General features: G+C 38.4%; 3 protein-coding genes across 4 annotated transcripts in view; 2 read left to right on the forward strand and 1 right to left on the reverse strand.

Annotated features, from left to right (window-relative positions):
• The window catches only part of LOC121871856 (leukocyte elastase inhibitor-like), a 5725-nt gene extending 4673 nt beyond the window's left edge, over positions 1–1052 (forward strand). For both annotated transcript variants that reach the window (XM_042374414.1, XM_042374413.1), the window contains exon 3: positions 1–1052. This exon is cut by the window's left edge and continues 406 nt beyond it. In XM_042374414.1, the coding sequence (XP_042230348.1) occupies positions 1–704 (704 nt within the window). In that variant the 3' untranslated portion in view covers positions 705–1052.
• Positions 1053–13598: 12546 nt separating this feature from the next.
• Positions 13599–39050, reverse strand: LOC121871857 (flocculation protein FLO11-like). Its single transcript, XM_042374415.1, has 10 exons — positions 38384–39050; positions 20439–22376; positions 19943–20260; positions 19460–19538; positions 19210–19271; positions 17517–17624; positions 16367–16523; positions 15244–15447; positions 14808–14923; positions 13599–14380 (listed from the first exon to the last, which is right to left on the reverse strand). Exons 1-10 carry the CDS (start codon positions 38396–38398, stop codon positions 14297–14299), a joined length of 3081 nt encoding a protein of 1026 aa, XP_042230349.1. The 5' UTR covers positions 38399–39050; the 3' UTR covers positions 13599–14296.
• Positions 39051–44100: 5050 nt separating this feature from the next.
• On the forward strand, positions 44101–59353 carry LOC121871858 (Golgi phosphoprotein 3 homolog sauron-like). The gene is made up of 6 exons (XM_042374416.1): positions 44101–44405; positions 48550–48681; positions 55297–55411; positions 55764–55939; positions 57591–57728; positions 58768–59353. Exons 1-6 carry the CDS (start codon positions 44211–44213, stop codon positions 58876–58878), a joined length of 867 nt encoding a protein of 288 aa, XP_042230350.1. The 5' UTR covers positions 44101–44210; the 3' UTR covers positions 58879–59353.
• The last annotated feature ends 1595 nt before the right edge of the window (positions 59354–60948 follow it).

The raw sequence follows: 60948 nt of genomic DNA on the forward strand, positions 1-60948 counted from the left end.
AACTCTTGGCAGACCCACTCAGCACGGAGACGATATTCGTGGCAGCCAACACGGTGTTCTTCAAGGGTGATTGGAAGAATCCCTTCGACCCTGAGTTCACAAGGCTCGCGCCTTTCCATACTGGAAAAGAGACCATTGAAGTGCCAATGATGCGATCCGTTATGACTGTACCTTACGTAGATATCCCCGACTTGGATGCTCACATGATTGCGCTGCCCTACGAAGGTGATCAATTTGCCATGTTTATTTTGATGTCACAAGGCCCCGCTTCTGATAAACTGGAGGATATCGAGTTCATGCTCGACGCAAGCATCATCAACGGGTATATCAACAGCATGACCAACTCCGTTGTCAACGTGTGGCTGCCCAGAATGCGCCTCAGCTACAAGACCAGCCTTAAGCCCACCCTCCAAGCACTTCTAGTAAAGGCCATCTTCGATCCTCGCCAGGCCGATTTCGCCAGGATGATAGCAAACGGGCATGTGTGGGTGGATGACGTAATCCACGAGACAATTGTAGAGATCACGGAGATTGGTACTAAGGCAGCTGCTGCCACCGGCACTTCCCTCAACCGGATGGGAAGTTCCAGGAGCTTCGTGGTTGATCGACCAGCCATCTTCTTTATACGGGACCTGAAGTCGGGTCTCCCGCTCTTCTGGGGCAGATTAGTGAGACCTGAGGTTTTAAGTCAGGCAGCTGGGTGAGTCTCACACTTCTTGAATATGTAATTCAGTCATTTTAGGAATGGTAGAAATTCCATGTAACATTAATATCACCATTGGCACTGCCCTGTATCCTAGAGGCCAGTTATTACTCCGATGCACACGCGCCTTCCTTCACGTCTTGACCAAGTTATCACACTACACTTCATACCCGAGTCAAGGTCTTACTGTTCTTTTTAGAAGGCAATGTAGTTAAAAACATCTTGCTGATGGTAAGGGAAGTTGAACTTCCTAATTATAATAAGAAGTGTTCAATGCCTACATTTACAAATTACTTTAGGGAGAGTTATATATGTATATGCTGTTTATTTAATATATTTAATTATTTTATCTTCATACTTTTATTACCTAAATCATAAGTTAAGGAAGTGATACATAGAAAATCATATACTGCACTGGTGCTTTTATTCTGTTGTCAAAAGAAAACATGAATTGTATTTTTGAGATAAAGTCTATATGAAGACTGGGTCAGTCAGTTTGTCTTGGGAAAATTATTGTACAGACAAATCCCACCTTCCTGGTCCTACACACAGTACAATGCCATTAATAGTTACTCACGCTAACAGGGTGGTCAGTGTCATCTAGATCTACTGTATGTAGCGGTATAGGCATGTTTCCAGGATGTGTATGTCGACAAAAGTTATCTTCGTATTTGGCATTTATATTCACCATGTCCCACCCAGCATGAATTGTCACCATGGCCGAATACTGTCTATATAGTCACCTCAGTGATGCTTCATTTGTACTGTACCTAACTCCTTAATGGAACAGTTCACAGGTTCAAAGGTTACATGAAACTTTTTTTGAAACTTGTGTGTGTAAAGGAGACTTGTAATGTACTGTATGTAGTGTCTATGGGCCTGAAAATTTTTTTATGCTGTTAAACAATGATGATGTACACATTACCTACCCAACACTCTGGAAATAGTCTCGTGTGACTTATATAACAAGTGTTGGATGTCAGAACTCGTAATTATGTCTCGTGCACGTCTCGCAAAGTTAATTACTGTTATACTGTTATTTTCGCCGTTCTTTTGTTCTTGTTCTTGTAGCTTTTACTCGCTTTATTCTGTTAATTTTCGCTCACTATTCTGTTAACTTTTACTTTAGTCTGTTAACTTTCACTCGTTTTATTGTCAACTCACTCATTTTATTGTTAACTTTGACACTTTCGTTTTACACTGTTAACTGTCACTTTCATATACGTACAGTATTAACGTTCATCCATACTTTCACTTTTTTCTCTTAAACTTTCAATCTTATATGAATCTATTTCTTTTCACCCATATTTTCCTCCATAAACTTTCATTAATACATTCCTCTTTACTGTTACCTTAACCATATTTTCTCTCTTTCTTCATCTACTTTCAACTACCTTTTTGTCTTTAAAGTTTAGCTCCTACTTTCACTTAGTAACTTTTACTCTCATCTCCCAGTAACATCTTTCATTTTATCATTTGTTAGAGTTCATTAAATTTCCTCTCCTTGTTATTTCACTTCTTGCTATTAACTTTTACATTTAGTTTTTTCTTGTAAAATTTCTTGTTTATATTTTCCCTGTTTTAAATTTAACTCGTTTTCCTCTCTTCAACTTTCAATCTTATTTTCTGTTCAACTTTCTCTTAGTCTTCTCCATTGATTTTTTTCCGTACGTAGGATAAACAAACATTTAGAAATATTCTTAGATATAATATTCTAAATTACTAACAACAACAACAACAACAACAACACAGCACAGTGACATAGGTATAGCAAATAGTGCACGTAAGATAAGACATAACAGATTGATACTAATAATAACACTCAAGTATAACATCATAATAATCTTAATAATATATCACAAAACAGTAGAAAGTTCAATCTCGTTATGCGCTGTAAAGTATACTCGTAAAAAATATGTGAACTTTGGTTACAGGGAAATACAAATGAAGAGAGACAAGTTGATATAAGGGATATGGAGAGATAAACAGAATGATAGGTAAGAGGGAGAGAGAAAAAGAACGATAGGTAAGAGAGAGAAAGATAAAAAAATATTTTGGGTATGTAGAAACAATGTTTTCAGTTGAATATACAGTACTCCAACTCCGTGATTGACTGTTGTACGACCAATGAGGCCGTAGGTTATTTGCAGCTCCCCAAACAACGCTCTGGTATAGGAACCAACAGCAACAACAAATGTATATAGCAAGTTTGTATACGTATATCTGTAGATATTTTATGCATACAATATCACGAGGGACGCACAATATAATAAAAGGGTTGGCCACGGTATGCCCAGAATACCAGCCCTGGACCGTAGGGAAGCAATGGTCAACATCAAACACGGCTATAATATTGCATTGTGCGCCCCCCCCCCAAAAAAAAAAATAAAAAAAATAAATAAGTAAATAAAAAAAATAAAATAAAAATAATATTAATAATAATAATAATAATAATAAAATGCAAAGTATGGAGAGTGATCCAGTTTCACAAGCTTGTAAGCCATAAATCTTTGCAAGAAAGATAACAACACATTCGTAATGGTGAAACATAACAACACATTCGTAATGGTGAAAGATTACACATTCGTAATGGTAAATTCAAACCCCTAAAACCTGATGCCCACAAATCTCCGATGGACACAGACAACTGACCGTGACCCTCGAACTATACTTTCATGAAAATCTCGTAACTTTTTTGTTCAACATCCAACCTAACTTACAAAATTCATCAGAATCAGTCTACCCATTCATAAAATATTTGTTTGCACATACACACACATACAGCGAAAACAATATATAGACATGCAGACAAGCAATAACAGGTAAAAGTAGACTGTTTATGCCTGTGAACGACGCCATAAATAGTTTAAAAGACTATATCTATGGAGCTTGACTTCTATTTCATGTGATTAACTTGAAGTGAATATTTCCGGGCCCTGTTGTCAGGCAGATACAAACCAAACACCGTGACCTTTCATAACTACTCCCTCCCTCCCATCCCTCCTCGTCCTCTCTCTCGGGCATCGGAATCTGTGATGTGTGTACAGGATGAAGTACACATGCTGGTGTACTTAAAAATTCCAGGATGATCTGTCTCGCTGGTGAGGGACGATGGCCCCTAACGGTTGAGGTCGCGGGGACATGATAAACTCTCTCAGTGTCCGAGGCGGCCTGGTGGTCATCCTGACGGGGGTGTGAACGAGAGGACGGTAGGCAGCTTTCCCAGGAAATCGAATCAAGGAGCGACGTGATGAGTGAGGCCGTAATGGAGATCCTCTGAGTGGCGTGAGGTGGCTCCTGAACGGGCCAGTGACCTCCCGCCTGAGAGGTGAGTTTTGCAGGGTGACGTGCTTGGTGAGGTGGGGAGGGTGTTGCTGCCAGGGTCGTGACCACACCCCTTCGTGTTGTTTCTGTCTCACAGATAAATTGTTATTATTTGAAGAAGATAATTGTTTGATAAAAGGCACATGTAAGGAGTTCTGTGCTGCTGAGTCAATTGGAAAATATTTTGGACCGAGACTTGCCGTAGGAGAGGACGAAGTTCCCCAGGTATGTTTGTTTAGTACTCGATGATTGTCCAGTAAATCATTGGAGTAGCGATCCTTTTTCCCGTTTATGTGATTGGGATTACTATATGGATCAGAAGGCTGTTTAAACGACAAGGAGTAATATGGAGAAAAATCTAACTTATGTGTACTGTGCAGCGTGTTTTGGTTGTCCTCAGAGATAACCATGTCGTCCAGTGAGCTGCCCGTCGCCTGTGCATCTGGACCAAAATTCAAGTGAATGTTGATATGTACGTCCTTTTTCTCGTTGTTCGAGGGGTCCATGTGGACGTCATATATGCTCCCTGCCGCAATACCTCCCCTACTGGACGCATCAGTTGATTGGTTCACCGCGACACCTCTGTTAGACCCTGCAGTACCTGGTTGGTTCACCGCGATACCTCCTCTGTTAGACGCAGTAGCTGATTGGTTCACCGCGGTACCTCCTCTGTACAACGCAACAGTTGATTGGTTTTGATTATTTGATAGATCTGTCGCAGATTCTTTGGGTTTTATAGCTTGTCGAGATACAGCAGCTGTGTCTCTGGTCTTTCGTGTACTGGTGTTAGCAGCTGTGTCTCTTGCCTCTGTACTGGTGTTAGCAGTTATGCCTCTAATCGTTCGTGTACTGGTGTTAGCAGCTGTGTCTCTTGCCTCTGTACTGGTGTTAGCAGCTGTGTCTCTTGCCTCTGTACTGGTGTTAGCAGTTATGCCTCTAATCGCTCGTGTACTGGTGTTTGCTACTGTGTTTTGAGTCGTTTGTGTACTAGTAATAAACCTGTTTTTCTTATGTTCAGGTAAGGGTAGCCGAGGGTATCTTGTAGGCTCCAGAAGGGACTGAACAAGAATGGCGTCACTGGCAGATATATTCGTAGGGTTGACTTTCAGCGTTCGCGGTGAAAGTATACTGTAGTGAGAGGACAGGGGCATCATCCTGTGATTTTTCAGTCGATCGATTTGTTCTGGCAAGAGTTGCTCGTTGGTCTGTGTTTCACGTGTTGTCCCATTTGCCTTCTCCACACTCACAGACCCTGTGTCGGGTGTACTATACTTGTACAGGTCCTGCGTGGCACTACCCATCATGTCGGTGTCAGCCACCTGGTTACTTCTCTCCGCGAAACCCTCCGGAACCTGAATGAAATAATTCTGGATTACTTGTGGTCGCTCGGCGTACAACTGTGCTGCTAGGTAAGGGTTTCCTTCTGTCTGGCTGAAATCTTGCGTGGAACTGTTACCACTTAACAAGTTTTCTTCACCAGTCTGGCTAAATGGAGGGTTTCGAATCGAAGAGCTCCTGAGAGGACTAGATACCTGTTCACCCCCTGAATTGTGGTGGCCGGCAGAGGGTAAGGTGGAGCGTGTTAGCTGCTGTTTTGGTCGGTTGGTTGGGTGGTCAACTGGGTCAGGGTGCGGCGGCGTGAGAAGCTGAACAGGGGGTGAGGGTTGTCTGACTTGAGTATTTGGACGCCTGTTACGTGATCCGCGAGGAGGGCTGGTGATAGCATTTTCGGGTGAAACTGTAGATAAACGAGACTGTGTGTGTGGATTTTGTACCGACAGTGAGATCACAGGCCGGAAGGTGGATGGGATCCCAGGCAGTGTAGAGTCTGTATTGGATGCCACATTAGACGTCAAACCTTTGAGTGATGTGGATGATTTGCTGCCATGCTGACGGTTGTTTGGTGTCTGCTGGTTTTTTGTGACCATCGGAGATTCAAATTCTACTGAAGGGATGGCTTTTGTGTTATGGGCATTGACAGCAAAGGCACTTTGGCTTCGGCTGCTTGAATTAACTGGAGATGCTTCCACTGAGGACTCTTCTGAATTGTCCCGACGTGAATTATTTGTATTAGTAAAGCGTTTATTCTTTGATTTGTTCTGCAGTACTGACAAATACCTCCTCACGCTGCGTGGTATATCCTGCAGGTCGATGCTAATCTCCTCAACATCCCGCTGCCTCTGCCTTCCTACCGTGGCGAACTCTGTTGCAGCTGAGACGAGGCGGCCGTCCACATTTATGACCACGTCCAGCGGTACCACCGACCCGTCAGATTTGACCTGACGTAAAGACAGAATAAAGTTGTTTTCGCCAGTCCTGGACACCTGAACGTCGTCGTCAACACTGACTCCATCTAAGTCGCTTAGTTCCCCGAGGCTGATATCTTGAGAATTATTATCCGTGTTTTCGTCGGAGAATAAATCACTCGACGAGACATCGAACTGTTGTTGATTATTCTGGCTGTCTGTGAACGTCGATGTGAATTGTGAATTTGAGAACTCGTCAGTAAGTTTTGTGAAGGTGTGCATTAATTTTGGTGTTGGGGTTGGGGAGCTGAATATTGCGGTTGGAAGGACTGGCACAAAGCTTGTTGTTGTTGTGGTGGTGGGTGGCTCCGGCGTGGTGGTTGTGAACGTGGCGAGAGGAAGAGGAGTGATGGGCGTGTGTAAACCGAATGTTTGGGCGAAGGAGTTGGACACGGGGCTGATAGGCGTGGGCTGAGAGATGGAGTTGATAGGTGTAGACTGAGAGTTGACGTTGATGGGCGAGGGCTGGGAGATGGCGTTGAAGAGCCCGGGCTCGGAGATGGCACTGACGGGTGTGGGCTGGGAGATGGTGATGCTAGTGTGGCGTTGGAAGGTAGCGAGGGGCGAGAAGGGTAAGGACTGAGGCGTCACTTGATTGCTTACGGGTGTCGGGGTGACGGTGGGTGACTGATGGTGAGAATTGACAACACTGGTCTGTCTGCCGATGTGTATGGAGCTGCTGAAATCGCCAAGCTGCTGCTGTTGCCGTTGGTTCCACCACTTATGTGACTCCTGCTGTTGGCCGGGGCTGGAGCCCAGTTGGCCGGGATCCTCACTGATGAGAGACTCACCTCCTGAATTCTTGTTTCGGGTGAATCGTTGAGGCTCAGTGAGGGTGTGGCGGGTGTTGGTGGTTCCTGCAGTGGAGTGGGGGTTGAGCTGGATGCCCTCCTGGCTGGGGAATGATGGGGTCACTTCGGTTCCGGCATCTTCCTGACTCACGTGGCAGAAACATCCTGACGGAACCTTGAAGGCAGCGAGGAACACTCCATCATCAGGGGTCTGTGGGTCCACGGCGGCCATCTTGTGTATACTATACCGCTGGCGGCATGATGATGTCACAGTCTCAGGCATGAAGCTGCATCGTTCCCCGGCACCACTGTAATGATGTCAGGAGGATTAGGTAAGGGTAGGTTAGATTAGTTTAGGTGAGGTAAGGTTAGATTAAGTTAGGTGAGGTAGATTTAGATTAGGTAAAGTTAGATTAGGTAGGCAGTACAACATTAGGTTACGCTAGTCATCTTATGATAGGGCAGTGCAAAAGTTTTATTAAATGGCTTAATATAGTACCTCAATGCACAGTGCACTTGTGATTACAGAAAAGAATGTCAAATACACCGAACACATCTGAATTTTTTGTGGCACTCAGATACACACTATAAACGTCTTCGATACACACATACACATACCGGTTCGAAAAACAGTGGCATGACTACCCTATACCCCCGAGAAGACCTTCTAAAGATGAGTGATAAGGGGTCTCACCTGCACACCTCCATACGTATTTTCTGCGGGAAGGTGTCCGTGTTGATGATCTTGAGGAAGCTTCCGTCTGTTGATGTACCCCAAGCCGGCCGCAGCTCCCGCACCTCCGCTGCACACACGTATCTGTAACACCCACACTGTGTATACTTTCCTGTACCGGTTATACATCGTGTGTGTGTGTGTAACTGTAACTTCTGACTCACCTGTCGTGCGGTTTTGGAGGGCCGTAGAAGGATTCGCTGGCAGGTAAAGGGAACTTCTGACTCACCTGTGGTGTGGTTTTGGAGGGTCGTAGAAGAAGGAATCGTTGGCAGGTAAAGGGAACTTCTGACTCACCTGTCGTGCGGTTTTGGAGGGTCGTAGAAGAAGGAGTCGTTGGCAGGTGAGTGTAGTTCTGAGTAGGTGAATACGGCTGCGTCCCGACTGGCTCTCACTAGCTGATCCTGCCAGGTGCTGTGGAGATAAACACGGAACCTTACTCTCTACCCATGAGTATGACGATATTGTACTCAAGGGGTTAAGTCATCGTACTCAGGGGGATACGTCGTCATACACAGGGGGTTACGTCGTCGTACTCAGGAGGTTTAAGTCATCGCACTCAAGGAGTTTATTAATCATACTCAAGGAGCTCAGTAATTGTACTCAGAGGGTAAAATCATCGTACTCAAGGGATTGTCATTGTATTCAAGGGGTATAGTCATCGTTCTCGGGGTTAAGTCATCGTAGTCACGGGGCTCCACCGTCGTAATCAAGGGGCCAAGTCATCGTAATCAAGGGGTTAAGTCCGTTGAGACATAGTAGACTCAGGGTATTAAATCATCGTATTCAAGGGGTTAAGTCATCGTACTCACTGGAATAAACTCACTTTATTGGCTAAGTAATCAGCACTGTTCACACTTTTCTTGACTGACTTACTGATATTCACTTTCCAAGGTATTGCTGGGCGTGGGAGTTTCTAAGGGTAACACTAGTGACTAGTCATTCTCTCGTTCAGCGTTGCTGGTCACCTTCTTGTATGTTTTTTCCTCCTGCCTGTGACCGCTTCGGTGGTCAATCAGTCTTGTCCTCCTAGTCATTTACTGTACAAGTTCTTTAATCAGTATTTCCTTTTTATTTATTTTTATTTAATCAGTCTTTTTCTATTACATTTTCCACCGTCATTATTAAAAACCTTATTTTTTTATTTCCCTTCATTTTGATTTCCATTCGTTCATTTGTCGGTTGGTGTCGTTCTCACAGTGTTGTTAAATTATATATGAGAAACACTATTGCTTTGTCTTGCAGTTCAAGAGACACAGGATGTTACTCGTTTAAATAACTACAGTAAATTATTGTACGGGTAACAGTAAAATGTCGACACATGACATTGATTTATGAATTTTAGTTTTTTTTTTTATTTAGTCTAAACCCTGAATTCAGTCCCGGAACACGATCGTTAGTCTCGCCCGGTGTATTATATTGTTGTAGTAACTGTAGATTATATACAGTATATATATATATATATATATATATATATATATATATATATATATATATATATATATATATATATATATAATAAAAGGTGTCTGTCCTTGAGTGTGTTTGTCTGTCTGTCTGTCCCAGCCATTGCTCCAAAGCGGAAGCAGTTAGGGACTTGAAATATTACATAATTATTACCTGGGTCCCAAGGTTAAATTATCTGCGTCCCATGGTTATGCAACTTGGTATTTCTATTGACCACGGACCCCCGAGTCAGGGAGGGCAAACTGTGACAGTCAAGGTTAGGTTATGATTAACCATCCTAACGCTAACCTAACCTTACTTAATCTAACCTAAACAAAACTATCATAACATAAGCTAGCCTCCCCCCCCTCATGAAAAAAGCTATGGAGCTAATCACACAATCCATCTAGTGTCAGTACAGGTAACCGAGTACCTGTAGAGCTGCCATGTTGGGTGGGGTCACACTAGACAACACCCTCCTTACACGTTGACCCAAGAGAGTATTGAACCCAAGTTACAGTGGTGAGAGGCAAGTTGGACATGTGTACCAAGGAAAGCTTATACTTCTATCATACACAGTACCTTAGTGTGTGTTTGTGTTCATATTTCCGATTAAATACCTGATAAATTGTAGGGGGGGGGGGGTGTTGCCAGTTAGGATTGTCTCTTTTGAATGAATTGGCCAAGATCAAGTCGTGCTACAGTAATATTTAAGGAGACAAGACTTCTCTCTGATTGCAATGGCGAAAATTTTCGATTATCGAACTCCCATGAGATTTTGCATTGATATATCCAAGCAAAATATTTAGTGAAAACCCATTTCTATTTGTTGGAGTTATGTGTGTAGTGTTCATGGTGTTCATGTCTCACTAACGTCGGTAGAACTAATGGGTAGACAGAAGACATTTGTTAATACCCCCCCCACCCTCATCCCCTCCCCAAGACCCCCTCCTCGGGGACGACGGAGTGTAAAAATTGCATCTCATGGAGGATCACCGGAACTTGGCTTCATGCTACACACAGTAGAAAAAAAAAATATTTTGGCAGGGAGTGACGCCTGTGACTGAAAGACTGAGATGATTACGATATTTTCAGGTGTCTGTGCGAATTATGAACTCTCTCTAAGCACACAAATTACAGCGTCCATTTATTTTGTTAACACAGATATAAGGTCTTGGAATGAGTGCCTTGTCACCCGTTAGGGAGTGTTGTAGATAATTATAGCTTACAGAGCAGCATAACTGGCTATTTTAGGAAGTATTCACAGGAACGTGAATGTCAACTCTTGAAACCGAACCCACATTAAAAGGCACAAATTGTTATTAAAACAGTATAGTGCACTTTTCGATTCCTACCAATATCCTCTTCAGTTCTGGGTGCTAGAGTGAGTCAGCAGTATACGCACATGTAAACAGGATATCAGTGGGCATCAGTAATGTAATGTTTTGATAAGAGTTTCTGTCTTTTAACGTGGGTTAAATATCTGTAGCTTGAATAACCCTCGTGATAGCAGGTGGTGCGGTGACTGATGTGTTAAACACTGACGTGACAGTGAGAGGTGACTCAGGACTTTGTTCACTCACAGGGGTTGTTATTACTTCCGGCGGGCGGTCAGTACCGTGGCAGCTGTCAGGTGTTTTTCTGTCACAATAGTTTATTTTATGGTGGGACACACGACTGGTGCTCAAGGCCTTCTTCGAGCTGCACAGGTCAGTATTTATACTAAACTCAGTGGTGTTTAGCGTGTGTTTACATACTGACCATGACAACGCTAGCAAGTTTAATTCAAAGTTTTACAATAAAAAGTTTATTTATTTTAAGTCCTTCAACTAATTTCATAAATATGGGTCCAACTCATGGGTCATAACAGAAAACAAGAATGGCAGATAATATTTTTTTTTGTCTGAATAAAATTGCACTTGAAAAAATCCCTCGTGTCAAAAAATCCATCAATCAGAACAAGAGAGACGGGTAAGGGACAGATTACACACAGCTAGACACTCAAGGGTTGTGATAACTACCCGGTACCGTGTTGTAGAAATCTCTGTCTTCCTCAATGACCCTGTGAAGACCAACAAGAGGTGCGCCGCAGCTGTGGGGATCAGGGCTGTCGTGAGCCAACAGGTTCTGATCCCCGTTAGGAAAAATTCTTACGTTCAACTCCTCAAGCCGTGACTGTGGGTAAGTGGATAAACGAACGCGTCACTCCCTTAGCTTACTGGTGTTAGCTGTGTGTGTTATAGACGAAGGCCTTGCTTTAGTTACCCAGCTCATCACGTTTTGTAGTTAGCCATAATAACGGTTGAAGTCTCTGTGAAACTTTGATGTCATTTCAGTCCCCAAGTTTGCCGTAACACCTTAAATAAATGCATTAAAGATTTTATGCTTACAGTTGGTGGAGCATTTTAATGAGGCTAATTACTATTACTGCCAAACCCTTGTGTGCGGTAAACTGCATGCATGAGTCACGTGTACACCATATCTGGCCATAAACCATCAGGTAGATCATAAAATTATAAATTAAATAGTTTCATATAAAACCCAACCTAGACTATAACCTTACCTAAAGCACTTTAGGTATAATTTTACGATCTTTTGATATTAAATGACGCCCTGAATGAAACAGAGCAAATATTACCATATACAAATAAATTTTCAATGAGTTGCAGCAATAAAAAAATATCCCTATTTTACACAAAAGCCTGTTCATCGAGCTTATGGCACCATGAACCTCCAATAGGGGACTACCCGTGCTTCGTAAATGATCAGAGTAACGTTTTACCAAATCCGGCTTCGAAACACGAGTTTCCATATATATTTCATTAATTGCACTTCATGACTGTTAACACTGATCACATGGTATTACCGGGCTTCCGGCCACGTCCCGGATATATCTATTATTACGTCAGTAAGGCTTTCGTAACGAGAAATTCCAAAATCTTTAATTGGTTCAACTTTTTCTCCCTCACACAATTCGTCCTTTGTTTCTCGCTCACCCACGTTCAATGGCAAGTGTTCTTATCTGTTTCCCCTTGCGTCTCACGTCAACCGGTGGAAAGAAACTATCCTTGGTTAAATGGATATATTGTTTGCCATTGTTTGTATACCTCTGCACTGTTTGTGTACATGCTGTGAACTTGCTGTATAAATACCTATCAATCTCCCTTACCCTCCTGGGAGCAATTAATTCCTTAGGTGCAAATTTTTTAGTCTTTAAACAAAATGAAAATCGCAATATCACAATCTACGCGAGGTTATTGATCTTTATTATTATAATTCCCACCACTTATCAGCTTACTAGACGGTCGGGCGGTTTTTTTTTTTTTTATTGGGCACCCCCCTACATCCTTGTGTAAGGTGAAGCGCAGAAGCGTTTTACAGCGCCCAACAGGGAAGCATGCTAAGTTCATGCTTGCCTTTATGTCTCAAGAGTTAAGGGCGTGGAAGCCTGAAGAGTCAAGGGCGTAGAAACCTGAAGAGTCAGTGGTTTATGTCATCAAGTTATTGGAAGCTCCAACAACTCCCTGAATACGAATTCGTAACTTTCGACTTGCAACAGGTACCTACTTTACTGCTAGATGAACAGGGACTAATGGGGGCTAGGAAGTAAGGGTCGGGCGGTTGATCTCTCCAAACTGCGATGTTTGGTATTGCAATACTGGATACTATCCTTCTCACATCTGAACCCGTGACCACAATGATGAGAGGTAAGCGTCCTACACCCATCACCCCCCCCCCCAGTATATGTTTGTGTTTACTGATAAATCTCTTCTCTTTATGATGCTCAATTAAGAGATGTAGCGGCGGAGTGAATACAGCGCTTGTCTTTTGTCCTAAGCGTCACTTGTTACCTGGAGGGTTAGGATAGGTTAGGTTAGCGTTAGGGTGTGTAATCATCAGATGAAATAAATTCCGTTGTCTAATGTTCATATTTTCCGTATGGGCTACAACATTCCTACCATGATAGCACCTGGAGGTATACAAACACGTCACCCAGCATCATTAATACACCTATTGATGAGTATAATTTAATGACCTTCTTGTGACCTTTACCGAAGGTCAAGAGGCGACATCATCCGTAAGTATAAAAACCACACCGCGTGATGACACGGCGTATTTTATTCTCTCTTGTGTTTGAAGTAATTTGGTTTAGTCATTATTGAGAGTCTCGTTGTACAAAAAGTGGTGATGAGCAGGAGAGATGACAGGATGGTGGTGGTGCTGATGGTGGCAGTGGTGTTGATGGTGGTGGTGATGGTGACAGTGGTGGTGGTAACAGTGGTGATGGTGACAGTGGTGGTGTTGGTGATATTGTTACTTGTGGTCATAGGAACAACGTTGGTAATGTTTGGTGAGGATGTTTATAGTGGTGGTAATGGTGACAGTGCTGCTACTGCTGCTGCTACTGGTGCTTATGATTGGTGACAATAAAGTAGCTGTGTGTTGACAACGTATTACTTAAACAGTTACATCGTACAGGTAATAATTCCAACCTTGTCATTACTTTAAAACACCTGTGATAAAAAATAGTAATGATGTGTTTCTTATCATAGATCCCCCCGTAGCTCTTCTCTTAAGGACATAAAACACATGCTTTTCCTGACTTGCTATTCTTGAAGCATAAACATTTAAATTCTAATTAAGTAAATAAGCAACTTGTTAAATAACATTAAAAAAGATGAAATACAATATAAACATCGATGACTGTTTTTAGAATAATTTATATCCAATGAATAAATAACTATATTTGTGCTGGTGCATTAAGGGAATCAGTACATGGGTGGAGTGGGTGGGTAACACACTGCATGGGATAAGGCGCGGGTTCTATAGGAGTAAGTGGAACAGGCATGATGGGAGGGTGTAAGTGGGAGAGACGGTGGCTGACAATGCATCTGCTACAAAGGGTGACGGTGCGTTGATAACAGTGCGGGTGGATGTGTTGCAATGCAGTTGAGCGTTGATGTAGGTGCGTGTGGAGGTGGTCGAGCATGTATTACTTGTCGTCATCTGGGGTATGGTCCTGACAGAAGCCGTGGAGGCAGAAGGACGAGGGCGGTGGCGCTAGTGACCCCAACACCTGCAACATGAGGTCAGAGGTCAAACACATACACACTGATACACAATATTAGTTCATCACACACACATACAATTCCCATAAGCAAAGTGAAAAAAAAAATAATATTCATAGAAATCCAAAATTCGGTACCCGCTGGTTGTGGCTCAGAGTTGCCAATTTTTCTCGAGCTTCGAAGGTTATCGATATTCAGTTACCACTCTGTCTTCTTTGATAATAATACATGTCGATCAAGATGATTTAAGAATTTCATATTACCTGTTGGCTCGTAATATGACCTAATTTTTGATGATGTAACATGCTGGTATCACCCACGAATGAGATGATATACCTTTCGTTTATACTCCTGAGTTATATGTTATATCTGGAGTATAACTAACATGTTACAAGTTGGATAGAGAGAGGTAGAGCTAGAGATGTGTTAGCCCACCTGCATGAAGTCCTCGACTTGTTCCCCGGAGCTGAAGAAGACTTCACGACCTTGGGTCTCAGTGGAAGCTTCTTGTGAGCCCCGACCTTCAGAGTGGCTCCCGGCACCCGCTACTCCTGTAAAACACACATTTTACTCCTCACCCTGGTCATCACCTCCCTCACCCTCGTCATCTCCTCCTAACCCTGGTCATCACCTCACTCACCCTGGTCATCACCTCACTCACCCTGGTCATCACCTCATTCACCTTGGTCATCACCTCACTCACCCTGGTCAACACCTCACTCACCCTGGTCATCACCTCATTCACCCTGGTCATCACCTCACTCACCCTGGTCATCACCTCATTCACCCTGGTCATCACTTCACTCACCCTGGTAATCACTTCACTCACACTGGTCATCACCTGACTCACCCTGGTCATCACCTCACTCACCCTGGTCTCTCCGTAGGGTGGTTGGGAGGGTGTGGTTGGGGTCGCCGTGATCCAGCGGCAGTTCCCTCCCTTCTGTTGACTTCTTGTCGCCGAAGCTGACAGGGGAGCGCCTCAGGTCGTGGCCAGTTTGCCGAGGGTCGTTTCTGTGACTAGTGGTGTCGTCCGCGGGCCCAGGGAAGCCGCCGAACTGGAAGGCGTCTTGGCCTGTGTCAGAGGAGTAATGGAGTGTTGAGTGATCATGGCCCGAGCGTCTCTATGTACTGAGAGTAGCGACATGGAAGATCCAGGAAAATTAGATCACGTGATCGCTGGGCGCCATTTTGTTTCCACCAGTGCACAGTAAGTCAACTTGATTTTGCGTCAGTTACCATCTTTAGATGGATGGATGCGGCAATAGGTCAGACAAGGGATTTAGATGCACAGATTCCGAAAGAAAGAAAGTGTGGGAAACGAAAGTCAGTCGTGTGGGTTGGAAAGGCACACCATCATCATTTTTGTATCGGGTAAATTTTATGGCACAGCACTGTTAAACACTCAGAGAGATGCTTCCTCCCCCTTTACCTTAAAATTAGTATTGTGGAAAGTAAAAGTGACCAATATCCTCATGAGCAGCAGATGATGGCCTGTAGTAGTGTAAGATACTGGAGGAAGTCTAACACTATGCTCTCTTTATTTCCACTATTATTGTTATAATTATTTTGATTAAAGTACAGGATATATGCAAGTTATCAGTTTTAAAATGGTACTCTGCAATACTGAATTGTAGTACCGTAGGCTATTTTAGTCTATGATTGAACCAAGTTATCATTACACTGTTCTGTGAACGACTCAGTGGAAACAAGATGGTGTAAAATCCGTGCTGCCACTACTCTCTGTATACAGCGACTCTACATGACCGTGTCCGAGAGATAGATACTTTGTAGAAGTGAATTATGGAGGAGAGCTGAAAAGAGAGAGAGAATAAATTGAGAATAACAGGTGATGGATAGAAAAAAAACATCAATGTTGTATCTCGACTCGAGGACAGGGGTGGAATGAGATGAGACTTTACAGCGAGACTCCTGTCGCTAGTCTCACTCGAATGTAAAAATACTTGACTGTTAAAATAGATCAGTAAACTTACCCAGCACATGGGAAGGGACATTAGGGTCGCGGGTGATGGTGTTAGCTGGTAGTGTTTGTTTACGTGAGCCAGCTGGAGTTCGTGTGGGCACGTTGATCCAGTCCTCACTCGGCCTCTGTCGCCTCACCAGGTATACAGACACCTCCTCCTTCGTTGGCTGAAACAGGATAAGTATGGGGTGCACAATAAACTAGTTGGTCTTCGGGGAAATTCAGTTGAAACACAAACAGTCGGTATGACTCAGCCACCTCATGCTCAGAATACCAATCAGGTACACTAGAATCCGGGTCTATTGTTACGTCACCTCGGAAAAAAAGTTGGTGAAACTCCGTTTAACTCCGCTACTACTTTATTTTTTTTCTAGGAATTATCTAAGGAATTTTTACAAGTGGGCCATAAATAAAAAGGCCATACAGTACATACATAATACAGTATATTGATTATGGTTCATTTACAACAAAACTATGGAAAATACCATCTCATAAAACCGAAAGAAGCATTTTATTAAAGATGTTTAAATCATGAGCATTTTATACAATTGGGCAACTGCTGCGCTCCGGACGATGACGGTGGAAGAACTTAAAGGAAAAAAAATATTCACGTTGTGGAGACACGGTTTCGCGGGCCATTTGAAAGTCGCACGCGATCTGTTTCGTTATTCTTAAAACATGGTAAGAAACTAGAGTGAGTTGTTTACTTGTGTGTAAAATAATTGTTTTTAAAATACCAACTGACTAGTGGGCCAATAAAATACAACTAATAGGCCAAATTAAATGGTAGTGGGCCAAATGTTAAAAAAAGTCCTAGTGAAGATTAGACACTCCAGTTTATAGTAAACTGGAGTGTCTAATGAAGTAAACTGTTTACTTCATCTGAAAAATAAACAAACACACTAAACGCTAATCTTCCCCCGGGTAGCGTTAGGTTGTTCAATCATAAGGTGAAGTAATCTAGGCTGATCCGTTTAGTTTAATACATAGAAAGTCACATTTTAAACGTAACTAAACCCATCTTATCGTAATTTAACCAACTCAAAACAGAATCTTATTCCATCCTAACCAAAGCAAACCCGTTGTTTTTAGTATAACAATTCGGGTTCGGTTCTGGTATCGGGTCCAGGGATTGGTTGGTATCATTTCAATCGGCTTACCGTAATTGGGAGACCGAAGACCGGGGCCTTCTCCGGGTTGCGGGGGGCGATGGCTGAGGTCTCTCGCTTCTGCTGGGTGTCGACGGTTGTGTAGGGCAGCACCAGAACCTGAGGGGTGACAGATACAGGTGAGGTACTTCTGGGGTGTCATAGGAAAATGTGCTTCTGGGGTGTCATAAGAATAGTACTTCAGTGGTGTCACAGGAATGTGCACTTCTGGTGTGTCATAGGAAAATATATCACTGTATCATAGAATTATGTATTTCAAAGTGTAAATGTAATGTATTCTAGTAATAGGTTAATATATTTCAAATTATGTCACGGGTTAATGTTTCATGCAAGGTAATAGGCTAGAGCAATATATTTCAAATTGTGTACATTAATAAGGTAAAGTATTTAAGGCTAAGGATTTTAAGCTAATATTTTTACTGCTACATACTCTTAATAAGTTAACATAAGTAATATTGTATTTGTATTGCAGGTATGTGAAATAGTGATTATTATATCGTACTTGGAGGAAGATCTGGTTAAACAAAAACGACCTGGCTGCACAAAGGACCCTAATGATAAATACTTCTCCTAGCTGATGATGTAGTGCACCTTACTGGTTGACTTAACACACACACACACTGGGCGCTCACTAGGCTCAGCCATGTCAATATTGTTGCTGTTCTTCACATATATATGTATTTATCTGGCTAAATACACTGTTTCAACGTCAAAAAATTACATCAAATGTATATTCAGTCTCTACATTTTAATTAGATACGTTTACTTGGCACTAGACTAGAAATTTATATATATATATATATATATATATATATATATATATATATATATATATATATATATATATATATATATATATATATATATATATATATATATATATATATATATATATATATATATATATATATATATTTTTTTTTTTTTTAATTCCGTGCATTAACTTTGTCTCTTGACTGCTGCAAAATAGAAATATATCTACCTAAGGTAGACTGGCAGTGAAATTTCCATGCAAATTTTCGACGTATGATTTTCAGTTTCAACAAAATCAACCAGTTAGGTGTGCCCTTACATCGTCAGCTCTGAGGAATAGTGATCGTGCAATCCGGTGAGAATCTTGGCCGTTGATACCTTCGTTCAGAATAGACTTAATTAATGAAAATAAGTTAAGCTGTAGTATATTTCTAGTAAGGTAATGAATTAATATATTTCTAGTTCTCTGTAAATAGTGGACTAATATATTTCCAATTTTCAATGGTTTATTATAAAATTTCTTCCTTTAGCTTTGTCAACTCACAAACATGCTATGAGAGGAAGGAGGCAAAACTAATGTCGGGGCCAGAATTTTGATGCTTAAAATCCGGGTATGGCTGGTTAGGTTATATTAGGTTGATGAGTAAGATAAGTTGAGTGAGGTTACAGTATAAGGTTACATTATCAGGTTAGGGTAGGTTAAGGACAGGTTAGGTTCAGTTAGGGTTAGATTAGGTTCAGTTAGGGTTAGATTAGGTTCAGTTAGGGGTAGGTTAGGGTAAGCTTTGGTTTGAGTAGTTTAAGCTTTAGGTAGGTTAGGTTAAGCCTGGGGAGGTTAGGACAGGCCAGGCTTGGGGTAGGTAGGTTAAGTCAGGATCCGGATATATTTTAGAATTTAGGACTGGTCTGAGCGGATCTTGGAGGAACGTACGTCATAGTCAGCAAAGTCCCCAGAGCCAGCTGGGTTTTCACGACTCTTTTGACCCGCAATCCCTGAAACACACCAAGATGATGAGTGTGAGCGCGTCAGTAAAACATATTAAATCAACAGATATATAGGTAAATATAGTTAAGGAAAAAATATATAAATTGATAGAATAAAAGAAGAAAGACGAATAAATGAATCTTAGTACCACTGTCTATAAATGGTGGGCTACACCAGTTAGAGCGAGTCTACTTACCTACAGGCTGGGTGAAGTGATGGAGAGGTGAGGGGTTTTCGTCTACTTCAGTGACGGCGAAGGGCCCCGCTGTGTTCACCTGACACACAAACGTGCGCGTGCCAGGCGTCGGCGAAATATTTAAAAAATATGAGAACAAGTATAGGCTCTTAGTAAAAAATACAACTACAGAAAGTTCCGTCTCTTGGCAGTACCCTAGAACTAGTTCATTGTTCTAAATACCATTAGCAGTACCTAAAATCAAGTATATAAGTAAAGTACAAATGGTGGCTGAATCAACATGACTCTTAATTATCTCGGTCACAGATTCAACAAAAGACAAATTTAACATTTGTTAATGGTAGATTGGCCTGGAGGAGACCATCTCCCAGTGACAAGTGTGGAAAGGAAAATGGTGTTAAACCCGTTGCCTTCATTTGTCTTAAATTATAACAATTCCCTACAGGTTTTGTTCTGGACACAACACAGTCCATGATTACTGACCTCCGGCAGGGGGTTCCAAGGCCCTTCTATAGGAGGCGTTTTGGTGATATCCACAGGGAAGTTGCTGGTTGAGGCCTGGGAGACTGCCTCAGAGGAGCTGGTTGCTGAACTGGAGGCTGCGAGTGGTTGGTGGAAGATAGCGGAAGATGAGGAAGTTCGAAAAGCGGGTCTGAGGGTGGCAGATATACTATCGGAGTATAACAGGGTCTGGAACGAGGTTGGTCTGGGTGTGGGACCAGTTGGTCCTCCGGCAAAGGAGGGGCGGCGGACGTCAGGTCGCTGTAGGGGTGTGGGTGTTGCGACGCGGGTGTTTGAGGCCTGAACATCACCACGACCATTCCGGAAAAAAGGAAAGTTAATTATGTACACTGGTAAGAGGAACCATTCCAATAGATATAAAATGATTATATAATATTCATTGTAATATTTATTTTACAAATTTATACAGTACACTGTAGCCAAAGCCACTACACTGAAATAAGAAAACTACACACACCTCTGTAACAACCTTCTCTCCAAAGGGATTTTTGCCTTTGAAAATGTGAGAAAAGAATTCGTCGCTGCCGTCAAAGGGCAGGAAGCCAATAGTAGTGCCTCCCGATGGTCCTATTTCCTCCTCGCTGAAGCCTGGCAGTGGTTCAAACGCATCGCCCGTCAGTTTGGTCTGGAAAGGTGATAGCTTTGACTGAGTGTCGAACGAGCTGTCTGACACCTGGTTCAAGTCCTGAGAGAGCGGTATTTCCACTCCGATCTCCGCAGACAGAGGCTGGTGGGTAGAGAGAATCTGACGCTTGGCAGGCGGTGCTTCAGTACTACCATGGGATTTTGTTTTAGACAGTTGGGAGGACGCTGCTTCGTATTTCTGTATAGTTTGAGTTATCTGTGAGGGCACAGATGTTTTTATCTTCGTTGCAGACTTAGTTTTTGAGGCTGTTGTTGTTGTTGATGGTTGTGGGGGTGGCGTTCGTTGTGGCCTCGCTGAGGAGAGATTTTGATCCTGAAGTGATGATGTTGAGGGAGACGACATCTGTTGATTGTCTTGTGATGGTTTTGACTGAGATGATGGAGTTTGTTGTTCGTGTGTTGATAGTGGCAGGGGTGAGGATGGTGACTGCTGGTCGTGTCCTGATGATGGTGACTCTCCTGTAAATTCTGGTGATAGTGATGGTGCTGAATGTGATTCCATAGTGAGGTCTGGGGATAATGTTGGTGATGTTAGCGATTGTTGTGTGTGTTCTGGCGATGGTGATGCTAGCGACTGTTGTTCATGTCCAGATGATAGTGATTGTTGATTATTATCTAATGACAACAATGGTAATTGCTGGGGTTGCTGATTGGGCTGTGAAAGTGAGGAAGATGAAATAGTTTGTGTGTTGTGCTGTAAATGAGTTGTGGTAAAGGAATTTGGTTGTTGAGGAGGTTGGGACGGTTGCTGCTGTGTTAAATCAGTGTGTTGTTGGTGTTGGTGTTGTTGGTGGTGATGGTGTTCTAAGGTTGTAGAAATATGGCCCCCGTTGTTATTGATAAATTTAGGCAAGTCTCCGGTGATAAAAAACTCGTTTTCTTTTTGGATTTCTATTGAATTATCTAGGTTGGGCTCTACACTCTGCGAGAACTTGCCGGTGACGTCAACGGTGTGAAAGAGGTCTTTGATTGGAGGAGGTGACATGAAGTCGTTTATTTCGACACTCTCTGACGATGAGTACGGCGACGCCGCGTTCTCGTCTCCGTATAATTCTGGAGGTGGTTGGAAGCTGGTAGAGAGGGACGAAGTTGGCTGATTGGCTAAGGAAACTTGAATAAAATTGCCACTGTTATGCTGGAAACTACTGCCATCGTCACCGTCTTCAAAGCTGATGTATACAACGTCCTCGGGTCTTGGTTCAGAGAACTCTGAAACATCGACGTTGACGGTGGAGATAGAGTTAGCGTCTCCCACATACTCTGGCGTTTCCAGGTCCGCGGGGTAGTCACTGTATGGAGGATGTCTCAGGTTTGCCTGTATCAGATGAGGCGATACACCGGAGGGGTGGTAGATGGCGGGTGGGGGCGGAGGGGCCCTGGGAGGGTTGCGGGTGTAGGCGTGTCTCCACACCACAGGCTTGCCTTTCTCACGCCCCCTGTGGCCTCCGCGGGGACGCTGTCGCCCGCCTACAAAGGGGGCGATGATGGAGGTAAACAAACTACGACTCTCACTCTTCCTGTGGGGGCTACCCTCCCCTGGGCTCTCTTCAGAAACTGGCCACACCCATTTCTCGACCTCAGAAGACGCCGTCGTACCCATCGTCCTCGTGTTATGGGGAGCAGCCTCTTGCCCCCAAGACTTGTGTAAGACACGAGGCACGGCAGCAGAGAGGGCAGCCATCACACCCAGCTGACCCAATGGTGAGGCTGTAGTCGATACACACAACCCCGCCACCACACATACGTCAACCTGCAATGTTAACATGAGCGAGTTAATACATCGTAATTAACGCCTGCCAGTAAGCGTGCGTTCTCCTGTCGACAGCTGTACAGCAGGGCGGTTGTTTGTTTAGTCCCTGTTCGAGTCCATGTCTGAACACAACACCCTCATACAACTCATACAACATACTAAGAAATATAGTCCTTGTTACACACCCCTCTGAGTCACTCACTCCCTCAATCTGATCTAGCCGCCTCCCTCTTCCCTCTCACTCCTCGGGAGTCTCCCACACTTAACTGCTGTGTACACATTCATGTTTAATTCTTGTGGCATCCATTATCTGCTGATTCTAAGGACAACTAGGAACACCAGCCTTCAGCCTCCAGAATTTTGGGTTAACTTTATTATCATCGTTTTGACGGCCCAAAGAGACGTCGTGTGAAAAATAAATGGTTTAGTGGTCCTTTCGATAAAGCTTCGCCAATGTCTTGCTGGTACGGGGTACCACAGAACACGAAACGGTGATTTAGAGAAAACGTTATAGATAGTGGATGGGACACTGTTGTATTTTCAATAACGCGTAGCCTCGGATTTTTAAAGATTTATAATGGAGTATTAAATTTTCATCATAATTACATATATAAAAAAATAATTGACTCACTCAACTACAGTACTTAAATAATGTTCAAAATATCATCAACGTTGCACTGAAACAATAGCAACTAAGGGAATAAATAGACTTAGTACCGTTAGTTTAATACCTATAATAGTTACGGTTTGGAAATATAAAGTACAAGTACATCCTTTAAGAATCCTGGACCAGGTCTTGTTTAATGATTAATGTGTAAACCATACATCTTTTCCCTAAATTATCTCTCGCTTCCTTAATCGCCCCCCGGCATTCCTTGTTTCGCGTATCTTCTTTGTCTTTCGCTGCCAATAATTGTTCTTATACAGCTATATACTGTTTTTGGTGGAGGCACAAATGAGCTTTCAAACACCTGACAAAGCCATGAGATGCTTATTTCCAGTAGAGTCCTTATTGCAGCAGCATCTGGTGTTCTTAGGCCCAGGCGGTCACCCATCCAAGTACTATCCAGACCCAACGTTGCTTATACACACACATACACACACACACACACTAAATTAAGTGTATGGTGCAAGCGTATGACAAAAAAAAACACCTCTCACACCTGCATCACAACTGTGTCTGCTTGACCAACACTCGTTTGTCTAAAAATATTTGAATTGAGAGAGAGAGAGAGAGAGAGAGAGAGAGAGTGTGTGTGTGTGTGTGTGTGTGTGCAGGAGTTAAGAAACGGAGAAACAGCAAATAAGCAAAAAACAAAAAAAAATACATAAGGATATTAAAATATTGAGAACAAAATACAGAGAATGAGATATTTGATTAGTACCTCGCATGGTATCAATAGCCATCTATAGTGGGCCAATAATATCTTATTTCTTATCTAACTCAACACCACTTAAGTGATAGTCATTGATTGGCCGGCTAAGATCATGATACAGTTCCTCCCCAACACACTCTATTCCACCACTTATAAACATCCGCCACCTACCAACATTATATATTTACCTTTATCTACCACCATCCACCAATGTTTATTTACTGTTTATGCCATCATACACTACAGTTTATCATTACCTACCACAATCCATCAAAGTTTATCACTAACTACCACCATTCATCGACATTCACCACTACCTACCACCACCCATCCATCAACATTCACCTCTTCCTACCACCATTTATTCACAACAAGCCACTAACATTATCAAAGTCCCAATAAATGTATATATCTTGAGGTGTCTAATACAACAAGTAGGAACAGACAGTGAGACACAGCAAAAGTACAGTTCTGCAAGACACTGTTCACTCGTTACAAAATTTGATGTATGGCCTACAGCTGTTACCCCGACCTTTGACAGAGAATTGCAGGGTGATCACACCACTTTTTTATTACTTTACTTTTATCCTCTTCGCCACTGATCGGCTTGTTAGCCGCTTGGGCGATCGGTCACGTCTCTTTTCATTTATATTCTTCACCAAAAGATCGGCTCGCTAGCCTCCCGGGCGATCGGTCACGTCTCTGTCACGCACTGTTGGCAAATACTGGGCATGTACATTATCATTAAGGATGGTGTTCTTAGATCAGTAAGGCCCTTATTGTATGAAGCCTTGAATTACAGTATATTCTTTATGCTATTAAAAACAAGGTGTTTAAATCACTTACTTTAACTTATTGTTGGAATATGAACACACTCACACACACACACACACACGTCGTTACACAGGTGAAGCACACTGCTCTCTGTCTCGTAACGATCCCTGGGATTATAATATGCAACATTCCTTCCTTGTTACAACAAAAGCCAGAGCATGTGACAGTGATAACAGGGTGGATGGTGTCACGGGACACTGGCAATACACTCAGCTCTCATCAGTAACGTAAAATGACGTAATAGTTTAATATAGATGACTATGAGAGGTGTGGTTATTAATGCTAGACAAGAACTTAGAGCAAGTTAGGTGAGGGTGCAGGCGGAGGATGTTTTTGAAGAATCGAAGTGGAGTAAAATTAAACGAAAGAGAAAAATTTACTCATTGTTGGATGAATTCATAGATCTCCGAATTACAGCTTATTAAAACAAAGGAACTTAAGAGCCTTAATAGACAACGTAACATTGCTCAACTATAGCCACCCCCTTGAAATGGGGCACTTCAACTATGGCGACATCGACTGGCGGAATGAAATTACACCAAATGACCTTGATAATCCAGCCACTCTTTTTGTAGAAATCTGAGAGAAAATGTCCTATTTGAACATGTTAAAAAAGTTCTAGAGACGGATTGCAAACGAAACGAAGGCAAACCTTAAAGTGTTCTACCGTTAGGCAAAACAAAATTAAAGAAACATATGGACGTATCAGACCTAAAACTTGAAGATAGTAGTTCCAAAGACTCGGGTTAAGAAAAGGAGAAGACTTGAAATAATTATTTTCCTCGGCGTTCACAAGAGTGGATGCGAACAACCTCCTGTGTTTGAGGAAAATCGGTTTAACATTGTACAAGCATATTGAGTTTTCAGAAAAGTGTATTGGAAACGCCCATTTCTTTGTTCTAAACTCCTGTTAGGTCAAGCTTGGCTTAGACTAAGTCAAGTCAGGTTAGGTTTGGTTACATATTCTTGGAATAGGTTTTGTTTGATTCGATTTTGTTAGGTTAGGCTACTTTATTGTAGATTAGAGCTGACTAATTTAGATTGAGTAAGAAAGCGCACCTAATATAATTTCAGAGCCATATATATGTATGTATATATATATATATATATATATATATATATATATATATATATATATATATATATATATATATATATATATATATATATATATATATATATATGTATATAAGCAACTTATAAGTCAGTTTCTAAGCCAGTAAGAGTGATAACAAGTTGCACAATTATAAAAATGTCTTTACAAAGATTAAGGATTGTAAACTACAGTATATTAACTCATCATTCATAGTCTAGAGATTATTATTATTATTATTATTATTATTATTATTATTATTATTATTATTACTATTATTATTAATGTTATTATTATTATTATTATGTACTACTGACTATTATAGACAAGGTTTAGTAGAGCACTCCGCCAGATGGTCCTTAGTTGCTTACCTATTGGCAACAGAAAATTGGAGAGAAACTGAAAACGAAACTTAAGAGAGAGTGTGGTGGTTGACCTGGTGATATCCACTAATTTCCTCACCCACATCGAAATAATGGCTATAATAAATCCCGTGTCAGACCAAGTAAATATTGAGGGCATAAAACACGGTCAAGAGCGAATAGATACATAACAGATGGAATTTAGAACACTGTTCAATTCGTTAACGGTAAATTTCCGTGGAAGAAGCTTTTAAGCAATTATGCTGCTGCTGAAAATTTTATATATTATATCGGTTGGCGACATTTAGTGGTACGACTGACGAAGAATGTAAAAATTCTGTTCATTGACGAAATATTCATCGTGATGAAGGCCAAATATTGCGCATGACCACAGTCTGATCATCTAGTGCTGCTTTGCACAGGACACCATAGTGTGACAGAAAAAAATTGGGAATGGGAAAAAAATGGAAAAAGGTAAAAAAAAAAATCACATCTGCAGCATTGTTACAAATCACTGTAACACTAAATTATTGTAAAACGGTAAAATATAAGTTGTAACATGAATTGTAACACTACGAATCATCGTAACACTGTTAGAATCATTAGAACTGTAAAAATCATTGGAACACGGAAAATATAATTTGTGATGTCAACAACACCAATGAAACAAGTCCTGAGGTCAATGACACTGGACGAAAATTACGATGTGGCGACATAAGTACAGTCTCTTTCGGTAAATTACTGATACCGTACTATACACCTTCCTGTATACTGCACACACCCGGCCCTGGATTCTACCCTACATTTATCCCCTAACTGGTGATATGAAAACACACCTATGCGGATTGATGCAACACAGAGTTGGATTCTCAGTCATACGTTAATTCTTTTTCCTAACTGGCATATGAGAACGTATCTTATTGCATCAATACGTAGCTTTAACACAGAGATGGATTATCAAAGTCTTTGCTTTTATATATATATATATATATATATATATATATATATATATATATATATATATATATATATATATATATATATATATATATATATATATGTGTGTGTGTGTGTGTGTGTACGGTATGTGTGTCGCTTAATAGCGATAATTCATATGTATTTCCTCTTTGCAAAACTTCTGACTGGCTTTGGACGATCATGTAAAATCTACATGTACATACATTATAATAGTGTCATATAAAACCTAACCTTACCTAATCTAACCTAACATCTTCTAACCTGACTTAACCTTACCTAACCTAAGTTTGGTATAAGTTGGTTATCTTATCATGGTAAACAACGTTTTAAATGAAACATGCATATTTGACCAAGAACAAGTTAATTTTTATTAAGTTGTAGCACTAAAAGGAAAAAGTTATGCCTATTTGGCATATATCTTGATAAAAACTCACAGGAAAAGGGAAACAATGGAGCACTGGAGCTCCACTGTTTCCCTTTTCCTGTGAGTTTTTATCAATATTTATTATAGTATTTCTATTATGAGCAGCTAATCTTATCTTCATGTTAAGATAACTACGCCGGCACGAAATTTTTCTTACTCGCCTCTAATTAAACATCAGTTAATGAGATATATACCAGTTGCAGCAGGAATCGAGCATATGTTTCTCTTGCTCTCTAAACTAACAGAATTCATCCACTTCCTTCTAGTGTCTTATTTCGTGGGATGGTGGTACACGAATCCACTTACACTACAAATTGCAGCTTTTCTAAACAAGTCACCTTCACGGAACATTGTGTGGTGATCGCCAGATGGTCGCTACTTCCCCGTATACTTACAGCTTCTTTGATTTGTTGTTAGAACCAACTTTTTTTGTGTTCCTTGGAAAATTTTGAACTTCTTCTGTTCACTTTCTAGATTCTCGCCGGTGTGTGTGTGTGTGTGTGAGATCAAATGTTTGTAGAATGAGCCAACTCGCCAGTTAGTTACCAACGCATTTTCACACAGCTGGGTATCGATAGTTGCCGTGATATGAATGTGCCAAGAAAGTTGTGCTCCTGTGAGTGTCCGTTGGTATGTAAGTCCTTTGGTGTCGCCTGTAGGGCCGGAGAATTATATTATCTTCAGTTTATTCTTATCTTACCGTTCTAAGACCATATTGGTAGTTACTTCACTCAGTTATTTTCCCCCGATAACGCCCACTCTCCCGGCCACCCGAGGCAACAAAAGTGATCAAAGTTTCCCAAATATACGGAGGTTTATGAAGACAATTTACTTTTCCAGTGATTGTCGATTTTCTCTCACAATTGAGTTATCACTAAAGTGGTCGACGAGCCATATATTGTAGTTTGCACTTTCCTTGTAATCTCAAATTAATCGATAGCTCACATAGTATATATATATATATATATATATATATATATATATATATATATATATATATATATATATATATATATATATATATATATATATATATATATATATATATATATATTTTTTTTTTTTTTTTTTTTTTTTCAGAGGATAAAACAGAACAATTGTATCTTTAATGGTAATACGGTATTCGACTTTTGTACTGCATACCTTTGGTTCTGTATCGTTGTGGCTAGGCTAGGTTTACACACCATAGCTGAATGGGTTACCTTACTCAACACGAGACATACTGTACTATTTTTATAAGTATGACACGATGAACATTAAATTAAATAATATACTTTTGTGCGAACAGAACACGTTACATAAATTCTATGCCTGAACAGCCACCCCCTCCCCCCCAAAAGTCACACGCACCGTAAACACCTCTTCAGTACACACTAGATAATGAAAATTCTTGACGATTTCACTCTTTATATGAGATGAAAGTTTCTCACGTCTGACTTACCCTAATAATGTTAGTCTTGGTGTACTCTGTGTCGTGCTTTGGGTACGTATGTCCACTCCAAGTTCTCTTCAGTACACAGTAATAGCAATCTTGGCAGTGGAAAAGTTGGGAAACCTCTTCTTACATCCAGTTCAGAGCGTCTTTAAAGTGACAGTTGACAGCATCATTATTCATTTTTGGCGGAAAGGCATGAGTACAGTAGATATGGAAGAGACTTACATCCATGTACTATTTTTATCCATATTATTTTCCATGCTTAGTTCAGGACAAGCTTATTTGTTTTTTCCCGTTTATCAGTGTGAATTCTGTATCAAGAGTTTGCTTCCATGTCTCTGGTCGTCACATCACTTATTTTATCGAGTTTGTTATGAGTCACAGCCTAGAAGGTTTCATTGAACACACACACGTGAATTAGTCCACTTTTCCCTCTCAGAGGATTGTGCACTATCAAGCTGTCATTATAGTAAATCCATTGTATCAATTCGGACGTATGGCCGATAAAAGTAGCGATGAGTGGATGAAAGTTAATACCTGTATCATGATTACACGCGTCTCCTTCACGCCCTACAATGTGAGTGTGTGTGTGTGTGTGTTGCTGAAGATTTAAATTTTCGTACCAAATGTATTATACTGCACCTCTGTACTATAATCCAACTTAATAACATCGTTGTTTGTCTGTCCGGCGTCTCTGTTTGTCCTGGGTAAAAGATTTTACTCCGGCAGGTGAGGTCTTACCGTCGTCATGGGCATTTTGAGGTCATTTTGAAGCCAAGTGCACTTTATATTGAGATATTTTGAGGTCAATAGTAATTATTTTTTACCATACAAAAATTCATGAGCACAATACTGCTTTAAAGAAAAGGTATTGGACTTTTCTGATGAAGGGGGGTCCGGACCCCCAGGACCCTTCTGGATCCGCCCCTTTGGATGTTACTGAAAATAAAACGAGCTGTGCCAGAAAACGGCGTTGTACAGTACATCGCAAAATTTTTAATTACAGATTAAAAAAAACGATGATAGACGTAAAAAAAAAACGGAATTACTCGTCACCATAGTTATACGTGTGGCAGTAAGTTTGTTTCACGCACCTAGCACACAGTTCCCCAACGTGGCTGCATGTATTACTATAATATTCTATGCATCACTGGAGCGTGGTGACTGAGTGTGTACGTGCATGGTGACTGTGAGTCTGTTTGTGTTTTTAAGTGTGTGTGTGTGTGTGTGTGTGTGGGAATGTGTGTTTAAGTGCATGTGTCTTGATATATGTGTATGTATGTAGATATGCAAGGGATTCGTCATTTTTCTAAGTTCGTTAACAAATGTGTTTACAAGAGCGTGTGTACTGTATGTTTACCGCAAACGAATTTCACTTTATAGATATTGACTGTAGACAGGCAGATAGCCTTAAGTACTAACAGCTCTTTAGACAGACGGACTGCCAGACTTGTTGCCAGCGTTAGGGAAAGCTACAGTAGTGCCAGCACGCACAGGTTGTCAGGGGTGGTATGTGTTGAATTTCACCCATGACATGCAGTTACCAGTTACCATCCCCTCCAGGCCTCCACACACACACACGCCTTTCTCTGCATGACACTTTTTTACACTAATGTCATGAACAAGTATTTCTCAGGGCACAGGGGCAGCATACGGCATCCAGAGAGTCCCACCCATCCCCCCCCCCCCGCATTTCTTTATAAATTTGTGTTAATAACATATGGAAAAACTCTTCATTATTCCAAGACTAGCCTCTTTATTATAACCCAGTTAATCGAAGTAGAATGTTTATAATGCGTTGTACCTAATTTTAATATTTGGCAAAATATTAACTGAATCTGAAAGAAATGGAATTCTCGTGGAGCTTCCAGGAGAGTTGGGTAGGTTGATCGTTTCGAAAGTTCGTTTTAATCATCGAGTCAACTATACTGTATATAACTGCAGATGATCTCGAACGTTCCAATAATATTTGCCAGTCATTCTTGGAAAAAAATTTCTCTATTGTAGGCTAAGTATAATGCCCAAGTATGACATTTCATTTTAATGGTTATACCTACCAGGGTCAGCCTGTCAATTTAATTTATTAGTGAACAAGTTATCCCATAGCATTTTTACTAAATAAATGGCGCATTGTAAAATATTTAATACAAATTTGATAATAAGATCGTTGGTCAGCAGTAATGACCTTAGATGTTGATGGCCAATAAATTTAGGGGAAGAAGGTCGTTGATTCATGCCTGACTTGGATTCGATAGCAAAACCGCATTTTCGTATTTCATTTCTGTTTGAAAGAGATCTCACACGGTTATTGAAGATGTCTTACGGAGATTTTGAAGATATTTTATATGGGTTTAACGCGGTTGTGATAATGCATTACGAAGCCCTGGCAGATATCTCACTAAGCTTCGAAGATTTCACACAATTCTGAAGATATTTCACTCGGTTTTAAAGATACCTTTATGCGCGTGTGTGTAAGAGAGAGAATATAGATAACAAACCAGTAAAACAAACACGTAGTATAGAACGATACCAGGAGACACAGCAGTCACATTCTCTTTCTGTGAGCATTTAGTTCCCTCTCCGCCGCCCTTTGATTACTGCCGCCATTATATGTGCTTGACTGGGATAATCCTCTTGTTCATTATTACCATGAAATATTTCGGGTGTACAAAAACCGAACCGGATCACAAGAAGATTAGGCACCCTAGCTTAATTCACGTTAAGATTAACCATCCACAAGATAACCTAACCTAAGTACTGTACCTAACCAACACTCACCCCATGCAGGTAGAGTTAAGGTGTTTAATCATCAGGCGAGATATGTTATGTTGTGTGATTTTCACGTGATCCACAAAACTAAGCTTATGAAAAACAAATTCACTTAAACTTACCTAACATAAGCATATCTAACCAGACCTAATTAAATCTAACAAGGTTAAGCCTAAGCTAGACTAAGCTTTCTTGAGCAAGTTTTTTCCAAACCTAACCTAAACTATAACTACACACACACACACACACACACACACACACACACACATGCATTTTATTATCTACTAGAATTAACGTTATTAGATACTTATTACTATTACGTGATATAATGACGCAGATATTGTATGGTGAAGAGTGACTGAATTTGTCGCAGTGCTTTCACGAGAACGATTGTAATTGGCACTTAAAAGCTCAACAGTCTCCATAATTTTAGGTATTAATAGTTATAAATGGTATGTTCATCACGGCCTTTATTAGTTACCTTCACTACTTTCATATTCACTATCTTGAACGCTTTCATTATCTCCTTTCACATCTTTTATCATCATAAACTATTTTCCGTTTATTAATACTTACCTTCATCTGAGTTACTATGGTTTACTGCGTTCATCTCTATATCATTTTATTATATTTTTATCATGTATTTCTGCACCTGCCTCATCACTATTTACACTCTATTCGTGCAAATTTCCGGGTCTGGGATGGTTAATAATTATGTGATGATGAAGAAGATTAGGCCAAATATGATGAAAGATTTATCGTAAAGTAGGGACAAGTCTTGACATCTGTAGCGGATCCATTCTTTACATCCCTGTCAGCTAACCGCCAGAAAAATAAATCACTCGGAAATACAATCAATATGTGTAATAGTCACCAAAATAATATATAGATTATCCTATAGAAGATAGTTAACCACCCGGGCTCATAGCACTTTTCCACAGGAAAGCATGGAGGTTTGGCCTTGTGTTTGTAAATCCTGCCAAACAAATTGCAGCACGATTAGTTACGCAAACTATACTTTATTTAGATAGCAAGGTACCCAGCTGTGTCCAGTGCCTGTTGGCAATGACTCGGTCTACAGTATTGTATGATCATTCACAATACAGAAAGTAGGCCTGTGAGCTTTGGAAAGGACCTAGTGATTGGATAGTGCAATAACTGTGAATTACTTAGAGTTTTCCCTGAAAAAAAAATAACTTAATTGGGTGTGTGTAAGCTGTAAGGTGAGAACCTGAATGGTGGCCATGGGGCAGCGGCTGGACTAGTCGTTAAGACGATCATTTCATATGTGTTAATTCTGGTAATCTTACGATAAGTGAGGCAGCCCTTCCAAGGTAATGTCTTAATGAATACGTTTATATAAACTTTCCATTTTAAATTCCCGTGAACTACAATTATATTAATAACTAACCAGAGTCCCCCTTCCTCCACCAGTGATGAACTTGTGAGCATTACTGTACCTCCGTTACAAAACCTAATCATAGTATATCTCGTTATAAGTCCCCTAGAATTCAGTATAAAACAAAAAGGATGTTCACCAGGGGGGAAAATGGAGGAATAAGCAGACAATAATAATAATAATAATAATAATAATAATAATAATAATAATAATAATAATAATAATAGTAATAATAATAATAATAATAATAATAATAATAATAATAATAATAACAATAATAATAATATAATAATAATAATAATAATAATAATAATAATAATAATGATAATAATAATCAAGGCTAGCTGCAAACTGTCATTCATTTTAGACGATGGCAAAATAATGTCCAAATTGTAAATATTGAAATTATTTTGAAACGGGTGTGACAAGAAGGGTTCTCCAGTATCAGGTTATGGGGAGGAATTATAACGTACGGCAGCCTTGAGACGATATTAATGTTTTCCTGTTGTGTGGCGGGCTGAGATGTGACGTAGGGCGGTGGGAAATCAATCACGGTGTCAACAAGTCCACTAGGACGCACGTGCGTTCTACTTCACATAACTAGGTGACTCAACATCACCGTTTTTTTTTGTTGCTGTCTTCTTCTCAAAAGTTTAATTGCAGAGAATATAATCACGTTCTCATCGATTGTCTTCCCGTTAAAATCGTAAAAGACAATCGAAAATTTTCTTTCTGAGTTTTCTAAAAGTTATTGTATTAAACTGCTCTTCTGCACACACACACACACACACACACACACACACATATATGTTTTAAGATATCAAAATAAATACAATAATATCATTCGATGCATAAATAATAATAATAATAATAATAATAATAATAATAATTATTATTATTATTATTATTATTACCACAATTAAAATTATTTAATCGATATATATATATATATATATATATATATATATATATATATATATATATATATATATATATATATATATATATATATATATATATATATATATATATATATATATATATATATATATATATCGATGCTCCAGTTTTAACTAAGTACATTAAGCTTTTTTCCACAAACTTCCTGTACAGTAAGTGCAAAATGAAGCCAAAAGCTTATCTTTAGTTTGTCGGTATTAAATTCCAAATTTCAGAAAAAGATTAGCTCGAATCTGTTTTGTGTAAAAAAGCAGTTTATAGCTTATCTAATCTTTAACTTTAAATATTATTATCATGCAAACTTTGAATTTTTAAACTTACACAAAATATTTGTTGTGTGATATGCTGAGCAGACGTTTATCTAGTGAAAACATATGGATTTTTTGTAGATGTCTTAAGTCTTATGGCGTTCCCTTACACACATGTTTTCGTCCAGTAACACGAAGAATGGTCACCACCCACACCAAGCTGTAAGAGTGATTGCTCGCTAACACTACACAACAAAAGTTAAGTGCAAGGGCTGTGTTGAAATTATTGATCACTGAATGGCATCACGTAACTTTTAAGATTGCCAGGTGCATTTTCACTCCTCTAATTCAATTTCATCGTTCTACTGCTATATTGAAGGCAAGACGCCACAACATGTCGCCTGGTGTGGTTGACTCATCTGAGACAACGAAAAAGAGTTCCATTCTCAAAAATTCGGCTGGTATTTTATTTTTCCGTAATTGGAGTTTTAATTACTCAACAAACACGATTTCTTCAAGATGCGGCCCAAGAATGATGACCTAAATAAATGACGTTGAAATTACACCAAGACTCTCCTTCGGTAAAGATGTGGGTTTCTTTCACTTCCTAGTAGGATTTCGAGATGTTCGATACCATGAATTTTCCTCGTATTTTAAGAAGTAAGCATGTACATACCTATCCTGTTGGTTTAAAATAAAGTTTAAAAGGTAACGTACACAAATGCAATAGAAAATTCACTCAGATTCACTTACCACCAGATGAAATTAAAAAAAGTAAAAAGTAAAAGAAATTAGGGTAGAAAGTTCTTGGAAAAGATTATTTACCTAATTTTGTCTCTGAACAGATGTTTAAGTAGAAACATTTTATGATATTTCTGTGCATTTTTCTTTATTCTTTATCTCACATTCTTATATCTTCACTTTCGAGGATAATTCATGGTATGAATATATATAAATAAATGACATTGTATCTCGAGCTTTAATTGTTGGGGATTTTTTTAAAGTTTAATGTGAAATTTAAAAAAATAAATTACGTATGCAAGCTGAGGACGTGAGCATGTGTAACTATTTGCTGTAATAATTATTTCCGAACACCTTTTTCATTTGGTTTATACCACTACACACCCTTACATATACTGTACGTCTCTCCCTCACCTTCTTTGACTTTTCTGTATACATATAGATCCACCTCACACGAAAGCGGAAGAAAAATAAAGAAATTACTTTAATATGCAAGTTTCCTTGGGTGTACGAAGTTTCTCTGGGTGTATGAAAGTTTTCCTGTGTTTGAAAGTTTCTCCGGATGTATGAAAGTTTCCCTGAGTGTATGAAAGAAGAAATGACTAAAATGAGTCACGAAACATATCAATACTGTATACACTATACAGTATATCAAGCAGCTGTCTCGGTCCCCTATTACCTAGCCATTTTCTCGTTGACAAGCAAAAAATTTTTTGCTCGTCATCGGTGGTGGTAAATTTATAAGAGAAAACTACCTATAAATCACTGATATTGGGGCTGTAACACCACCTCAGGAACGCTTGTATTTTTTTTTGGGGGGTAGATTTGTGTTTGTTTGAGAGGTGACTGGGAGAAAGACATGGGAGACGAGAGTTTATCTGGGAGTGGTGAAATGTCTGTCTGTATATAAAGAGAAACTGAAGATTAGATGCTTGGATGTAAGAGGGTTTGTGTACGGTAGAAGATATCTGTATATCCAACACTTGAAGAACTGCAGGTCATTTCAGAGGATGGAAAAACATATGTGTAGAGTTTCACTGTGAGGGAGCCACGAGGAATGAATGATGATGAAGGATGTCCGTCTGTGTGGCATGTCGGCAATGTAATGATGACAAACAGTGGAGTGCCGAGTGGAATGTCGTAGTTGAGTCGCCTTGAGCCACAACCCTTCCTGACCTTGATATTATTAGGACCTATCGAGCTTTGCCTAAACAAATGAACTGTACAGAGAATCCTCCCTATATACAGTACACTTATTCTTCCTTCACTACATATAACTTGCTAACAAAACCAACGGTCCCTCAGGCACTCCCTGGCCCCATCATCTGAGTCTAATAAGGCAATCAGGAACTCCCCATGCATCCTCGTTGGCCGCTGTAAAGGGGGTGCCTAATAAACTAGCCCCCGTACTGTGAGGGGAAAATCGAGCAAAAAGTAGAACATGCTTACAGAACGGAGTGAACACGGGTAAGAACGGGAGTCATGAAGTGAGAATTAGATTATCCAGGAAACTATTTTTTTGTCTTTTATCATAATACAACACAAGCCACAAGTGATAAACATTGATTGGTTTTGAACTATTATCTCATAGCTGGGGAGGAATAAGGATTGGCTGAAGTAAATTATTCGATGACAGTCATGAAGGTGACAGGTGAAGGTAACTGTCATGATCACACGTGGCAGTCCTGAAAAGTGACAGGTGAAGGTAACTCATGATCGCACGTGAGAGTCATCAAGGTGACAGGTAAAGTTAACTGTCATGATCACACGTGACAGTCATAAAGGTGACAGGTGGAACTAATTGTCATGTCCACTCTTGACAGTCAATAGTGTCATCGAGGCCTGAGCCATGTGATCATGGTTTATCTTTATATCTCATCGTAGGATCGGTAAGAAAACGTTAGTTACACTTTAATCGTAATACACCACGCGAGATACGGACAGTAAGACACAGACACAAATGACTAAACAGGCAGAAAGACACATACAGACAAACACAGACTGGACCCGTCTCGCCTGCTGGGATATTACCAAACAAGGGCAACAAGTTACAGTATAGAGGTGCCAATAACAATCCTGACCACTGTCACATTCCTGACTACTGTCACACTCCTGATCACTGTCACACTCCTGACCACTGTCACACTTGTGAGGTGCTCACTCGTGCAGTTCTTTGCTGGGTCCATAGCCAACCCCATCTTTTTCTTCTGTTTCCTCTGACACTCACTCAACGTCCTCATACTAGACTGAGGCCCCTCACGTGCCGTCCCTCAACCCAGCACAAACACAACCACTCTCTTTTCTCTTCTCATAACTTCACTACAAGCCAACATTCTTTTTCTTCAAGCGTTGAGTCTATAATTTTTTGGGGAGATGTGTTCTGATGCCTCTTTCTTCCTCATCACCCCTTGTGGTTAAGACACATTGGTCTTATTAAAAGAAAAATATGTGCAGACGCGTCGAAAGAAGGACATACAGACAGAGGACAGAAGAAGAGGCAGGCAGAGTGAAAGATAGGTACAGAAAGAAATACAGCCAGAAAAGACAGACGGAGAGATAGACAGAAGGAAATATAGACAGCCTGAAAGGTAGATTGGAAGATAGACAAACAGACAGACAGAAAAAAAAAACATACGTGTACAGTATACAGATAGACAAAGGTAAATACAACTTCCTGTTGTGTACTGTACATACCAGCCCCTTCCCCTTCACGGTGCTTGCGTGAATATTTACTCGCATTATAGTAAGGAAATTTTATAAAAGTAAAAATAGCATGAATTAGAATAGTAGTAATAATAATGATAAAATGTTAATGACTAATATATAAAAACCACGATCGGCACTGCACTCGACCGCATTTACTTTCCCCAACCGTAAAGTTAGGTCAGTTCTCACCATGAACGTACTCACTTAGCAAGTATAAAAATATGTACACAAAGGTATAAGCGCAAAAGGAGTCATAAAATAAGCAGTATTTGCATATTCAGAAATATATAGAAAATAAGTTGCAAATTTGAAAAAACAACTTAGACCTAATGCAGTCCTTCCCTAATCTAACCGCACCCTATGTTTCCTAATCTGAGACAATTGACATGACCATCTAAGATTAGAGTTTGTTTCAGGGGCTCACTATTGGCACAATACTATACTGTGTAAAAAAACGTTTATAGAATGTCTTTGGGCTTCAAAATCAGTGTAATGCTAACCTTGAACACTAACTTAGGCAAAGATTGAGGTCTATTGGGTGAGATATGACTCTCCAACACCCATGATATTTTTTGCACCACGCACACACGCGCGGGCGTTCTATTTTTATTTATTTTTGCCAATTTTGAATCCCTGATATATATACATGACCCTCAACTCCAACTAGTACTTGAGGACTTACCCATGTTAGGCGCATGTTTCAGTACAGTGATGTTGGGCGTCACACCTCACTCCTGCCTGCTGGTGTTGTCTTGTATTCTATTGCTTCCTCAAACTCAAATACTGTACCCAATTCGCGTGTGTTCACTCCTCAATTAATAAGTTTCCAACAAATGTTAGTTTTCTAAAATTCTCTGCAGCGCTGGAAGTTTTATGGCTTTAGTTTCTATTTCGTATATTGTATTTTTTCTGGTGTAGATGTATTGGATAAATTTAAGATATATTTATTCAGACAAGGAGCAAACACGAGTAGAAATGCCGTCTCAAAAAAGATGATTTTCGAATCTTCGTTGTATTTTGAAAGTTTGATATCTTGAGGATCGTTTAAGTCTTAGGTTTATCCTCGAAGCTTAGAGAATGTCAGAGTCAGACATAAGAGACCGTTAGAGTGTATCAAAGACGGCCATGGAATGTCAGAAACAGCTAGAATTATACAAAAGCCTTGCACCAATAAGATCCTCGATGACTGGTGTTTGTTAGTCAGTTTCACGCTGCCCCAAGATGAACTCCTGATGTGGTGGCTGCAGGTGGTGGACTGGTGGTTTTGATGTCACGCCTCCTGCAGAGAGCTAGTTTAGCGACACACTGACGCCTCTGGTGTTGGCGACGCCCTTAATTCAGCTTTGGGAGGGAGGGAAATACTCAAAACTTTCTCCCCCTACTGTTGCTCCTCCCTCCCTCTCTCTCACACAACTTCCCTCGAACTGGATAACTCTGTGTGAGCTTCACGGACTGTTGTGGCTGGTGTTGATGCTGCTACTGTAGTTGTGTCCGATGATGGTGCTGATTCTTCTCAGTTCTCATCTCACCAGATGCCAATTAGACCTGAGACCACTTACTCTTGAGACCCTGAACAAGTCTTTCTTCAAGCTATTTGACATTCGCTTTGCTGTTACAGTTGATGCTGACTTCTGTTGTTTCTTGTTGTTTTTATTATTTTTGTTGCTTGTGTTATTGTTGACAGCCATTGTTGCTGTTGTTGTCAAAGTGAATGTATTGTTTCTTGTTGTCTTCCTTGGCGCTGCCAGCTGTTGTCGTTTTTGTTATTGTCAAAGTTGTGCACTCACCCACGCGACCGTAAACCACCTCCACCTTCTTCTCTACTCATCCCATACACTTTCATCGGCGCAACTTGATGGTGACTCCCTTACCCCCTACTCCCTCAACCTGTGTGCCTCGCATATTCATTCTACATGCCATTAGTTCTCTTAATTAATTAGGTGTTTGCACGAGTTATTACTTTCTCCTACTCTCTTTTTTATACACGTGCGAGGATTTTCATAACCTCCATCCCATCACATCTATATACAGTATATATATATATATATATATATATATATATATATATATATATATATATATATATATATATATATATATATATATATATATATATATATATATATATATATATTTATATATATATTGATAAAATCACACAGGGAAAAGGGAAACAATGGAGCACCTTAGCTTTCATCTTTATTCAAGACATCTTCAGAGGCAACTGAATTACAGGGACAGAATGGGGGGGATTTCTCTCAGCTGAATAAAATCGTCTGGAAATTATAGCTATAATAAAATATCTATGTGCGACATTACTTCTTGGTTATTTAAGTTAGCCTGTGCAATTTAGTCTCGGCTAATAAAACAAATTCAAGACACCTGTATTATTACAGTACTGTACACTTATGCTGAACACCTGAATTTGCTTACACGAAGATTAGATTAAGCACGCCAAATTATTTCGCCTGATTATACTGTACAGTATACCTGAACGCTACCTAGGGGGAGGGAGTTAAGTTTGATTAGGTTAGCGTTAGGGTGTATAATCATCAGGTGAAATCACCTGATGTACCTAATTTTCATAATTATGATCCATTAAATCTGAAAAGTATATGTTCAGTACAGTATCTCTGAATAACCGTACCGATTCAGTCACAAACGCCTCCTGCCATCTTGTGAATGAACCAATCATGATGCTTGCTTCTGTACTTGGACTGATGTTTCATTTCACATTTTCACTGACTGACAATGTAGCTTTTTTTCTGCACCAGTCTTCTATCCATCACAGTGTACTTTTATCCATATATTTTCTTTCCTAATCTAACCTAACCTGATCTAGCCTAACTTTACCTAACTTAATATGACCTAACCTTACCCTATCCTAATTTATTCTGACCTAACCTAAACCTAACTTAACTTAATCTGACCTAATCTAAACCTAACCTAATCTAATCTAGCTTTACCTAAACATAACCCTACTTAATTATGCCAAACCTAACCTAACCTAATCTGGTCTAACTTAAACTAAACAATCTAATCTAGCTTTACTTACCGTAACGTCATCTAATCTAACCTAATCCAAACCAATTTAGTCTTACCTTAACCTAACATAACTTAACCTAACTAACATAATCTAACCTAAATTAAACTAAACTTACCTGGTTTAATTTAGCTACCTAAACCTAACGTTAATCTAATTAAATCTAAATTTTACCTAACCAAACCTCGTTTTAGACGTGGCCAATGCATGAATATTCTGAACAGCGAAGGTGACACAACTCAGCCCTGGCACAACCATACAGGTATTCATATTAAACCTCTCTCTCTCTCTCTCTCTCTCTCTCTCTCTCAGGGTCTAATTCTTAAATGATATTCTTACAGCTGAAGATTAGATACCCCAGCTCACTTCACCAGCTGAAGATTAACCACTTGAACGGTACCTGGGAGGATTAGGTTAGGTTAGATAAGGGTAGATTAGGTTAGACTAAGGTAGGTTAGGCTAAGTTAGATTAAGTTTGATTACGTTAGGTTAGATTAAGTTAGGGTAGGGGCGGTAGAATAAGTTATCGTTTTGGCTAGGTTAGGTTAGATTAAGTTAGGGTAGGGCGGTAGATTAAGTTAAGGTAGGGCGGTAGAATAAGCTATAGCTTAGGCTAGGTTAGGTGTGTGTGTGTGTGCACCTGTGTTTAGTGTGTTTACAGCTGTTTCCTACCTGTCGGCTGTAAGCCAAACTACTGTAGTTCGTTCTGGTAGCTAAACCATGTATCTATCTCTCTCTCTGCTGAATTGTGATGTGATCAAATTGATGTGCCACAGTCAACAGTCACTATTTTAGGTATGTACGGTTGAGAACGTAACTATTGATTGACAATGATGTGTACACACACACACACACACACACACATGGCACAGGTGTATAACCACATACACACACACACACACACACACACATGGCACAGGTGTATAATCACACACACAACACACATACACCTGTTCGTCTGCGTCACCACCCACCTTCACCTAAGGTCTGCCATCCTGTAAATGTTGACGTTGACACAGCAGGAGTTTTGATAGGCTGGAGATGAAGGAAGAAGGAAGGGGGCTTTGTGTACAGTACTCTAAGTCATTACTGAAACTGAAATAAATTGCAATGAGTACAGACAGTCACTAAGGTTAGGAGAGAGGGAGAGGGAAAGAGAAGAATTGGGGGAAGATGAGAGGGTAGGGTGTGGAGGAGGGAGGGCTAATGTGTAAGGGAAGAAGGGTAAGATGTGAGGGAAGGAAGGAATGGAAGGTAAAGTGCAATGGAGGGAGGGTAGAATGTGAGGGAAGGAGGTTAAGGTTGTGAAGGAATAAGGATTGATAGTGTAATGGAAGGAGAGAACGTATGGGAGAGAGAAAGTAGGATATAAGAGAGAGAGGGGGGGAGATAAGGGAAAAGTATAATGTCGTTTTTTAGTCTAGTTTAACAAATTTATTAAAAAAGCTTGGAGTACAGTTGGCTTATTCTGAGTAATTCAGTCAGGTCTTGACACTGAGGGTGGTATCACTTCTCACTGCCACGCAGGACAGAGGTTCATACACAAAGAAATGCATCATATTCATTAACAGTACAGGTATATATATATATATATATATATATATATATATATATATATATATATATATATATATATATATATATATATATATATATATATATATATATATATATATATATATATATATATATATATATATATATATATATATATATATATATATATATATATATATATGTATATATATATATATATATATATATATATATATATATATATACAGTATATAAATCACATTCATGTGGGTGATGTCACTGTTCACTGTCATGCAGGACAGAGGTTCGTACACAAAGAAATACATCATATTCATTGACAGTATATATACCTGTAGGTCTGATTCATGTGGGTAAAATGTCGGAGAGAAGGAGTGGGGGAAGTAGAGGAGCGTGTAAGTGAAGGAGAGTGCTATTAGGGAGAGGATGGTGGGACAGAAAGAGAGAAGGAATGATGGAAAGTAAGATGCGAGGGAAGGAGAGAATGAACGAGGGAGGAAGAGAGATTAGAATTAGGAGGGTGTGAATGGGTGAATGAATACAGGTAGGGGCAAGATTAAATTATAACTGTATTTACACTTAAGTTTGAGACAACAAAAGCAAAGTAAATTAAAAAAAAGAACGGTGACATAAAAAGTTAACATGAAGCATAATGACATATGGCAGTAATCTAGTTCAGAGTAGAGGTTATACAAACATCAGAGTACGTCCTCATATTGAAGTCATATCTGAGTGTAGATGCCTATAGTCATCAACTTGAAACGTTCTCTGGCTGTTTTTTGTTTTTTTAAGAATCCTCCCAAGTTTTGTATCTCTCCACTGCAGGAACTTATTGTCTTTCCTTTTAATGGTTCCGAACCATTTATTACCCTTTTCTGGTTCATTTGTTTAATCTTTCTGTATATTTTCCTATAATTATGCCCTTTGTCATCATCTTCAATCTCCTCGCATTTCCTTGAGTGAGTCTGATATTCTTTATCTTTATCTCAAGAGAAGACTTGACCAACACTGGAGTGGGTTCAGGTACGTTCAGGAGCCGGTGCATGCCCAGTATTTGCCAACAGTGCGTGACAGAGACGTGACCGATCGCCCGGGCGGCTAGCGAGCCGATCTTTTGGTGAAGATTATAAATGAAAAGAGACGTGACCGATCGCCCAAGCGGCTAACAAGCCGATCAGTGGCGAAGAGGATAAAAGTAAAAATAATTAGCAAATAAAAACGATTGTTTTCGCTGGTAACTATGGCGGTAATGTAATTCACCATTATCGACAGGAAGCTTTGCCCTCATCCAAGCGAGAAAAGTGGCTTGATCACTTGAAGTCCTTTTTCCGAGGAAAATTTTAGTACAGTACAGTATGAACATCTGAGATTGTGGTCTGGTAATATCAGCGTTATTACTTTTTTACTTTTACTTTTATATTAGTGACCACACTTAAATAAACTACCTTCCTCTCTCGACATGAACGTGATATATTAAATTTCACTTAACACTGATATGCTTGTGAGTTAAAATAGTCCATTTCATATATTTGTGTTTTAGTAAAACTTTATATTATGTGAAATGCAAGAGTTTCTGAAGAAATAAAAGAAAATGGTTGTGGAACTTCCCACGAATCTCGTTCTCTATGTTCATACTTACGCCTACATTTCTTGTTTTGTACACAAACCACTTTAAATGTTTTTTTCCATCGGCTAGAATTAATATGAATAAATTATATATAAATTTTGATATGTAAATAACCATACGATGTCAATGAAAATTTGAAAATAAGCAATAAAATAGACTGTTAACAGAGCATGCGTATAAAGGTCGCTGGCTCAGTGTTTACTGTGTTGTGTAGAGCGAGTGTCGAGTTGGCACTTGGCGACTCTCAATTTTCAGTATTTTGTGAATATATGGAAGCCTGATAAGATGAATAGACCAGACGGGCTTATCCAGCGAAGGAACGTACAAAAAGAAAAAGACGAGAAGAATAACCAAAACGACAGTGATGATGAGAAGAGAAGACATTCTAGTGGAGACGACGATCTGGACGACGGGGACTCCAAGGAAACAAGACTTACACTAATGGAAGAAGTGCTTTTACTGGGGCTCAAAGATAAAGAAGTGAGTCAAGGATTATCTCTGAGTATTTACGCAACAATTTAAGAAAATAATAGAGAGAATTTGGTTGTATATTTGGGAGTTATTAGCGCAAGTTGGCAGCTGGCCCTGAGGGTTGCTGGTCAATGTACCGACGTGGCCGATTCACCTGTCAAAATTAGGACGCACATCTACCTGCCTACTGTGTGATGTTCTGCTTACTGTCTACCGTGGAACTAAAAGAGAATTGCTTACATGTCGTAGATATGTTATCATGTAATGCAATGGCTTCTGAAAACTGCTTGAGACTACTCGAAACTTCACACTTTAGCCTTGTATACAAAAGTTGTGGTTGAGAGGAAATTTTTAAACAGCTGCATCAGCTGTAGGTTGTGATTTTTTTCTTAATTGCCTTAGAAATGTATTTTTCATTGCAGGGGCATTTTTATGGTCCTTAGTTTGTAAAAAAAAAAATATATAGTTTAGGGTATATTCATGTTAATAATGGTACACATGTTTACTGGGATTTTTTTTCTGAAATATTTGTTTTAATGCATTAAAAGCAGATCTAGTTTTAGATCAAGGAAAATTTACCATGCATTCCTACATTTTATGTAGTGAGTAGGCCCAGGTTTCCATGCCTACGACACTTTAACAATATAAAACTAAGTGTTATACATTTTCTGATAGTAAAAGGAATGAACCACTGAGCAATATGAATTTTTGGCAGGATTTAGTGTTTCGTTCCCATGGAAATCTGACAGTTTCAGAACTTAATTTCCCAAGAAGTAAAGGTTGTTGCCTACTTATCATTTCTTAGGTAAATTCAAAGTACTTTTTCCCTTGCTGTACTGAAATTGTATTCTATTATGGTTACCATACATCCATATGTTCCCGGACGTGTCCTCCTGTTTGGTACCTAAATCTCTGTCTGGGAGGAATTTTGTAGTATATTAAAATGTCCAGGATTTTTCCCTTATTATATTTCCCCATGGGTTTTCGATGCAAAATTGTCCATCATTTAAAATTAGGAATAAACTACTCCTTGATTCTTGGGGGTAAATAGTGTCGATCATTCAAGGGGGAGAATGTGTGTTGATTATTGGTCCTGGAGTTGTCTATTTCACTGCACTGTTCAGTTTTTGTCCTAGACAGATCCAATTTTCCAAAACCTCTCCTGGCTCAGCCACGACACTAATTTCAATTTCTTATCCGAGTGCGTAATGTGCACATTAACGTGTCTTCAAGAGACCCGTGTTTGATTTTTTTTTTTAATCCCTTAACACAATGCCAAAATAAAACTATAAATTTGCTACAAAACTAAAGACGGTAAAATTATCATTTCAGTCATCCACCTACTATTTGGAAGTTGAAATTATGTTTTTCCGGTGGTTTTTGGTGTGTTTTGAATGATTGTGACCTTCATTTCTATAGCAAATCGCTACTTTTTGAGCTACCACACCCTCCTTATCCAGCGATAATGGGGAGCCCCCCTTGAGAACCAGGGGTTATGGGTGGGGGAAGATCACAAAAAGTAGTAATTTGCGATAGAAATTAAGGTCACAATCATTCAAAACACACCAAAAACCATCGGAAAAACATAATTTCAACCTAACCTAACCTATTCTAATCTAACCAAAACTTTAAATCCTAAAATTTGCTGGATCACCAAAACAATAATAACACAGTACCCTAAAGAGAAAATTCAAGTGTCTTTGAAGTGGTAGAAAAGAATGAGAAGCTGGGTGTTTACTTACGTCTCTGTGACAAATAACAGCTCAAATTATTTACAAACTCATGGGGACTAAGACAAGCACAAGAAAGCAGTTTGAGGAGAGAGCTCATCAGGAAAATTGACAGATTATTTTGTAAACCAAGACAGCAAATCAGAGGACGATTTTACTGCAGCACATATAACACATTATATAACATTAACCCTCTGGTACCTCTGGCAATGGTTGGAAATCTCACCCCATCAGTCTTTTGACGCAGGTTGCGTCGGTGATAGGAATGGTTTTCCATTTTAATAAACGTGAGGTAAAGTGATTCATACCCAAATTGCACCCTTAGAGATGCATCTGCCAGCCCGTGAGGCTAGTGGGAGGAACTTACCGTAGGCGGTTGATATGGCCAATCCACTGTTCCTGTGTTTCTGCTTACAGGAGGGGTTGAGGCAGCACAGGAGTGCTTAGTTATACAATTTGTGTCAAAAGACCCCTTCGCTTGGTGGAGTGTCCTCTTTTTTTAATGTTCAAATATGGTAAATCTAATTCTATGCTTTAAAACAAACATTGTACTGTACTAAAAATCCTCAAGAAAATAATCTGTTGTTAACCTGGAATAGACTGCCCTAAATGGTAGTATACAGTAGTTCTGTTCTGTAGTTTCAATACAGTATTAAAGAAATTATGTAATTCTGTACTTTACTACAGTATTCTTTTGCAACCAAACTTCTCAAAGCACCAGCTAAATCATATTTACGGTACAGTATTTTTGTTGCTAACCTATTAAGTACTTAGAAAATTTTTTATCGTAAGACAACCATTATTTGATTCATGGAAGAAAGTTTTTATATACCGGTACTGTACTTGTTATGTGAGTATCTCTGACCAATGGTCCTGAGTTCGAGTTCTGGTGTGGGACAAACATAGGAAGGCTGTTATTCTGTGCGGCTGTAACAAAAAAAAACACATTGCAGGTTTTCTCCGGATACAGGTTGCACCAAAAAATTCTTAGCATCGGGTATTCGAAAACTTGGAAAATCCAGATTTATTTTTTATTACTTTTTTTTAGTCAAGGCATTTAATTATATAGTATGCAGGTACAGCAGTTACCTATGATTCACTCCGGAGTCAGCAGCCTACACTTCCAAATCTTTTAATTGTACAGTAGTAGGTGCATAAATAAATAGCTGTACTGTACTGTGCTTGTTTTTTTTATTGTTACGGTATTAAACTTATTTATGTGTAACTTACATTAGTTTAATTTCAGTTATACATATATTCTTTATTACTGTAGTTTATAAATATCATACAGTACAGTATTTATTTCGTGCTTAGTGAAATATTTGTTTTTTTTATAATGACCTTCAGTTAGCTGAAAGTTTCAGTTATCTAAAATGGTACAGTATTTAAAAAAAAATTAAATGCAACCTGTACTCTGGACTCTGGTTTCTTCCTGTACTAACACTGGATAATAAAGTTCATAACAAAGTAACAAAGAGCAGACCAACTGTCCAAATGCCAATAAGCTGGTAAGTGGTGAAATGATTCATTAAAATAAAATTAGGACAAGGATGGCACTGCCTGGGATTTCAGAGAGGATACCTTACAAGCCATCTTTTTCTTCCTTTCACCATAAAATGATATTTCTCGGATCTATCATGTGTTTCCTAAACCCAAAACCTGTAGTGTTTCAATTGAAAAAACTTTATTTCCAACAGACTGGGATAAGATCATTGTTTTTTGGGGGGTGTATTCCTATACTGTATTCTCTTTCACCTAATTTAGAATGTGAAATCACACTACAGTATATCCAGTTATCACCAAACAGTATTAGTGGTTTGTATGTTATAGAAATATATCAGCTGCCTCGTGGATAAATAAAGACCAAGAAATTTACTCGTGCTCAGCAGTGATGCAGTTGAGATTGACCCCAAGAAATGAGACCATTTGCAATTTTAGCCTTGTGGAGCATCTAAATACAGTATTATCCCCTCCAAATAGTTTCAAGGTGGTAAAAGTTCAGGTCGGTTAAGCTGAGGGGTGAAGCTTCAGTGAATACAGGACTTGGGGCTAATCTTCAGGTGATCCATAAAAGCTAAAATTACGAACGCTTTCTGGGTCGGTCTCGTCTCGACTTTATCACTGGTGCTTGATGAACCAGGAGTCACACCTGTATGGAAGTGTATCAGTCCTAGTTTCATATTCTTATACTGTACAGTACAAGTATTCACAAACATTGGAAGTTATAATTGGATAGTTTCAATGATGTCAATATTTATTTGAGAATTTCAGCTGTCGATTTATTTTTGTTTATTATTTCTTGAATATTAACTTCATGAAATTAAATTTGTATGAATGGAAATGATATTGTTGATAATAAAATAAATTTTTTTTTTGTTAAAGCTTGTATTGTTGAGTCACTATATACATTTGTTCTACTGCAGGGATACACAAGTTTCTGGAATGATTGCATATCATCAGGTCTTCGTGGGTGCATCTTGATAGAACTGGCACTAAGAGGTAGAGTGGAACTGGAAAAGGCTGGGTTACGACGCAAGTCCCTTCTAAACCGTAAGGTAAGCTAATAACAGTAATAAAAATCTATTGTTTTGAAATTTGTTTAATGTGTAACTACAATTTCAGTGAGGATACTAGTGTGTAATAGACTAACAGCAAGAATGTCTTCAACCCATTCACATGAAAGTTCATAGAACAGTGAAGCTTTGTGGCTTTCCCATTTGGGGAAGTGTGTAGATACTGTACCCATTCTACCTCGGATTTGAATCAAACAGTGCAGCACAACCTGAAGCATGGGAGGACTGCACCACGATGTTTAATGTTGTCTACCCTCATTAAACAGAGCTACTTTGATATGAGTGATAAAAGTACTGTGCTGTACTGTATGTTGATAATATGTAATTTTTGCTTCTGTATCTCTTGGTGATGTCACTGTTGCATTATACATTTATATGATGTATTTATTAGTAATGGAATGCAAATTAAAAATTTCATGTACAGTTATATTACAAATAATTTGCATAGAAATTCTCTTACAAAATTTCTGTAGCTCTTGTACAGTACCTGCAAAAATGTAACAATGAACAAAAGAATTTTTTATTCAATTATGTAATAACAGAAACTTAGGTAATTTATATAGGCGTTAAAACAAACCAAATTTAAATTACTAATGCTTGCAACAGCAAGCTACAGTACTCACAACCCAGTAAGGTTCATCCAAGGCTATTTTAACCTTCAGAAACTGACTAGTTAGGCTTTAAATTTTTCTCCTGCTTCCATATTTTATAAATCTATTTTTATGTTTTAGGAATGTTGTTTATCTAGTAATAATTAGTGGGAAAATAAGAAGAAATCTTTTAATGTCCTTACCTCCAGGAAAATGATTTGGACATACACTATGCCAAAATAAATGCCATATCTCAATTTAAATATGGCAATAGAAGGTGCTGTTATAAAATACACTTGCTACAAATTGTATCTTTATGATTTTGTGTGAGGCAATATGACAATGGACGAAGGATTTTTGACAACCCTATCGAGACAACAGGAGTCGTGGTGTTCATTTTGCAATTTATCGGAACCCTCTGTAAAAATGCTTTTTGGAGTGAGTTCAACCCCATCAGAGAAGCATTGTAGGGGCTTATGGGCCTTATGGCAAACCAGTTTCCTTTTACAGTCTTTCTCCAATGATCAAGTTTAACTAACTTGAAACTGCATATGAAAATTTTTAAGAAATACAGTGGGGTATGCTTTAACGAACGTAATTGGTTCCAGAACCTCGTTCGTTATAGCATTCGATCATTATAGGATTAATCCGTTCCAGGCCCCCAAATACAACCACTTAACACTGAAAAAATTCTGTGGTAAATGTAAAAAATACGGTACTTTATCTTACCTTAGTGTTATTCAGCATGCAGGTACCCCTAAACACTGGCACATCACTATCACTTCCACTGGGAGTCTTGGCTTTAAGGTCCTCAAACAATTGTCTGGCCTTCTCACAAATTATAGCTTCACTTATGTTACCACCTGCCATTTCTTTCTCCTTTATCCACACTAAGAATAAATTTTCCATCTCTTCAATCACATTACACTTTGCTTTGCTAAGTCTAAAGATTCCCTTAGCCACTTGCACAGTTTTTAACTCCTCTTTATTCTTCAAAATCGTACATATAGTCGATTTAGCCATCCCATATTCATCACTAAGTTTCGCAATGCTTCTTCCATTCTCACGTTTCTTTATAATTTCTTTCTTAGTTTCAAGGGTTATTAGCTTTCTCACCCGCTTTGGACGACTCATTGTTACAATTGTATACTTGTATAACAAAATAGTTATACAAATAACGCGAATTTCCACATCAAAAGACGAAATTTCAACAATAACAGTGGTGCACTGGCTACACAATGAGACAAAGATGGCGCCTGACGCTCTTGTTGTGGGTCGCGGTACAACAATATTCATGCGCCAGGCGAAATAGTCCCGTATTCGTCCGCGTTCGTTGTAGGAGTTGCGTTCGTTATAGCATTCTCAATTTTATAGGTAAAACCGTTCGTTATAGGAATATTCGGAGTAGGATCCGTTCGTTATAGCATACCCCACTGTATGTGTCCGTATCCATTTCTCTCCTTCCTTGTTTGTGGTGTCTGTAGGCCCAAGGATTTGCATGTGTCTAGATAGGGCAAATTTGCTAACTTTAGGACTTGTTTTGTTAATCTTTGTTGCACATTTTCCAGTAAATCAATATCTTTGGCAAGATAAGGTAACCAGCATTAAATTGCATAGTCACTGCTGAGTCTCACTAGTTTCAAATACGGTGGTACAAATATTTATTTATTTATAAAAATAAAGCTTTTATTTATTATCCTGAGTGCACTATCGGCCTTACTTGCAACATGGACTAGGTATGCTGATTTCAGATCACATGAGACATGTATTCCAAGGTCTTTTTCATGTCAAGTTTCTTAAGTACTGTGCCATTTAAACGGTAATTGGATCTTGGATTTTTACTGCCAAAGTGCATCTTTTACACTAGTTTACATTAAATGACAACAGCCACTTCTAGTCTCTTCCATTCTCAGCCCTTAAATGGCAGTTAAGGATTCCCTACTCTGCCCCTATTTGTGCAAAAAATGGGATGCAATGAACATGAATCTTCCACTGATGTTGGCTGCTGTCCTTCCCGCTAATTTCCACTAATGATGGCCAGCATTTAAAGAGCTTAGCTCCGAATATACAGACCCCTGGGGCACACAGGCAACCAATCTGGAGACAAGCCTCTGATGGAGAGCCGGTAGGAAAGGCGGGTTGCTGGCTGGACTGAACGGAAAATTCCCCTACTGCCATCCTGTCCTGCTACCCCCCTTAAAACAACAGTATGCAATATTACCATAATTCCCATATTAGTTAGGTTCATTTGATGCCAGGTTAATAAAGTCACACGCTCGACCCCAGATGAGTTATTGTGTCATTAAATTCCCGGTGTTCTGTTTACATAGATGAACAGCTGTCCAACCAGCAGCCAGGGAAGGAGCTGTTTATGTAATATAGAACTATTTTTTGTACATTATCTGTGTTATTGTGTTTTTATGTACAATGTATGATATTTAGTATTTATTAAAATCTTGTGTTACCAAACTATATTTCATATATAGTACAGGTAAGAAAAAAGATCCAATATTGTGACAATTTATCTGGACTAAAAATACCAAACTACTTCATACACAGTACTGTATACTGAACAATTGGACAAGTTTTTTTTTTAGTTTTTTTATACTGAAAACTCCTTACACTGAAAACCTCCCAATACCGAACTGACTGCTCACCCATTATTTTGGTATTGAGAGGTAATACTGTGTACTCTACAAGGGGGTCTTCATTATATGTTGGGGAAGTTTTCCAGGGAAACTCAACTTATAGTGAAACATTTTGTGGCGAGGAATTTTTCCCCATAAGAATTAATGTACTGTAATTAGGGGTGTATGCATTCCAACATTTACAGTCACAATCCAAAATTTGTATCCAGGCATTGTTGTAGCCAAGGATCCAGAAGGACCGGGAGACCAAACACCACTACCTCCCCTCCCTCCTTCATGATAGATGGAGTGGTAGTTCAGTAAGTTGCCAGACAATGCGAGATTAATGATGGGTGTTTTGTTATTTAGTATGAGTTTCATAATACTGTACAATAATGATGTACTGTAATGATATTATTGTAAATGAATGATGTAATGATATTATTGTAAATGAATAATGTAATGATATTATTGTAAATGAATAATGTAATGATATTATTGTAAATGAATGATGTAATGATATTATTGTAAATGAATGATGTAATGATATTATTGTAAATGATATGATGATTATAACTCTGTGGTGAGAGGGAGATGCACCATACACTGTGTTCCTGGAGAGAGCACTTTCACCAAATCAGCTTATAATGGGGTTATTATAACATACTGTATTCCATAACCAAATGACTTTCAAGGAAACTAACTAATTCGGATAATGAGGGATACCCATACCTCCCACTTCTATGTGTGTTTTTTATATTTTAACACTCGCCTTTGGCAATATAACCCATTCCTCAATGGGTTAATAGTAAAGATACGGTTAATAAGTTTGTGATAAGATTAAAATTATATTGGTTGCAACATTTGCATTAAGTGATAAACTATATTACTCCCAGCATCAAGTAAAACATATCTGCTGAGAATTAGCCATTTTGCCATTTAGTATTTTAGTCCTGTTTTATTGTACGGTATAGGTTAAGAAAGAATCAGGGAGCAGGAATTATACCAGTTGCTTTCTTCTATTCTTACTAGTATCTTTTTCTTTTTAGCCTCCCTCCTCTGGAGCTTTTTTTTTTTACCTCACTTCCCTAGAACCTCCATTCTTAGGGGTTGACAGTAAGAGGAGACTCCCAGCCACCTTATCACTACAAATTTCATTTTCCCTTGTTCTTTATATTCCCTCCACAATTCTCTTTCTTCTTGAGGTATGCTCCATGTTTCCCTCTCATGATGAAGGGTGTCTCCCACTACCTTTGCCATCATATCTTCAGGCATCCTTTCCACATGCATCTTTTAGTTTATCCCATTAATTACAGAAGAAGACAAACTATACATCATCTATTCCTTGTTCTTTTTGTTCAAAATCTAACCATAAAAGATGCCTCAAGTGAGTGTAGGTTGTTTCTTTAATAGTGCAACAAGATCAATTATTTATTTTTATTTTACTTTTTATTATTATGACCTAGAATGTATATCCAGAATTGTAACTGCATCATGTTGCTCACTCAGTGCCAGTTGCTATTGATTGACTGAGAACTTATTGAGCAACTTCTGCTGAAGCATCTCATCAAACTCTTGGTCTTTCTATGTCAAGTTATTTTTCTGTCCTAACTTCAAGTACCTGTATATACAAATAAAGTTCAGCTCACTTCATTACCCTTTGTTTATAACTAGTACAGTCGACCCTCGTTAATTCGGACTAATAGGGGGGGGAGGGTGTCCGTTTTAGCCGATTGTCCGAATTAACCGATTTAGGGGTTAATATCGCATTATATTTCAAAGTCATTGTTTTCGTCACGATTTTATCCCACTTTCCACTGTAATACGTAAGTAATTTCAGCAAAAATATTACATTTCCGTGAATGTATTATATCAAGCACAGTATGAATAGAATATCATTGTAATATAACAGTATTTTAACCGAAAACTAGTAAAAAAACGAATAACATCTCAAGAACATCGAAAGCTTAGGTAAAGTCTTTTGCTTTCGTCATGTATTTTATCCTATTTTACCTTGAAATACATCACGTTTCAGCAAACCTACTATTTATTTCTGAGAATATATTCATTCAGGCGCAGTTTAGGTAAAATATACGTGTGATGTAACAGTTTTTTAACTGAAAACGATTCGAAAAACACGTACCCTCTAGCCCTGTTCAAGGAGAGGACTGGGAGAAGCTGTTTGGGGCTGCAGACGATGACAAGGAAAATGATTTGAATGGATTTTAATGAAAATATTCAGAAATATGGTATCGTAGTATTTATTCAAGTCAATTAGGATAGAATATTATTGTAATACAACGGTTTTTTTAACTGAAAACCAATCGAAAAGCGATTACGGTAACATCTTTTGAACGAACAAAAGCGAAAGTCATTGTTTTCATCACGATTTTATCGCACTTTCCACTGTAATACGTATGTAATTTCAGCAAAAATATTACATTTCCGTGAATGTATTATATCAAGCACAGTATTAATAGAATACCATTGTAATATAACAGTATTTTAACCAAAAACTCTTAAAAAAACGAGTAACTTCTCTTGAACATTGGAAGGTTAGGTAAAATCTTTTGTTTTCGTCATGTATTTTATCCTATTTTACATTAAAATACATCACGTTTCAGCAAAACTACTATTTATTTCCGAGAATATATTCATTCAGGCGCAGTTTAGGTAAAATATACGTGTGATGTAACAGTCTTTTAACTGAAAACGATTCGAAAAACACGTGTACCGTCTAGCTGATTGATACTCAACAGCTGGTGGTGCATCATGCGTCGTTGTAAACAATAGGTAGGAGGTTGAAGTAGATTACCGGGTATTATATTACGTGTGAAATATCGAAAAGGTTTTTATTACCGGTATTTTTTGTAGATCAATGAGTACTGTGATACCGTATATGATATGATAAGTTAGCCTATGCTAAGAACTTCAACATAGACTACTGAAAACACGTTGTAAGGTAATTTAGCCTATTGTAAGTTTGGTGAGCTTCATTTGCTGAAGGAACTGCACAACTTTTCATTACTAATTGGTACATATTTTACGTTTCCATTGTTTACTGGCAGTAAATGGTAAATATTTTTCATGTCTGAAGCTAAAGTTGCATCCCCCCCCCACACTAGTGGTGGAGATGTTAAATTTAACCAAAATGATGCTGGTGTTTTATCCCAGCAGTGGGTGGACCAGCATTTTAGCTTAAGGTCCGCGTAGGTAATATTCCTAAAAAAAAAAAGAAAAAAGTTCGTTCAGATTTTGTCCGAATTATCCGAAATCCGGATTAAAGGGGTCCGAATTAACGAGGGTCGACTGTACTGTATTATTGAGTTTGAGGATAAATGGAGTGACTATATTGTTGATAAACCCTAATTTTTTTCTAGGTAATATTGCGATCTGACCAGCCAACTGGAGATGTGTTATTGGACGAAGCACTAAAACACATAAAAGAAACAGATCCACCAGAGACTGTACAATCTTGGATTGAATTTCTTTCTGGTAAGTAAACAGGTTGATAAACAGTTTTATTGAACAGATAAATACTGTTAATACCTAGCACTTTGTCAAGAACCATTTAGCCCATCTTTACTGCATACCAACACCATGGTACTTGTACACCACACTGAACAGTGTGTTAATATCATGGTTTCAGTTTGCAGTGAATAAGGTGATAGGTAATTTCTTGTGGGTGACCATGCTTTTGAATATTAGAGCCAAGAGAGCAGTAGAGTGATAGATACAGGTTCATATAATTTGAACAGGATTTGCTTTAGTGTAAATATGTTAAGATATGTGATATATATCAAAATTAATGCTGTCTGACTTGGTGTGCTGTTTGGCCTTATTACAGGGGAATCTTGGAACCCACTCAAATTGCGTTATCAGCTGCGCAATGTGCGAGAACGGCTAGCCAAGAACATGGTGGAGAAGGGGGTCCTTACAACTGAAAAACAAAACTTTCTTGTATTCGACATGACCACACATCCTCTTACAGATAATGTCACTAAGACGAAACTTGTGAAAAAGGTATTTTCATTTTCATTTACAGCATTTATAGATTCAGGAAAAGCTTATGATAAGAGTAGATAGAACAGCAGGGTAGGGTGGAAATGGGAAGTTGCTTAATGCTACCCAGCATTTTTACAGGGAGGGTAAAGTATTTGTTAGAGTTTGTCTGGAAGAGTGAACTGTTCCCTAGTGAAAGTAAGATTCTGTCAAGGATATGTAATGTTCCCTTGATTCTTTTATATTTTCATAGTGGTGAAAGCAAGAATGATTCAGAAAGGTGCAAGTTTGGTGAATAATAATTTGAAATGTAAATGGGAAGTGAGTCAATGGCTGTTTTCAGATGGCACTACTCTTGTGAGTTTTTCACAAGTGATTGAGTTTGGAAGAGTTTATACTTGGGGAAAGATGATAGTGAATGTGAGGAAAAGAAAATTAATGAAAATGATAAGAGAAGTAAGATAAAAATTAACATTAGATTGAATGGAAATGGAATGGATGAAATGGAGTGTTTCAGGTACAGTACAGTATATGGAAGTAGATGTCTGATATATGAAGGTTGAACAACATGTTTGCTGAATGAGGGAAAATAATAGGTGGATTGAGAATTTTATGGAGAGAGAGATCCATGTCAATCAAAAAAGGCAAAGCTGGGGATGCACCAGAGAAATGTTCAGCCAATTTTTTTTTTTTTTTTAATGGGTGTGAAATGTGGTGGGCATCCTTTTTTTTCGGGTGCTAAAAAATAAGGTGTAATTGTATGAAGGTCAAGTATGACAGACCCACACATTGGCCTTCAAGTTATATCCTTATCTGTGGTTGGTTATGAAAATTATGCTGCACTTAGCTTCAAGATTTGTAAATGGACACTGTAGTGTAAATTTTTGTACTAGCAACTGTTTGTTCAGTACAGGTTGACAACCCTTTATCCGCAAACCGAAAAGCTCTGAAAACCGTTTTTTTTTTTTTTTTTTAAGAAGCAGGGATTAGCCCACCCAGGCATAGATCACTGATCCACATCGGGGCCTGGGGGGCAAAAATGTAATACCGGTAGTAATACTAATTATAATAATAACAATAATTATAATAATAATAATAATTATTCATAGTAAATAAAAAATTTTATTAAAAAATACACCAAAATAAAATAATAATGATAACAATAATAATATTAAAATATAATAATAAAATTTATAATAATAATAATAATAATAACAATAATACAGTACTGTATTATAAAAATATTAATAATAATAATAAAACACAAAAATGAAAAAAGATAAAAAGTGAGAAACATGACCTATACCTGTGAATTATCATTATTATAATTATTATTATATTTTTGCCCCCCAGGCCCCAATGTAGGTCAGTGACTTGTGCCCGGGTGGGCTAATACACATTCAAAGAAAAAAAAAACATTCTGAAAACCGAAAAATTACGAAATGCCTCTCGCCCCAAGGATTTTGGAAAAGGGATTGTCAACCTGTAACAGGATGAGCAGATTTATGAAGGAAAATAGGGAATGAGATGAAAGAAATTTGGGGGGATATAAAAGTGAATTCTCTTTGGGGTTTCAACTTCAAGATTCTACATCCCTTGTGATCAGATCATGTCATGTAAGGATGAAAAGTCCCTTGTCTGTTTATAATTTTCATGCCTTTCTTGAACTCAGGTCCAGGACAGTGTGTTGAGTCGGTGGGTAGGTGACCCCCAGAGGATGGACCGGCGGGTACTTTCACTCATTTATCTCGCACATGCATCTGATGTCTTAGAAAATGCCTTTGCTCCTCTGTCTGATGATGACTATGAGGTAAGAAGTATTTAGTTTGTGGAAGTGGTGTTCAAAAGATATTTGTGAGTGGCAGGGAATGGTTGAATGAGAGAGAGAACTGAATGCAGTACATTGATATTTGGATTTTCTGCTGATTCTCAGTTCATGCTTTGGCAATCGATATCCCATTGACCTGTAATACAAAATTTACATATTCTGTACAAACCAGTACCTTCTGTCATACAAAGCCCTAAAATGCTGTACTGTGCTCTGGAAAATCAGAATACGTACTCTGTCAAGTAGTTTAAGTATATTGTATAGGGAAATTAAAACCTCGATAGATAAAATGGTATAAAAGCTTTATGTTAATATTATTTGCCATCAGTATACAAACTTTTCTTTAGTATTCTGTTACATAGGGCATAGAGTCAGAAAATTTAGGCAAGCAAAATATTATTTACAATTCCCAGACTCTCAAAAATAAAATCTTAGATGCTAGCAAGCATTGTTTGGGCAATTTTCTTTTCAGAATTCAGGTTGAACCTCACTAGCTTGGGACCAAACCAGTGTCAGACTCTAAAAAATTCCGAACACCCGAAACTTAGGTTTAAAGAAAAAGGAAAAATAATACCGGTATGCATATTACAACCTATGCAAGTATATTTTGGGGTAAATTTTAGGCAAATAAAGTTACCAACTCCTGTGAGGAATAAGATAAAATAATAAACAGTGTACCAATAAATATTTATTACGTGAGCAATAGATAAAAAATAATACCAATAAATAAAAAATTACTGTATTGTTATTCATCTTGTGTTTTCCAAGACCTTTATTCATTATGATGATTCCTCTCCTATTAAACATTTATAATTCTCTTGACCCTTAGGCCCCGGGTGACGTTAATTTTTTATTTTTTTAAATTAGATTTTTTTTCGCGATATATCTCCGCGCGGGGTTTGGGGTACTGCCAGCAGCACCCTAACCCGGGGCGTAAAGATTAATACCTGCATGTTAACATCTTATATGTTTGATTAATATTAATGTACAGTATTAATATTATTACTGTTTTCATTATTAGGTTGCCATGAAACGTGTACGAGACCTCTTGGATCTTGACTTGGATGTGGAAGCTGCAAAACCCAATGCCAATGACTTAATGTGGTCAGTGTTTGCAGCATTCATTAAATAAATCTTGTGTGTCAAGGTTGAAATGGAGGAACAATATATTAGTGCCTGTGATGATTCTGATGAACATGGTTTGGGAAATATTAGTATCATATTTATTTACATGCTATGTGATATATCATGATTTGAATTTTTCCTTCGTGTAATCCACACTCTTATTACTTTTCCAAAGTTTTGACATGAAAGGTGTAGGATTATGCATTAGGTGAAGGTTGCTCATGACTTTACCATACCACATCCTTAATAGTTTATGAAGAAATAACAGTTGTATGAGGATGATCTACCAAGTAAGTAGGTTATTGTTGTTATCCTTATTGCCTGTCCATTTAATAGGGGATAGAGCAAACACATAACCTCTTAACATAGATAGATGATGGCTTAAACCTTTTCAATATTTAGCATATGGTAGTCTGTGTGTGTGTGAGAGTGAGTGAGTGAGTGAGTGAGTGAGTGTATTATATATATATATATATATATATATATATATATATATATATATATATATATATATATATATATATATATATATATATATATATATATATATATATATATATATATATATATATATATATATATATATATATATATATATATATATATATATATATATATATATATATATATATATATATATATATATATATATATATATATTCCAGCTAGTTCAGGGCATTTCTGATTTGGTTTAGTATTTTTTCAACATTATCTTTGTTTAACTTATGTTAGCATGTGTTTCATTTTGATCCACCAAAATTGATAGCAGTGATGACGTGATCAAATGAGTCTCTACATTTATAAATGTGTGGTGGCACTCCAAATTATCTCTACACACAAAATTGGTATATTTTATATAATAGTTTTAAAGTTGAGTTTGTTGTATAATTATTAATTTTAGAATATTATACAATAATTTGTACTTCATGTCAGAGTACCGTATATCCTATTTGTCAAGGCATTATTTGTTTTACATATAGAGATAGCATGTAGGCAGAGGTGTGATGCTTAGTCTAGTTACAGTAACTGTATACAACCCAAGCCTACATGTCGTGGTGTGGGGGTATCATATTATCTGTAAATGCATGATCTGGATCTTTAGAAGTGTTGGAGGCACAAAGATCAGGAATTATTAGATATACCTTGATAATTATGCCTAATTTGAATTGATGAAGATGTATTCATTATTGTCATAATTGTATCTACTGCCTGTGTTTTGTAGCAGATGTGTTTTTTAATATAATTTGTATTGTATTTTGTTTAATTTTGTAATATAAAAATTTCTAATTGACATCAGTTTTGAATTCCATGGTATTACCCCTGCACCACTACCATGCCAGGAGCTTAAGGGTGAATTTAGCTATTGTAAGCTTTTTATCCTCTACCATTATTTTGCTTTTTTTATTATTAAAGAATATTGATAGAAATGGTGATGGTATATACTGTAAAACTGTATACAGAGTTATTAGCAGCATTTGTTGATTAGTTATTGTGATAGAGAAAACAGAAAACAAATAAAAATTAAGATGGTTGTCCATAGCATCTTTTTTTTCACTGTCATTCTCATCATCTTTCCACAAGAGGGTGCTGCTGTGTCATGTTTATCTTTTTTTTGTATAACTCCATTGTCGGTATGTAGTTGTGAGAGGATTAGCAAATTTCATTTCCCATATATTCTTCCATAAAGCTAAGTTTTCCATTATGTAAATTGGAAAATGGGCCATTGGAGTGTCTCTTCTTTGTTGAAATTTGCCAATCAAGTTGAATGTTTCTCTTCATATATATATATATATATATATATATATATATATATATATATATATATATATATATATATATATATATATATATATATATATATATATATATATATATATATATATATAATAGCAATATTAACAATGTGTGACCATACAGTCATTTTCAATTTTGCAAACTTGAGCAGTTCTTTATGTTGGGATTTACATAGGAAACATTTGCATTCCATACCAACTGACAAGCTGTTAAAATTGAAAGTGTTGATTGTGGTCCCCTCATAATATTAACTGATGGAACAGCCAAGTTGGTGCTAAAGGTT

This window comes from Homarus americanus, unplaced genomic scaffold (genome assembly GCF_018991925.1).
Source record: "Homarus americanus isolate GMGI-L3 unplaced genomic scaffold, GMGI_Hamer_2.0 scaffold39675, whole genome shotgun sequence".
In the NCBI taxonomy this organism is placed as follows: domain Eukaryota; kingdom Metazoa; phylum Arthropoda; class Malacostraca; order Decapoda; family Nephropidae; genus Homarus; species Homarus americanus.

Coding starts and splice junctions, on each gene's coding strand:
- LOC121871857 (XM_042374415.1), bottom strand. Junction 16,524..17,516: donor TCTTCGGTCTCCCAATTACG/GTAAGCCGATTG, acceptor ATCCTGTTTCAG/CCAACGAAGGAGGAGGTGTC. Junction 15,448..16,366: donor TGTCCCTTCCCATGTGCTGG/GTAAGTTTACTG, acceptor CCTCTGACACAG/GCCAAGACGCCTTCCAGTTC.
- LOC121871858 (XM_042374416.1), top strand. CDS start 44,211: ATGAATAGACCAGACGGGCTTATCCAGCGAAGGAACGTACAAAAAGAA. Junction 44,406..48,549: donor TGGGGCTCAAAGATAAAGAA/GTGAGTCAAGGA, acceptor GTTCTACTGCAG/GGATACACAAGTTTCTGGAA. Junction 57,729..58,767: donor TGTCTGATGATGACTATGAG/GTAAGAAGTATT, acceptor TTTCATTATTAG/GTTGCCATGAAACGTGTACG.